Source organism: Glycine max, chromosome 10, assembly GCF_000004515.6.
Source record: "Glycine max cultivar Williams 82 chromosome 10, Glycine_max_v4.0, whole genome shotgun sequence".
NCBI lineage: Eukaryota > Viridiplantae > Streptophyta > Magnoliopsida > Fabales > Fabaceae > Glycine > Glycine max.
The window spans coordinates 36,530,665-36,602,753 of NC_038246.2; the positions used below are offsets into that span (position 1 = coordinate 36,530,665).

The following is a 72,089-nucleotide window of genomic DNA, read 5'->3' on the forward strand; positions in this document are numbered from 1 at the left end:
TTTAAAGGTCCAACGCCTTAAACGAATTTTGTTCGGTTAAAATCGATCTTGCGGAAAAAGATCAAAACAACATAACCAACGTTCAGTTCTTATGAAAGAACTATGTAGATCTGATTTCCTCATCGCAATTAAGGATACGTAGAAGCGAGGAAAACACCCTTGTCGACCACAAAAAGAGAAGAAAACATAAAAAGCCAAAAAGATAAAAAAAAATAAAAAAGGGAAAGTACATAGTCATGTCTTGCACACTCAATTAGAGGTTGTCGTCCCTTGTGATGGACGCGTGGGGTGTTAATACCTTCACCGTGCGTAGAAACAACTGCCAAACCTTTCATACTTGAAGTTCGTAGACCAACGTTTCGATTTTTCTAACGTTTTCCTTAAATAAACGTTGGTGGTGACTCCACGCGTTTTCCTTTCTTGGAAGATGCACCCGCGAGTCTCGCGTCACCCTCCCGCCGAAGGGTAGGTTGCGACAACTACTAAAAAGAAGTAACTAGTGAATTAAAAATTAAGATGATATTTAGAAAGAATCATATATCAAATCTTGAATTAATGCAACGACATTAGCCATCGAAGAAAATTGCTAAGAGAAACAAATCAGGGAGCTAACACCACCAATAACAATCAAAGAAAATTAAAGCAATACTAATAGAAATAAAAGAAAATTAACGCAGTTCCAATAGCCAAATAACACAAAAAATTTATCAACAAACAAATGGCAAAATCAGATGACAATGTGAGGTCACAGGTGCGTATTTTGGTCAAAGAAAGGAAGGAAGAGGTATGCAGAAATGAAATCAAAATAGGGTTTCTTTCCTACCTTATACATATATATAAGGGCAGTTTAGTAATTTTATGAATAGTGGGTACCTGCGGGTACGGATGAAGAGAGGGTGTGGAGGTGAGATGTGGTGGAGCAGTAAGACAAAATCAGTTGGTGGTGTGTGACTATGTGAAGTCACAGGTGCATTGATGCAAAGAGCATTTCTCTCACCTCTGATATTATTTTAAAATTTCCAACGGTTAGAATGCTTAAAAATGAGTTGCGAACTTGGTTTCGAAATATCACGATGATCCAACGGTTAGCGAGTGCGAGATTGTCATTTTACTAAGATGGGTCTGACTGTATGTGGGAAAAACAGAAAGTTTTGAGAAGAGAGAAGAGAAAATGAAATTGAGAGAAAGAGGAGGTTATCGTTAGTCTGAAAACATACCTAACATGTCTCTATTTATAACTAGGGTACTCATAATCTATTATTTACTTTATTTATTTATTTTTCATATTTTATAAAAAGGAACTCTATTTTATTTCCTATCAAATGAATAAATCAAATATTTTTTTATTTTCCTTCAAACCATTATTTTAATATAGTTATTTCTCTTTATTTATTTAATTATAAAAACCTCAGCATTTTCTAAAAATCTATTTCTTTTTTTTTGAACTAAAAAGCTTTTTTTTATTTATTTACGAAAAATGGAATGTTACAGAATGGTTATGCTTTTTCTCGCTTTCTCTCTCTCTTATCAGGCATTGCACTACCCCCCCCCCCCCTCTCTCTCTCTCTCTAGTTGAGGACGGGGTGAGTCTAGATCTTGATGCCCTCAATGGCATTGAGAAGGAGGAGGGCGTTGTCGCTGAGTCGAGCGACGGTGGAGACCTCGTTGTATAAGTCGATGTGGTCAGGCAATGGGGAACCTTCTTGCGCTTTAGAGGTGCCTTCCTGGTCTACGACCGCGACATCGTGGGTGGCACAAAGGCCAAGAACGGCAGCTTGCGGATGGCAATCGGCTTCGCCTTCAAAGTCTTGGAGTAGCTGAATTGGAACTCGAGCGGCAGGCAAGAGAGTAGGTACGACACCCCGGACTCACCGATTAGGACAGCGCAGTCCACGCCGTCGGAGGCGATGACGTCCAATTAAAATTGTGTTATTGAACCACTTTTAAAAAGAAGAAAACTCAATTACAGGTTTTTAAGTGTTGTTTGTATTGTTCTCCAATTAAATTGGAGTTTCATTTAATCTACATATTTTTTTAGTACAAACCTTGAGATAAATTTCAACTCTAATAAGAGAACATGACAAACAGCATGTTAAGAACTATATTTAAATTTTGTCCAATCAAAAAACCCTTTTCTTGCTTAATGATGGAGCTATATAGTGTTCTACATATTTCAAGTTTCTTATTCCATTATAGTACTACATTGTTTATTGAGAGGAGAAATAGCACTGTATATATTGTTAATTATGAGTTAAATTTTAAAAAGTGTAGAATGTATAACTTGTAGTCACCCCTGCGTGGTTCAATCTTCATCACTCTATGCTCTTCAACTTGAATCAAGAAACTAGTGATTGGTGAATGTTCATCACTCTAAGCCCAATCTGGCAAACCTAGCTACGTGATAAACTCACTCCAGCACGTGCTAAGGGAAGGAAGGTACTATCCACATTTGGAAGGTAACCTCTAATGTTGACCCTACAACTGAGTTTTGTACATTTAGGACTCTCAGAGCCGCGGTACTTGGTCAGATAAAATGTGAGAGTAGTTCCCCAACAGCTGCACAAAGTAATTATTGCTTGCTATGCAACTTGAAGATACAATGGCAGCAATATTAGGATAAGAACAAGGCCAAAATGACAAATAATATTCCAATCAGTTAATAATGTGAAGGTTACCTTTTTCAGAGTCCAATTGCTAAGGTACTTAGTCAGGTTTATGCAGATCATTCAACAAACGTAGATAATGTTTTTTCACGCATCGTTGAAACCACAAGGCATCCAGCTGCTGCAGTGTCATTTGCTTCAATAATGTTTGCTTTCTGATTGTTAATAATATAAGGTATATTTCAGTTGTTTATGGTTATTCAATTAGATATTGTTTAACATGCTTACCCTTTTCTTTTTTTCTAATTTGTTGGTCCTAAACAGGAACCTTAAACCAACATATAGATATGAAAATTCTGCAAGAAAGGATTTGATGGTTGAACTCAAGGAAATTATAACTCATCATCCTCTTTTACGTGGAAAACTAAAATTTCCGATCATTGAAAGTCATACGCTATGGTGTATTCTCAATGAAAGGTTTCACTCTATTTTCTTAATTTCATAATTTGAAGTTCATATGCTACACTTCATTCATGTTTGCCTTGCCTTCACATTTTCAAAGGTTTTAACATTGTGCTACCGCACAAATTATTTATATATTATTTTTACTACTATTCTTGATTTGTGGATATGCATTAATATTTCTGCTACACGTAAAACTTATAGACTGTTCTATTTATTAGCTTAAAATTTCAGTGGCTTCAAAATCATAATCAAGAACTAAACCTTTTAATGCACCATTGTAATTCAGAAGCATCTACATCAGCTCCAAAAATTTCAGGTATAGGCTTTAATATTTTTGTTAGGCAATCAATTTGATGCTTGTTTATCATTGGTTATTACATCCTGCAATTTTGTATAGAAAAAAAAACTCAATGCAAATTTTGTTTCCGTGTCCTATGTTTTCTTTCTTTAATCTTTATATTGAGATCACGCTTGTTGCTTTTATTTTGCTACTTACAATGATGTTTTTGTTATTATATTTAACCTAATGTTATTGTTAAAAAAATGATGTTAATTTTATATTTAACTTAATGTATGTCACACATTTGCCTTACACATACTTTGACTACTATAATGTCTCCACCACCTATAGTAACATCTCTTGCCTACTATCCCAAAGATAATCTATTTTGTATTTGTTTTGATGACTCTACTATATATACTTATATATCATGTCCGTCAAGCCGAGGTATATCTTTTCATTCCTTCTAGAAAGGCATGTAACATCACATGTTTAAATTAATGGTACTAAAGCTAGTTTTTATTTCTATATTATACATTTATGCCAGGTTCTATTCAAGCTTCAGCATCACTCTACAAGAGGTACTGCTCTAGCCTTCTCATATCCTTAAAATATTCTTGTATCTGGAGATGCAAACGCCCAAGTTAATAATTTAATATTAATAATCATTCCATGCACAAATCATGGCAACGAACACAACTACTTTGTAGAATTAGCTTACCTTTTATATTGGTCGATATGAAACCATTTCAGCTACATTTAATAATATAAATAACTTAATAATTGAACTGAAAATGTCTTTTATTTAGGTAATGTATTTTGGCTTTCTATCATGAACCTTTTCAGTCTAGCTGTTTATTATTATTCATTTTCAATAGGATTATGTTATTTATATTGTTTAAATAAAGAAATAAGCATAAATATGGGTGCAAATATGGTTGGGTAGCTATAATCAATTTCTAGTCATTTAAAAAAAAAGACTTTCTAAGACAATTCGATCATTGTATTTTCTAAGAGGGTTTTTGAATAAAACATCGTAGAATCCTCAATTTATTTTTAAAAATAATATTCTAAGACTATTTTTGTGCAAAACCGTCTCAGAATTCTCAATTTTTTTAAAAAAATTCTAAGATAGCTCCAGAACAAGACTTTCCACGACAATGACTTCAACAATGGTTGAAAACCAAAGCCCCTCAAAATCATCGTAAAAAACATTGTTTTAAGTAATGAAAGAACATTACACTTTATTTAGAGTTGTACAAATCTTTTAAATTAGTAGAAGAATGATCATTAAGAATTTACTAATTACTACTAGTCTTGGGACCTGTTCCATAAATCCAGATTGCAAATTCATGTATTTTCTCTTTTAACTATATTTTCGCTGTTAATAAATAACTATTTCTCTTCTGCTTTCAATTTGATGAAAATGTTTTTTTTTTCCTTTGTAATTGATGAATACAGTTTCTTGTTTGCAAACTATGCATAAAAAACCTTAGCCTACAATCTTGACAGTGATGGTTCCCAGGATTCCCTATCTAACGGTCACCCAACTTCCTTTTTTGTACTTCCTCTTCTCCATAACCTACCTCGCTTTCTTCGTGTTCGGCCTATACTTATGTTACACCAATAAATGCTCCATTCACCATTTTCCCCTCTTGGTGGGGTGTTGCTTATCACAAAAGCTCTTAACCTAATATGCGTCGCAAAGGATACCCATTACATGAAGGTCATAGGCCTCCCTTATGGTGTTGATGATTGTGATCCCACTCCAAGCTTGGTCCAATTTGGCTTCTATTGTGATTGGCAAGACCAACAAGGACGGGTTCTGTGTCAAACGAGGGAACATAATTTTTTTTACACAATTGTTTAAATATTGAACTCTAATAAATACTTATTGAATAAATAAAAACAATATTTATTGTTAATTTTAAGTGTAAAACTAAGGATAAGTTCCATTAGTAGAAGAAAATTAAGTAAATATTAACTAAAAAAGAGAGTAAACTAGTAGTAAAGATGGAAAATGTGAGAAAATATTACGTATAAAGAACAGTATACATATAGTGTTCCAAATTTGTCCTTATCTCTATTAATAACTGTATTTTTGTTAAGGGAAAATAACTTTTTTCTTTCTGCTTGCAATTTGAGGAATATATTTTGATTTCCTTTGTAATTGTTGAATATCATCTCTGTTTTGGATTTGTTCAAGTACCTAGTCTCACAATGTTATATTCATTGATGCTGTCTTGAATTAGAAATACCACAAGTATGTTCTCAATTCTCCTTATACCCATGTATTATATTCTTTTCATTACAGGCTTCGTCTCATTTCTTTGTTAATTGTTACTTGCTACGTAATATGTTCTCTTCCATTTTTTAATCATCATTTACAACTTTTTTTATTTATTTAGTGTACTTAATCAGTCAATCTTTGTATCTATTTATAATCAAACTCTCATTTTTTTCCTTGCTATTTCTTTTGTGTTTTACCTACCTACATAAATGATATAATTTGATCATGCCATTATGTATTTTCTTCTGCTAATAATGTACTTTAAACCATGTACTGTCAGTTTTTGACAGCACCCAAGACTGTATTTCTTAACATTAATACTAGATGTTCATCATGCGGTTCCTCACAGTGATAGTTTCTTAAATATAAAACTTTCATTTGTCAAAGCCAAATAAAAAACCACATTTATAGCACACAATAGAAACAAGGCAACTACCATAGCAATCTATCATCTGCTGTAATAAAATGTTAGACAGGAAGAAAATCATAAAACAAGGTAAAAACTGAATAATTTCTAAAGCATCTACACCTAAAGAGTTTAAGCATGGACTTTACTAATCACGTCAGCAGAATAAAATAATTGTATATTTCAGACACATTCACCATGTTGATGATTTCTTAAAAATATTCATCCAAGTTAAATAAGAAAACACCTACAATAAACCATAAACAAGGCAATCAAAATCTAGCACCCTATAATTGTTGTAAGAAGAGAGCATCAGCTAGAAAGGGAAACAGAAAATGAAATAAAATTGAATAATATGTAAAAGCATTTACCTAAATATTTAAGTAAACAACCACGATACAACTTTTTCGACAATAAAACTCTGATTAGTGGAGAGTTTTGAAGTAGGTACTCCACTGCCTTGTTTACTTCTTCATCAGATATCACTCTGAATTGATTTGTTACAAATTTCAATGATTCCAATCTAACAAAGCACGGAGGTTGACTTCCCATTGTAGCAAGATTTGATAGATCCTACTCAATTAGAGTTAATTGAAGACATATTGTAATGGATTTAGTGAAATGCTAAATGCAAGAATGAGTATAGTGAAAAAACTTTGACATAATAATGCAGACATCACATAAGCCTTATGAAAATAAAAAGAGCATAAAACAAATAAAAGTGACTTACTTTTAGTATTAGCTTAAGCGTCCCATATGAAAGTGTCAATATCTTTACATTAGTGAAAACTTGCAGCCAGCCTAAGAGAACTGGATGAGATATATCAGTAGCGATGTTAATAGTTCCTTCTTCAAGACATGAAAGATTACATGTAGAGGAGAGTGGTTGAATAGTGAAACTTGAAGCCTCAAAAAAACAAACTGTGAGAGAACTAAGATTTGGAGTAGAAAGCACAACTTTGTGTTGAAAGGTGTCCCGTATCTTCAGGTCCATTAGCTTCAAACTGGAAAGGTTAGAATTAGATATGAAGAGTATTTTTGCATCATTGTGCAAAAAGCAATACTTAAGGACCAAAGTATTCAACAAGTTGCAGGTTGTAAAGGGCTCAGCACACACATTGTCAGTTGCAGTAAAAAGGACATTGATGAGACATAAGCTTTTCAATGCTGGCAACTGCAGGGACTTTGGAAGTTCCAAAGGAGGCCTACTAGATAAATTGTGAAGGCTAAGATATGTCAAAGACTGACAGGAAAAAATGATAGGGTCAAGATAAGTGGATATTTTTCCATAATAGAAAGGAATATACATAGTCAACTGTTGGACATTGTGCAACACAGCATATTTCATGATCCTATTCAGCAGTTGAGACCCTATTGATTCATAGATGACTAAACGAACGTTAATAAGTGAAATGGAACCATCCCGACAAGACAGAACCTGAGATACAAACTTGTTAAAATTGACAACCCTTTCATTAAACAAGCTACTAGATTGATAGAAAGAGAGAGTGGTAAGATGTTTCCAGAGGTCCTTCCATCGTTTGGACAAGATACAAGTTCTAAGTGCATCTTTTGTGTCAATAAAATTCATTATATGGAGCAGAACAAAATCAGGTAACTCACTCAGCCTATCCCTCTCTTCTTCACTTGTCCTCTGTATCTTCGGCTCTGTTGTCAACTTCCCCTTAGTTTCTTTTCCTTCTTCCATTGATACCAGCTGACTGATAAAAGACAGATTTTCTTTTTGAGCAAAAACAATGTTAGCATGCAATGGAAAAACTATAAATAGTTGTTAAAAGAGTTGGTGAGGGAAAAACTATAAATAGTTGTTATACATGGCAAAGCAATATTTGATAATAAATCCCAAATTAAAAAAAAAAAATTGGTGAAAAGAAAAGGAGAAGAAAGTTATACCTATGGTGTGGGGATGCACAGCCACCCAAATGTGCTTCCACCAGCGAAGAGAAAGGAGACTTGGGATTGATGAAAAGATTATTAAAGATTAGTAGTATAATTGATAATAACTGATTATCTACTGTTTTCAGAATTTAAAAATGGAACCACTTTGGCCTTTGAAAACTCCATGTAATAATGGAATAAAATATATGGAACGCTTCCAGATTTTAAACAAGCGACCCTTTGGAACTTTCAAAAGTTTAATGGGTGATAATTTTATGTTTTTGGAACGAGTAACTTTATGATAGCTGGAAAGTTTACCGGGTGATTAAACAAGTTTTTGGCATGTCGCATCTATCATTTTCCCAAAACCCATTCAATAGCTTCAGACGGCATTTTTCCAAAACTAGAACACTGAACCTGTACAAATTTAAAGCACGGGCAGTGAAAAAAAAACACAATTATTTTAATTTCAATTAAAAAATAAACAATTGCAGAATGCAGAAGAAGAGAGATAAAATGCATGGTAAAAAGGTTGATATAAAATGTTGATACTTGTACTATCCTTGGACAAATTTTATATAGTTGTAGGTATAGATAATAATAAAAATAAATATTTATTGCATTATATTAGCACAAAATATGGACTTCAGGCCTGTACTTGAAAATTACCAATATATATAGTTGGGTGTAACTTATTTTGAAATATGTGACTGTTACTTGAAGTTAAAATAAAATGTTGTAGTGATTTATAATATTTGAAGGTAATCTCCATAAAAAAAATGACACTGAATGAAATTATTTCTTTTGTACTAGTTATCGATTATAGATTATTATAGAAGAGAAAAAAACATTATGGTGGGTTGTTTTGAGAGAAAAAGAAAACACCAAGCATCAAGTGAAATGAGATTACCATTATTTTTTCTTAACTTCTTTTTTAAGTCCTGACCTAAAAAGTATTTCTAAAAATGTAACCATGTGTGTCTGGCTTGGAGGATTTTGATAACTATTAAATATGAACTATTTTTTATAATAAAAATATATTGAAAGTATCTTTAAAGATATTTATTTAGCAGTTATTTTTTGCTTAAATGATATGAATTGATAATTTTTTTATCTGTGGCTTAAAAATATTTATTTAGCAATTATTTTTGACTTAAATGATATGAATAGATAATTTTCTTATCTATGACTTGCAGATATGAGAAAAAAAGATTAAAAGATCCAACAGATATCAAAAAGATAAACCAAGAAGATCTTTTACATCAAGCCCAAGTCCACTTCAGGAGCTATAAATAGAGAGTCAGGCCGAGGGGAAAGACACACTAGTCTCATAGCACTCTCATTACTACTTAAAGCCAAAGAACTCTTCCCCTCTTTTTTGTTATTATATTTATCAATGGCCATGAGTGGCTAAACCCCTAGTTAGGGTCTTGTAGACCTAAAAAGCAAGCGATGTATCATGTACTTCTCATATTTATCAATGCAAAAGAAGTCATTTCCAAGTTTTTCTATTCTATGATCTTTTCTATTTTATCTTGCATTCTCATCTTTACATTCTTTTAGGGGTTAGACACTTGGGAGAAGGTAACTTCTAATAAAGATTTAAAGAAAGTATGCATGAATCAGTTTTGGGGGTTAGACACTCAGGAGAGGGTAACCTTTAATAGAACAACAAGAAAGGATTTCATAAGAACATCATTGCTAGACATAGAATGATGGTTTTATGCCCATGCATTCATGCAAACATCTAGAATTCATACTTCATCCATTTTATTTGTCGAGTCTTTTCAAAGGGATTTGGTAGATAGATAAATAAAATAGGCTTCTCATCGTGAGAAATCAGGGTCAATTAAATGAATAGATGTGGGTAAAATAGATCCAATTGCATTGACAAAGAAAAACTATAACCTCATACATCTTAGGCAGATAAGACATGCTAGGTCCTAACATTTGCATTTCATTGAATTCTCTCTTTAATTATCTTGCTTTTAATTCTCGCATTTCTTAATTCACTATTATTGCCTTTTATTCTTTTGTCTACTCTTTTCCTCTATTCTTTTTCTCTTATAAATTGGAAAGTATCTAAGATAAGTACAACACAAAATCCCTGTGGAATCGACACTCGGATTTCTGATATTTTATTACTTGGACATTTGATACACTTGCCAAATGCCTAACATATATATTATGGGGTAAGACTTTTTTTATGGGAGCAAAAAGAAATTATTAAAATGTGTTTAAATAAAGAAAATAAAATCTTGTGGGGGTAATTATCGCCAAAACTCCTGACATTCATCCGCCGTTGACCATGGAAAGGGAGAAAAAGACTCATAAAGAGAGAATGATATGATCGTATAGTAAATGTTGATAAATAATTTAAAATTAAATAAGACAAAATGAATACATCAAGATTCAACCTAATAAAATACATTAAAAATGAGAAATTTAAGAAAAAAGAAAGAACGAAGGAAATAAAGTGAAAAGAGGAAAGAAAGAGGGAAACTCATCGTCACAGTGGCCAAGAGCAGGAAAGATGAACCTCTAATTTTGCTTTCGAAAACAAAAATATAATAAAGAAAAGCATGTTACTACCATGAACACAAGTTGTCCTTTGAAACTCTGGAAAGCAATGCTAACATATGAGAGACATGAGGATAAGTGATTAAGAAAAGAAGAAAAGAGTGATGGAGAAAAAAAGAAAAACATACTTTGTACCGAATCTTTGTTGCAATCTCATTGCAAATACAATGCTTGAATCTTTGAAATCTGAACCCCCTCCCTTTCTGAATGCCTCTATCTCTCCTCCTCTGTCAATTCATTTTCTTCGAGCCACTGCTAGCTGTCGCATCCCCCTATCAACCTCCTCTCACCAACCGAGACCTTAGGCATGGCAACGGGGCGGGTCGGGGGCGGGTTTTGTTTACCCCACCCCCGCCCCCGACTCCCCATTTCCCTACCCGCCCCCGCTCCAGAAACCGATGGGGGTGTATATTTACACCCCATCCCCGTCTCCGACGGGGGTCGGGTTTTCCCTGCCCCACCCCGCCCCCGACATTTTTATAAAATTTTATTAAAAAATATAATTTTTCATAAAATAAAAAATATAATTTTAAATAAAACATAAAATTCAATCTAATCATTTCATATTTCAATATGTTATATATATTAATTATTAGCGGGACGGGTTCGGGGACGGGTTCGGAGCAGGTATTGAGAATTCCATCCCCGATCCCGAATTTGACTATCGGGGAAAACCCGACCCCGATCCCGACCCCGGTCAACTCGGATTTTCCCCGTCAAAATCGGGGCGGGCCCCACGGATTCGGGCCCTGTTGCCATGCCTACAAGACCTAAAATAATTGGTTTGTTGGAAAAAAAAATTAGCCTCAAATACTACATAAAGAAACGTAATGGGTCCACTCCAAACATTACAACTCTTTATTTATCTATTTTGAAATGCATTACGGAGTATCAAATGGTTGAATGCCTTGAATTTGATGTTCCCATGAATTGCTTTAGAAAAACAAATCGTGCATTAATCGTCAAAATGATTCTTTTTATGAAAATATTTTTATCTTATTTGTTTAGTTTTTTTTAGATATATAATATTAATTTCAGTTTTTTATTTAACTCAGTTGATTCCTTTTAATGCACACATTTTAAAAAAATTTCCTTCAGTTTTATTTCCTCTGGATTAGTAGTCAATAATGAGTAAAGGTACTAGTTTAAAAATGGATAAAAATATTAATATATACAAACATAAAAAAATTAATGTTTAGTTCTTAGATAATTAAATTTATTTTATAAATATATGATTGCATTTACCTCATATATGATTTTGTTCCTTAAATTTTTTATGACTGGTCAAAGTTCTCTAATTTTTTTCCATCCAATATTTTAGTATTTTCCGTCTATTTCACCGTTAAACAATAACATGACTAATGATATTTAAGTTTATTATTATTTTATTGTATTTATTTTCTAGACGCTTTAACCCTCCACATAAGTGATGATATAACCAATGACATTGCTTGATTTTGGAATAAACTAAGAATGTGAATGTTGATCAAATGATTTCACCTACACAATTTTGTGAGTAAAAAATTTAACGCAAAAATTTAATTTTCTATTTTATATTTTAAATTACGATTTTATAATAGTCACGGATGGACTTAAGGAGGCAAGCATGGACTTGAGCCGCCTCCTCCTCCCCTCAAATCTAACACACATAATATAATTATATTATATTAATATTAATTATAATTACAATAATATATATGTAGAATAGATATTGCACTTCTTTTTTTAAAAGGGACATACAAAAATGATTTGATATTGTATTTTCTTAAAGAAAATATTATTATCTTGTAAAATATATTTTTATTTTAAAATATTATATAATGTTGTAATTTTTTTAAGATAACCTAAAGTGTTTACAGAGCTACACATTTTATCGACCAATTACTTGTTATTACTTCACGCAGTCTTGCTTTTTCAATTGTCACACCTTTATTTTTCACACACCCTGACTTTGTCAATTTCTTCACGTATGCTAACAGTTGGCGTTTCTAACTTTTTTATGGCATTACTTTGCCCAATTTTTCTATTTTTTCATTCTTAAATTTTGATTGAATTTGTCTAATATTTAACATTGTGAGTGCCTATATGTACGTAATCTTTGTTTGGAGAAAAACAAGGTAATCTTAACTTTTTTCCTAATTCTTGTGCCCACTATTTTTTGTTATTAAGATGATAAAAAAATAGATTTAAGATAATTATTAATGAATCTCTTAATTTTAGTTTAGACATTATTTTACATTTGTTTTACATTCAAGTTCATGATTTGTTGTTGTTATATGGTCCTGTAGATGTTTTTTTAATGTTTAGAAATTAAAACATATATTTTTTTTGACAGATATTCAAAATGTATATGGCTTTTATTTTAGAATTTTTTTAAGCATTTTCAGAAATAGGCTAAAAAAATAAGATGAGAGATACATTTCTAACAAAGTGTTTGATTACATACATTGAAAGAATGATTGCTAAAAAAATATGATACAGATTATATTATTGATGAATTTTATGATATGAAAAATGTGTGTATAACTTAAATTGCTAATCTATTATAATTTTTTCAGCTCTCCTTTGATCTACTTCTAGATTCATCCCCGATAACAATTACAAATTGCCAAAATCAAGTCGTTAAAAAAATTACGAAGTCATTATACCACTTTATATTTTGATTTAATTTGCAAAGTACTCATTTTTTCCCTTCTGTAGAGTGAGTCAAATAAGGAATAAGAGACAATTTGTATCAACTTTTGATGCAAAAATTTGATTTTCTATTTTATATTTTAAAGTACCGCTACAGGGCAAATTACAACACATATATTCCTCTGTCACAGTAAAAATGTATTAACCATAGAACTAAGAATTTATTCTACCATCCATTGCATATCAATTAAGTCATCACATGAAAAAAGCTGCAGGGCAATATGCCTAAGGACTACAATTGCAATATACCTAAAGCTGAGTGAATCCATTTCAAGACGGTAAATTTGAATAACAAAAATAATCATTTCATGAACACAAAATACACCAACAGCTGAAGCAACACAAAAGCTGACTGAATCCATTTCATTAAGTCACACTTAACTAACGGGGTGCACCCTCATTTCTAAAAAAGTTACATATTAATACCTAATTAATTCAAAATAGCCCACTAAATGAATGTAATTTCTCCTACTTGCTCGGTCTTACCAATTACACCTTTGTAACCCAACAATTCAAAATAATTGTCAGGAAAATGTAACCCAACAAACAACTCAAGCAGCAAATTATTATGAGATGTAGTCAAATAGACTGCTTAATTTTGTTGGATGAAACTAAGTACAAGACAAGTCTTAAGGAACAAGAGTTCCAATAAAACCTCAAGATTGCCTCAAGCCATTTCATGATATCTCTCTCTCTCTCTCTTGGTCAAAGTATATAAATAGCCACTCGATTTAAATACTGGTTGATAGCATGTACCACAAATTCTATCAAATAAAATGTTTCTTTTGAGCTTATAGTCATAATAATACCTTTGGAACACCAGCAGCAGCTAAAATGTGTTGCCCATGACAGATACACTCCACTGGCTTATTGTTTTCAAAGAAATGCTTCAACTTCAACTCCACAAATGTGTTGGCCCAATTACCACTCATGAGTTCAGACAATCATCCAATTATCAAACCACTTTCTTTGCTGAATTGGAAATGGGACACTTTTGTTTCACCACCAATCAAGCATGTTTTGGTCTAATGCCCTGGTTTGACCGCAGAAGATAAAACATGTGAAGATTGGGATACATTGTGGACCTCTTATAACCTTGAGGGCAGGGTTAGTTTTCCAAGAGAGGGTGATGTTAGCAACACCAGTCCGACATCTACTAGCAGGCCCAAAAGGTGCATAAGGAAACCAACCCATCTCAGTGACTACATTTAGTCATGTGAGTAAGACAAGCAGCAAGCAGAGTGCATAACCATGAACACTACTAATAACAGAATCTATTACAACATAAATGTATACCACTCAGTGACGTAGCTCCATGTGGAGCTTGTAGGCCTTGGATCTTCTTTATCAGTGGATTTCTTTGCTTCTTGAAGATGAATGGCAACAAAATGGAGAAGGAAGATGATTGGAGATGCCACTTCAAGGAGAATATGAGTCAAGAAGAAGCTCACCACTGTAGAAGCAAGTTTCATGATGATGAATCAAGATTGATTCAAGGAGTTTTGATGATAACAAAGATGATGACAAAAAGTCTAAGAGAATGAGTTCAAGATTGAGTCAAGAACACCTGACAAAAATCTCAAGAGAATGAGTTCAAGATTGAGTTCAAGAGAAATTTGATTTCAAGATTCAAGAATCAAGTTTCAAGATTCAAGTTTCAAGAATCAAGAATCAAGAATAATCAAGTTGAAGATTCAAGAATCAAGAAAAGACTCAATCAAGATAAGTACTAAAAAGTTTTTCAAAACATTGAGTAGCACATGAATTTTTCACAAAACCTTCTACCAAAGAGTTTTTACTCTCTGGTAATCGATTACCAGTTTATTGTAATCGATTACCAGTAGCAAACATTGTTTTCAAAAAGCTTTCAACTGAATTTACAACGTTCCAATTGATTTCAAAATGGTGTAATCAATTACAAGATATTGGTAATCGATTACCAGTGTGTTTGAACATTGAAGTTCAAATTCAATTGTGAAGAGTCACATCCTTTCACAAAAATTCTTTGTGTAATCGATTACAATGATTTGGTAATCGATTACCAGTGAAAAGTTTTGAACAAAAATCAAAAGATGTAACTCTTCCAATGGTTTTCAGGTTTTTCTAAAGGTTATAACTCTTCCAATGGTTTTCAGATTTTTCTAAAGGTTATAACTCTTCCAATGGTTTTCATTGACCAGACATGAAGAGTCTATAAAAGCAAGACCTTGACTTGCATTTTAAGAACTACTTAACAATTCTTTAGAACCATTTTGAGAAACCTTTTCTACTTATTCATCTTCTTCTTCCTTCTTTGTCAAAAAGCTTTCTAAAGTTTTCTGGTTTTCCAAACCTTGAAAACAAAAAGTGTGCTATTCATCTTTTTCATTCCCTTCTCCCTTTGCCAAAAAGAATTCGCCAAGGACTAACCGCCTGAATTCTTTTTGTGTCTCTCTTCTCCCTTTTCCAAAAGAACAAAGGACTAACCGCCTGAATTCTTTTGTGTCTCCCTTCTCCCTTGTCAAAGAATTCAAAACAACACAGTATGATAATTCTTTTGATTCTTTCTTTTCCCATAAACAAAATATTTCAAAGGACTAACTGCATGAGAATTCTTTTGTTTCCCCCTTCACAAAGTTTCAAAGGACTAACCGCCTGAGAACATTATCTTAACACATTGGAGGGTACATCCTTTGTGGTACAAGTAGAGGGTACATCTACTTGGGTTGTTGTAACTGAGAACAAGAGAGGGTACATCTCTTGTGGATCAGTTCTAGTGGAGGGTACATCCACTAGGTTGTTCAAAGAGAACAAGGGAGGGTACATCCCTTGTGGATCTTTGCTTGTAAAGGATTTTACAAGGTTGAAAAGAAATCTCAAGGACCACAGGTCGCTTGGGGACTGGATGTAGGCACGGGTTGTTGCCGAACCAGTATAAAACTCTTGTGTGTTTGTTTTCTTCTTCCCTACACTTTTAATTTCCGCTGTGCACTTTAATTACCACTTTTACATTTGGTTAAGTTTCTTTTCTATTCTTTACTTTCTTAACAACATAGTAAAATCCTAAGAAGGATTAGATTTTTTAATTAGTAAAGGTTTAGTAATAATTAATTCAACCCCCCTATCTTAATTATTCCGAGGCCACTTGATCCAACAACCACCATAGGAAGCCATGGATAAGAGCTTGAAGGTTGGAGAAGATGAGTGGAGGGAGAGGGAGAGAAGGAGCACGAAATTTTGTGCCTCAAATGAGGCATGAACTTTGAAGTGTAATTCTCAAATGATCAAAGTTGAAAAAATGCACACACATGACCTCTATTTATAGCCTAAGTGTCACACAAAATTGGAGAGAAATTTGAATTTCTATTCAAATTTCACTTGAATTTGAAATTGAATTTGTGGAGCCAAATTTTGGAGCCAAAATTTCACTAATTATGATTAGTGAATTCTAGCTATGGTTCAGCCCACTAATCCAAGATCAAGTCCAACATTCTCCACTAAGTGTGCTTAGGTATCAAGAGGCATGTAAAGCATGAAGGACATGCACAAAGTGTGACTATATGATTTGGCAATGGGGTGTAGCAAGCAAATGCTCACCTCCCCCTCTAAAATTTAATTGGATTGGGCTTCTCCCAATTCAATTAAATTTATTTCCCAACACATACATCGAATATTTACTTAATGCATGCGAAATTACAAAACTACCCCTAATACAAAAACTAGTCCTGGTGCCCTAAAATACAAGGGCTGAAAAATCTTATATTTTTAGGGTATCCTACCTACATTATGGAGCCCTAAATACAAGGCCCAAAAATAATGAAATCCTAATCTAATATGTACAAAGATAAGTGGGCTCATACTTAGCCCATGTGCCCGAAATCTGCCATTGGGGGATAGGATTGCATCATTCCATCCCCCTTGAAAAGGATTTGACCTCAAATCTAGAGCTTCTTGAAACTATGGGCTTCTTCCCTCAACAACTGTAAAATAAATAAAAACATATATATTAGTGGTGTTTGGTATGTTGGAGTAAGGTAAGGTCTGAAAACCCATTTCTTAGGCATCTTCCCATGAGGGAACATGGTTTCTCACCAACTCAATGAGTGGTGCTACAAGTATAGAAAAATATGGGACAAACCTTTTGTAAAAGTTTGTTAAGTCATGGAAGCCCCAAATTTTCCTTATACTTGGTGGAGTGGGCCACTCAGGAATGACCTTTCTTCTCTTAGGGTTTGTGGGAACCCCTTGATCACTATTTAAAAAATTAAGGAAAGTCATGCAATAAAACAAACCTTTTTCTATATTTTCATGTTGATTATTCCTACCAAAAAGTATGACAAACCTAAGGTATCTCATATGAGCACCTAAGTTTGTATTGAAACTAAAAATAAAAACAAACCTGCCTAATGATTCCCTATGTATGTGAATCATGAAGATGTTGGATGGATGAGTGATTTTACAAAAGAGGGTTGGACCACTCAACACATTCATCATACCACCTATCATAGGGATTCGGTGCCTTATAATACCTACTTTGGGCACCAAAAAAGCACAAGGAGTTAAGCTCTTAAAAACCAAACCCTCATCCAACAACTCCTTTACTTGAGGAATAACCTCAAGCTCAAGAGGTATGACAGTGCTAAGGGATGTTTCCTTTGATAGGAGAAGGTAGAAATATTGTTTAAGAAGGAGTGTTCTTTTGATATCACCTTTTGTTGCAAAATGATTTTCCTTCTTAACAATCTTCTTGGAGGAATCCTTTTCCTCTTTTTCCTTCCCCTTGGCCTTTGAAGACAAGGCCTTACTATCCTTCTTTTTCTTTTGTTTTTCTAGTTTTTCTTCCTCATCCCTCTTATCTTTCATAGTTAGTTGATCTTTGGCCACCTGTGAAGGTGTTTGAGGATGCAACACAAATTTAGTGCCAAGATGGGTGAGGGTAATCTCATTAGTTAGGCCATTGTAAATGATCTTCCTATCAAATTGCCATGGCCTTTGTAAAAGAATATGTCCTGCCTCTATGGTAACTATATCACAATTAACTTCATCCTTATATGTCCCAATGGAGAAAGGTACCTTCACTTGTTGGTTAACTATCATTTCCCCTTGCTCATTGAGCCATTGAAGTTTATAAGGTTTTGGGTGGGGAATAATAGTGAGGTTCAACTTGGAAACTAATCTTGTGCTACAACAATTGCAACAAGATCCACTATCCACAATGAGAGAACAAGTTTTATCTAAAATTTTGCATCTTGCATGAAAGATGTTCTCTCTTTGGGATTGAGATAGATCACAAGATTGACCTCCAAGGAGCCTTCTAACCATTAAGAGGTCACCTTCTTCATGGGGGTAGACTTCTTCGCTAGACTCTTCACCCCTTACTTCATCTTTACCTCCACTAGGGAAGGGGAAGAAATAGTCTCCTCTTGACTACTGTAAATATCTTGCCCCCTCATAATCATGGTTTTCTTTGTGGGGGCATTGAGAGGCAATGTGACCTCTCCCAAGACATTTGAAGCATTTGATGTTGCTAGTCCTTTCATGGGAACTAGTCTTAGGGGTTTATTTCTCTATGATATTACCCTTATCTTCCTTGGGTTTTGAAGGTGCAGCCCCCAAAATTCCTTGGTCTTGGTTCTTCCTTGGATAAGAGTGAAAGCCATAAGATTTTGAAGAAGACTTTCTTTTAAGTTGTTGCTCCACTCTTATACAAAGTTGGACTAGCTCATCTAGGTCTCTATATGGAAAGAGTTCAACCTTGTCTCTCACTTCCATATTAAGCCCACTAAAGAACCTAGCTATGCTTTTTCTTTCCTCCTCCCTAAGTCCAGCTCTTAAAAGGAGTAGTTCCATTTGTTGTCTATATTCTTCAACACTCATACTCTCTTGTCTAAGCCTTTGGAGCTTGTCCATAAGCTCTCTTTCATAGTAGGAGGGAATGTGCCTCTTCCTAAGGACACTCTTAAAATCATTCCAATACTCTACTGGAGGATCCCCATGAATCCTTTGTTCCCTAGCAAAGGAAGTCCACCAATAGAGGGCATACCCTTGAAAGCTAAGGGTAGCCAATGGAACTTTTCTCTCTTCGCTAATATGATGGCAAGCAAAGAGTTGTTCAACCTTCATTTCCCAATCTAAGTAGGCCTCAAGATTATCTTTTCCATGGAAATATGGGAGGCTAATGTTAACCTCTTGAGGCCTTCTATCCTTTTCTCTTCTTTGGGAATGATGTTTAGTATGTGAACTATGGTGCCCTCTATAATAGTCGCTAAGTTCTCCACTTAAACTCTTGCAAGAGTCATGACTACTATAGGAGGCATATTTTTCTCTTTCCATTTCTTTCATTATTTTTCTTCTTTCTTCCTTTCTTATTTTCTCTCTTTCATCTTGACTTATTTCTTCCACTCATTTTTTCCTTTTTCTTTTCTCAATTGTTTTTCTTTCCACAACTTAAGGGATATCAACTCATCTAATATCTTATACAAGGGGTCCTTAGGAGTAGAACCCTCACCATTAACACTAGATGAAGAATGAAGACTCATGTTGGTTCCTAAGTTGTGGTTCTTTCTTGTTGGGGGTTTGAAAAAAAAAAGGTAAAAGAAACTATGGTTGAAACTAGCCAAATTAAATACTAAAAGATGTGTGAAAGATAAGGTAAAAACTAATTGGTAAAAGGCAAGCTATCTAGGCGGTTTGACAATGGAAGGTAAATGAAATAAGCTATGAAAGTAAGCAAGAAATTAAAGTTCAAGAAATGTAAACTAGGTGAATCCTAAGAGTGTTTGGATGACCACATTTAAGGTTCCCAACAAAACACTCGCTAACCTAAGGGAAAATTGACTAAAATTATTACACACAAATGTCTAGAAAATTCAGTAAAATTTCCAGCTCAAAATTCGTAGTGACCAATTTCTAGTAATTTATACAATGTTGCATGTTCAAGCTGTTAGCACCAACGATTTCAACCTAGAAATCAAGAGTAGTGCTTATGTTGCTTAAGGCTTGGTTAGTTACAATGTGTTTGCTTATGCTCAATTATCTTGAATAACACAATTCAAGGGTGCTTAAGACTTATTTTGATTCACAAATCCAGCCACAACTCAACTTCATCATAGGCATCATGAAGGAAACTTAGAAAGCAAAAAAATAGTTCAACAACAAGACTACTTCTAGGAATTGATTTAGAACATGTTATGAACTAAATAACATGCATGAATTAGACTCAAAATTCAAAAGATAAGCTACGAGTGACAAGAATACATGAAAAAATGCATCTAGAATTCAATCAACAAAATAAAAATTCAACACAAACTTAGAACATAATGTGACAATTATTATGACTAAACATGACTCTAAGAATACATGGAATAAGTGATTTACACTTAGATTTTTGTGTTTTTTTTTTCTAATCAATATTTTGGAATAAAATTTAGATCTAAAGGTTCAGCAAAAGAAGATTATGACCGAAAAATGATAGATCCTAAAATCAACACAAAAACATGATTCAATAGTAGATCTATCAAAATTGAACCATAGAAATGCAAGAACAAGTGTAGATCTAAGATTTAATCGGTTTATTTTTTTGAATCTACTCTAAACAGAACCAAACCACAAGACAATGGAGGATATACATGGAGAATAAGATGAAGAACAAGGAGTTAAAGTGAATTGACTGAACAAAAAGATAGAGGAAGCAAAAGAACATCACCTAGACGAAGATGCTCTTGATACCACATGATGTAGCTCCATCTGGAGCTTGTAGGCCTTGGGTCTTCTTCATCAATGGAGTCCTTTGCTTCTTGAAGATGAATGGCAGTGGAATGGAGAAGGAGTAAAGATGATTGGAGATGCCACTTCAAGTAGAAGATGAGTCACGCACAAGATCACCACCATAGGAAGCCATGGATAAAAGTTTGAAGGAGGAGAAGATGAGGGGAGGGAGAAGGAGAGAAGAAGCACGAAATTTTGTGCCTCAAATGAGGTTTGAACTTTGAAGTGTAATTCTAAAATGATCAAAGTTGAAAAAATGCACACACATGGCTTCTATTTATAGCCTAAGTGTCACACAAAATTGGAGGGAAATTTGAATTTCTATTCAAATTTCACTTGAATTTGAAATTGAATTTGTGGAGCCAAAATTTCACTAATTATGATTAGTGAATTTTAGCTATGGTTCAACCCACTAATCCAAGATCAAGTCCAAGTTTCTCCACTAAGCATGCTTAGGTGTCATGAGGCATGTAAAGCATGAAAGACATGCACAAAGTGTGACTATATGATGTGGTAATGGGGTGTAGCAAGCAAATGCTCACCTCCCCCTATAAAATTTAATTGGATTGGGCTTCTCCCAATTCAATTAAATTTATTTCCCAACACACACATCAAATATTCACTTAATGCATGCAAAATTACAAAACTACCCTTAATACAAAAACTAGTATAGGTGTCCTAAAATACAAGGATTGAAAAATCTTATATTTTTAGGATATCCTACCTACATTATGGAGCCCTATATACAAGGCCCAAAAATAATGAAACTCTAATCTAATATGTACAAAGATAAGTGGGCTCATACTTAGCCCATGGGTCCGAAATCTACCCTAAGGCTCATGAGAACCCTAGGACCTTCTCTTGAGTCTCTGGCCCAATCTTCTTAGAGTCTTCTATCCAATGCCCTTGAGGGTAGGATTGCATCACTCAGTTTGTTATTCAGTTTTGCAATCGTTCATTAGCTCTGTATGTTCAAGCTTTCCGTATAAATATTGTATGAATGATGATATGAGAAAATTCCTTACCTATTTTCCTTGCCCTTCACTATTTTTGCACTTCCTTTAATTCTGCAATTCAGTAGTGTAACAAGTCTTGAAATTCTTTACGAAAATCCTCCCTTAAAAATGAAAAATAACTTCATGTAAATAATAAATTTGAAGATAAGACTTTCCATATAAGAAAGATGCTATTGGTTGTTAAATATAGCCATTATGCAAGGTTTAGTGGCAGTACTACATATAAAGTAAATAGGGAGTATATTGAAGTTGAACATAGAACAATAAAAAAAATTTAAGTCTTTTAAGGCCAAACCTCTGCAATCTTTTAAGAGATTCTTTTAACAAATAATGGACTATTGTGAATCGTTTCTCTTGATCTCTTGATCATGACTTGAATCAACTTTGAATTGCTTCAATCTTTTGGCATCATCAAAATCTTCATACAGCATATTCACTCACAACATATTCTAAGGTTGCCAATCATTCCTAGAAGAAATCCATAGGCTGCTCCAACAACAATAATACTTACACGAAGCTAGATGATGACATACATAGCAAACACCACTACTGGTACACATAGGCCAGTAACAAGCTTAACAATAGGGTCAAATTAATCTGCTTCAACCAGTTACGGAAATGACAATTGTCAGACCCTAATTTCGTCTAAGGACTATCATTCGCTAACATTTTGATTCTCGCTAGCCGAATTGAGCTGTTCAACACTATTTGTCGCGCAAGACGAAAGATTATTTGATGTTTCGGCAAAGAATGTGGAAAATACCCAAAAGGGAGGGCAAAAGGGTCATTTTAAGCCTTTTTCTAAACCCTGGCTTGCCCAGGCTAGCCTCTCGCTCGCCTGGGCCCCCAAATAGCTTAGGGGTGAAGTAACCAGCTCGTCTGTGCATCATTCCTGTATTTACCATGTTATTATGTTCACACGCGATATTTTGGCATTAAGTCATTGTGTTATCATGCTGATCGAGGCCGTACCCAAATCAAATAAACATTAAAATGTAGTAACTAGGAAGTGATCCTAGGTCGTTTCCCAACGAGCAATGATAAACCAAATGTTCATAACAGATAGTAGGAAATAGTAACAAATTGGGGGGGGGGGGGTTGTTTGCTTTTGTAAATTAAACAACGATTAAAATTGAATTAGAAAATATCAGAATTAAAATACATTGCTTCCCCTTGATTCACAAGCAAGTCTCTTATCCTAGGTTGCGAGAATTTATCCTTTATCAGTTTAACCACTTAATCCAACCCTAAATTAAATTACTAAGCGAAATTCAACATAAGGCATTCATTATGTGATTAAGCATCACATACACCAATTACTCATAAACGATCATTAAGCATGAACGTAAATTAAGCGCAGAGACAATTAATCAAGCACTAAGCATGCATGAATTAAAATCAACAAATTCAGAGTAATTAGTGAAGAGGAAAAACTGAACAGAATTTAACAGTAATAATAGAACCTCTAAGAGAACTATGCTTGATCCTCAAGAGAAAACAACGCTGGAGATTTAGCCTTCCATTAATCAATAGGGAATGAACTTATAAATTAAAGAACAAAATTTTATTGCTACTAGAATTGCAAACGAAAACAAATGTCTCAAAGAAAAGCATAAAAAAATGAAATTAGCAGAGAGAGGAGAGGGCTAAACTAGAACCTTGGTGCTATTATATAGTTTTCCAGCCCCAAAGCTTACAAATCTGTTTTAAATCCAAGCCCATAAATAAATTAAATTCAAATCTAGATAAGATAAGATAAGATCTAGATTAAATAATATCTAGATGAGATCAAATCTAAATAATATCTAGATAAGATAAGATCTAATTTTGTAGAATAAAATAGTCTGCCCTCTTCAAGTCCAAGCCCAATTCTGGATTCAAGCCCAATGCTTCATTAATGCCTGAAATTAGATTAAAAACATCAAATTAGCTTAATGGGCCCAAATAATAAAACTGCCTAATTAATTTGACAATTAAGATTAATCAGTACTTAAAATGGTGCAAAAAGGGTTAAGAAATAAGAGAAAATAATGGCACATCAAAACCCCCCATACTTAGCCTTTTGCACTCCTGGGCAAAATGAAATAAAGAACAAAATCCAAAGATATCAAAGAGAGACAGACAAAACATTTACATATTTCTCAATGAACATCAAGGAATGAAAGGAATGGATAACATCTAACATGAAGAGATCCAACGATTCAAGACATTCGTGAAAATCATCCAAGCAACCCAATCATGGCAAAATAGTAAATCTGCTCAACAATGAAAAGTGATAAAGCCTCACAAGATATACACTCTATCTCTCAAGTGTCTAGGCTATTGTTTACTCTCGAAGCACCCATGAAAACAAACACCACATAGACTTGGCAAGATTCTAAAATTGACTATCAATCCATAAACACAAGCACATGAGGATCAGAAGGTCTTTTAAGGTTGTAATGGGGCCAAGGGCAAGGTAGGGAAAAATATGGAATAAGTAGCTAAATCCCAAAGGAATAGAGGAGCAATGGGGAGTAAGTGGAAATTAAGCACAAGTAGTAAACCCAAACCCTCTAATATCAACAAAATCAACCGAGGCTCCCAAATCAAGTCCTCATAACAAGACCTCATTTATTTAACTTCACTTCTTTTCTTCTTTTTTTTTTTTGATTGAACAGTACGAAATTGAAGAATTTGCAGAAACTGATTTTTTTTTATTGAACAGTATGAAATTGAAGATTAAAGCAAGAACTAGGCATCAAGCATGGCCAAAATAGAACATTAAGCATGGCCAAAAATCATATCTTCCAATGAAACATACCCCCCCCCCCCCCCCCACACTTATTCCCAAAACAATTCCAAAGCTCCAAAATTCCTTAAGGGTAAGGTGATATCATGGTTTTCACTTAAGGCTTGTAAGGAGCTTCAAAACAAAGAAAGGGGAACATAGGCTCAAAGGGGATATCAAAGGAATTAATTCAAGGTCCATTTGGCTAGAAGCTTATAAGAACAAAATTGCCTAAATCATTTCCAAATATCCATGTGAATTAGGAAGCATCAACAAGAATCAAGCCAAGGCTATTGTGCAAGCAATCAATGGGGCAAAACACACCAAAAGATTATGATGATGGATGGCTCAAATTCTCACAAAGGTAAACTTATCACTTTCAAATTGAGCTTTCAAAACTATCATGACATGTAGAGGAAAAACAAGGATTTCAAATCACAAAATGTCAAGAGACTTTTATTTTCAGAACAATTACCCATTTCCTGAACATATCCTATAATTCAAAGAAAAATATGCAAAGTTGTACATGCAAAGAGAATTGACCTAAAATATTAAACTAGAAACCCAACAAAACTAACAAAATTAACAAAACTAACAAAACTAGTTGATGTGCCATCATTTTCTTCTATTTCTTAAACCCTTTTTGCACCATTTTAATTACTGATTAGTCTTAATTGTCAATTAATTAGGCAGTTTTATTATTTGGGCTCATTTAGCTAATTTGATGTTTTTAATCTAATTTCTGGAATTAATGAAACATTGGGCTTAATCTGGATTTTGGTCGTGGACTTGAAGAGGGCAAATAAAGCAGCGCTTACCTTAGTTAATTTCTAATTAGGAAATTTTGCAATTTTATTTTATGTGGTTCAGTGTTTATTTCGTTTTGGGCCAGAGTATTGTAATAGGGCCCAGTGACTTTGAGTGACTCTTTTTAAATAGCAGCCTTGGGATTCGTGCAAGGCTATTCTGTTAGACTATTATTCAGAGCATAAGGTTCATGGTTTTTACGTTTTTCTATTCTAATGCTACTGTTCACATAATGCAATTTTTGATTTTCTGCTTCTAATTACAATTTCGTTCTTGTTTCTTCTTCTGCCTTCATTTACGTTTCTACTTCATTTACGTTTCTGCTTTATTTACGTTTCTGCTTTTAGTTTCATTTACGTTTTCTGTTTGAATCCATAGAAGGCTAAATATTCTGGTGTTGTTTCCTTTTGAGGACGAAGGTCAACTCTCTTTGAGGTTTCGTTTATAATGTGGCTTCCTGGCAGTTTTCCCTTCACCAGTTAACCCAAATTCGTTAACATTAATCAGTGCACGCTTCGTGTTCGATTAATTGCCTCTGAGCCTAACTTGCATTCATGCTTAATGGACGAAGGGCTAACTGGTGTATGTGTTGCCTAATCACGTATTGACAACCCTAAGTTGATTTTCGCTTAGTAAATTGAAATAGGGTTGGATTAAGTGGTTAACTGTTAGGGACAAATTCTCCATAACCTAGGACAAGAGAATGGCTTCTGAATAAGAGGAAACATCCTGTTTTTAATATTATTAGTTTCGTATTCCAGTTTACTTGTTCTATCCTTTAAATCACAAAACAAACAACCCCCCCCCGCAATCGTTACTGTTACTGTAAGTATATTATGAACATTTGGTTTGTCATTGTTCATTGGGAAACGACCTAGGATCACTTACTAGTTACTGCATTTTCATGTTTATTTGATTCGGGTACGGCCTCAATCGAATTTGGCGCCGTTGTCGGGGAGCAGTGTCCAAAGGTTCATAATAGCTAGTGTTGTGTGTTTAATTCTTTCGTGTTTTATGTTTAATTGTTAGTATTGTGTTAGTACGTGTGTTAGTGTTGTTTAGTGTCCTGGTATTTTGTTTAGTGTGTGTTTTGTTTTAGTTTTCCTATTAAGCGCTTCCCCTGTTTCAGTTTTGGATGTTTTGCTGTGAATAGTGTTTTGCGACGGACTTAGCGACCACTTTTGCTTGCGGAAAAACAGAGTAGTAGTAGAAATCATGTAGCGACGGAGTTTAGCGACCACCCATGCTGAATTATTTGGGATTTTTTGTTTTAGTAGCTAGGGTTGTTGTTTTTGGCTGAATTTTTTTGTGGTAACTTATTTCAATCTATATTTTGTGGGAAAAATAGTTAGAGCCTTTAGTTTGGTCAGATTTGAAAGTTCCAAAAAAGTAGCAAATTTTGTTTTGGTCAAAACTTCAAACGGCCATAACTTTTGCTTCGGTTATCAGAATCACAATTATTATATATGTATTTGGGGTAGAAAAAATTTCCTACGCCTTGGAAGCCCGCCATAGGCCGGTTGAGGTCTCCATCGTCCAAAAATAGTGATTTTGTCAAAAGTTTTTTATTTTTCAAGTTTTATTCACTTATTTTTCTTAACCTACCATTTTTAGCTTCCATAGTTAGACTTTGAATTTTTGTCTGAAATTTTTTGTGCTATCTTCTCATCATTTTATAAGGTTGCTCACAAAATTTTAAGTCATTTGGATATCATTTGAGGGTAGCTGTAGTTCAAACCTACACCTTTATTTACATGACAAGGCAACTAGTTGTGCATACTGAATGTAGTGTATGACTAGAGGCAATCCATCTGACTTACAACCCTTTGATCCTGAGATAGATAAGACATTTCATAGATTAGTTAGGCATCATTTTATACCTTTTGATCATCCTGAGCATTCCATTACTGGTGAATCTGTGCATTCTGTTATTGGTGATTTTGAACATCCTGATTTTGAGCATTATAATTTTGAGCATTCTGATTTTGAACATTCTGAGAACATGGCACAACCTCCACCCCGTGAGAGGACTCTATGGGAAATGGCTGCACCTAATTTCACCTACGAAAGCTTGTGCATCCAATACCCTGATGAGGATGTCCCATATGTTCTTAAAATTGGACTCATCCATTTGCTTCCAAAGTTTCATGGCCTTGCAGGTGAAGACCCGCACAAACATTTGAAATAATTTCATATTGTTTGCTCCACCATGAAACCCCCAGATGTCCAAGAGGATCACATATTTCTGAAGGCTTTTCCTCATTCTTTAGAGGGAGTGGCAAAGGACTGGTTGTATTACCTTGCTCCAAGGTCCATCACGAGCTGGGATGACCTTAAGAGAGTATTCTTAGAAAAAAAATTTCCCTGCTTCCAGGACCACAACCATCAGGAAGGATATCTCAGGTATTAGACAACTCAGTGGAGAGAGCCTATATGAATACTAGGAGAGATTTAAAAAACTATGTGCCAGTTGCCCTCACCATCAGATTTCGGAGCAGCTTCTTCTCCAATATTTTTATGAAGGACTCAGTAATATGAAGAGAAGTATGATAGATGTTGCCAGTGGTGGAGCCATTGGAGACATGACTCCTACTAAAGCCAGAAAGTTAATTGAGAAGATGGCTTCCAACTCCCAGCAGTTTAGCACCAGAAATGATGCTATAGTCATTAGAGGAGTGCATGAGGTAGCTACAAACTCATCTGCATCATCTGAAACTAAGAAGCTTGAAGGCAAACTAGATGCATTGGTTAACTTGGTAACCCAGCTGGCCTTGAATAAGAAATCTGTACCTGTCGCAAGAGTCTGTGGTTTGTGCTCCTCTGCTGACCACCATACAGACCTTTGCCCTTCCATGCAACAACCTGGAGCAATTGAGCAGCCTGAAGCTTATGCTGCAAACATTTACAATAGACCTCCTCAACCTCAGCAGCAAAATCAACCACAACAGAACAATTATGACCTCTCCAGCAACAGATACAACCCTGGATGGAGGAATCACCCTAATCTCAGATGGTCTAGCCCTCAACAACAACAACAACAGCCTGCTCCTTCTTTCCAAAATGCTGCTGGCCCAAGTAGACCATACATTCCTCCATCAATCCAACAACAACAACAGCCCCAGAAACAGCCAACAGTTGAGGCCCCTCCGCAACCTTCCCTCGAAGAACTTGTGAGGCAAATGACTATGCAAAACATGCAGTTTCAACAAGAGACCAGAGCCTCCATTCAGAGTTTAACTAATCAGATGGGACAATTGGCTACACAATTAAATCAACAACAGTCCCAGAATTCTGACAAGCTGCCTTCTCAATCTGTCCAAAATCCCAAAAATGTCAGTGCCATTTCATTGAGGTCGGGAAAGTAGTGTCAAGGACCTCAACCCGTAGCACCTTTCTCATCTGCAAATGAACCTGCCCAACTTCACTCTACTCCAGAAAAAGGTGATGACAAAAATTTACCTAACAATTTCTATGCAGGTGAATCTTCTTCCACTGGTAATTCTGATTTGCAGAAGCAGCACATCCCTCTTCCATTCCCTCCAAGAGCAGTTCCCGACAAAAAATTGGAAGAGGCAGAGAAAGAGATCTTGGAAACATTTAGAAAAGTAGAGGTAAACATACCTCTGCTGGATGCAATAAAGAAAATTCCAAGATATGCTAAATTCTTGAAGGAGCTGTGCACTAATAAGCGGAAGCTTAAAGGAAGTGAACGAATTAGCATAGGCAGAAATGTCTCCGCATTGATTGGAAAATATGTTCCCCAAATTCCTGAAAAATGTAAAGATCCAGGTACATTCAACATACCTTGTATTATAGGGAATAGTAAGTTTGACAATGCCATGCTAGATTTAGGAGCTTCTGTTAGTGTTATGCCTCTGTCTATTTTTAATTCTCTATCTCTAGGTCCGTTGCAGTCAACTGATGTGGTAATTCATTTAGCTAATAGAAGTGTTGCCTATCCTGTTGGTTTCATAGAAGATGTCTTAGTTAGAGTTGGTGAACTGATTTTCCCTGTTGATTTCTATATTTTGAATATGGAGGATGGATTTTCTCAAGGATCAGTTCCCATCATTCTAGGCAGACCCTTTATGAAAACTGCTATAACTAAGATAGATGTATATGCAGGCACACTATCCATGGAGTTTGGTGATATAACTGTTCATTTTAACATTCTGGATGCTATGAAATACCCATCTGAAGATCTTTCTGTATTTCGTGCTGAAATAATTGACCATGTTGTTGATGAATACATGACTTTTCTTTATTCTAATCTGCATGCCTCTCACTCTCCATGCATTGAGTCTGAAATTGTACTTGATCATATGTCTAAATTTGATGCTAAGAGTGAATCTGAAATTGATATTGATTGCATGTCTGGTGGTGGTGTTTTACCTCTCGAGATTGATTTTATAGAGTCAAATAGGACTAACCATGTTTCAGGAAGTACACATACCTCTGACTTTCTTTATGAGGTACAGGCTGAGAAACCATCTCCTTCTACCACTATCCAGCCGACCACACCAGTATTGAAGCCTCTGCCATCAAATTTAAAATACGCTTACATGGATGATAGCAAAAGTTTTCCAATGATTATATCTGCCTCCCTTGCTGATGAGCAAGAGGAGAAGTTGTTGTCTGTTCTCAAGAAGCATAAGAAGGCTATAGGCTGGACCTTGGCGGGCATTCCTGGTATTAGCCCATCCACGTGTATGCATCGAATAAATTTAGAGGATGGAGCTAAACCAGTAAGACAACCACAGAGAAGACTCAACCCGGTGATTCTTGATGTAGTGAAGAAGGAGATAACCAAGCTTTTGCAAGCTGGAATCATTTATTCTATCTCCGACAGCCAATGGGTGAGTCCCGTCCAGGTAGTCCCGAAGAAGACCGGCCTCACAGTGATAAAAAATTAGAAGGAGGAGCTGATTCCTACTCGGGTGCAGAACAGTTGGAGAGTCTGCATTGACTATAGGAGGCTGAACCAGGTTACCAAAAAGGACCATTTTCCCTTGCCATTCATTGACCAGATGCTTGAATGCCTGGCAGGTAAATCTCACTACTGTTTCCTTGATGGTTTTTCTGGTTATATGCAAATTACTATTGCTCTTGAGGATCAGGAAAAGACCACATTCACCTGCCCCTTCGGCACTTTTGCCTATAGGAGGATGCCTTTCGACCTGTGCAATGCCCCTGGTACCTTCCAGCGGTGCATGATTAGTATTTTCAGTGATTTCTTAGAAAATTGCATAGAGGTGTTTATGGATGATTTCACTGTATATGGATCCTCTTTTGATGGTTGTTTGGATAGTTTGGAAAAAGTTTTGAATAGATGCATCGAAACTAATCTTGTTCTAAATTTTGAAAAATGTCATTTTATGGTTGGGCAAGGTATAGTTCTAGGCCACATTATTTCCAATAAGGGTATTGAAGTAGATCCTGCAAAAAATTTTGTTATTTCACAATTGCCTTACCCCTCTTGTGTGCGAGAGGTGCGATCTTTTCTTGGTCATACAGGATTCTACAGGCGCTTTATAAGAGATTTTAGCAAAGTAGCCCTTCCACTATCCAACTTGTTGCAAAAGGAGGTGGAGTTTGACTTTAATGACAGATGCAAAGAGGCTTTTGATTGCCTCAAAGGAGCGTTGACTACCATGTAGAAGATCTTTGGTGTTTTGATGATGATCAAAGAGCTTAGAAATCAAGTGATAAAAGTGATCATAAATTCCGAAATATAGGGGGAGTAAACGCACATTTTATCTATACACAATTGGTTGTTGCTTGCTTGAATCTTGATCTCAGGTATTGTATTGTCATCATCAAAAAGGGGGAGATTGTAGATGCAAATGCCTTTGGTGTTTTGATGATGATCATGATGAAGAAAAGCAAATGATGCAAATGATTCAAGAATACAAGCCACAACATCAAGATGATCACTAGTACATTAGGAAGGAAATTCCTAATTGATATAGCAAAAGGTTTGGCCAAGTAATGCATGTTAAAAAGTGTTTTTCAAGAGATTTACTCTCTGGTAATCGATTACCAGAGGATGTAATCGATTACCAGTGGCCAAAAATGCTTTACAACAGCTACTAAATATTTGAATTCAAATTTTAGACTGTGTAATCGATTACACCATATTGGTAATCGATTACCAGCAGTTAATAAACGTTTTAATTCAAATATTAAAGCCTGTAATCGATTACACAACTATCGTAATCGATTACCAGAGGAGATTTTCAGAAAATAACTTTCAAAAGTCACATCTATTCAAATGGTTTATGAATGGCCATCAAAGGTCTATTTATATGTGACTTGGAAACACGAATAATTAGAGAGAGTTTTTGATTGCCCAAAATGTCTTATCCTCTCAAAGATTCCTTGGTCAAACACTTGCATATTCAAATAAGGAATTGTGATTGATCTTCATTGTACAATCTGTCTCTTTCAAGAGAGATTTCTTCTTCTTTTCTTTTACTTCTGAAAAGGGGTTAAGAGACCGAGGGTCTCTTGTTGTAAAGGATTCCTGAACACAAGGGAAGGGTTGTCCCTGTGTGATTCAGACTTTGTAAAAGGATTTTACAAAGAGAGTGGAAAATCTCAAGTGGGTTGCTTGAGTACTGGACGTAGGCACAGGAAGTGACCGAACCAGTATAAATCAAGTTTGCATTTCTCTCTTCCCTTAAACTTCTTTTATTTTTTGCTATTTATCTTTTGCCTTTAAAGAAGTTTATTCTGAATTATCTTTTGAGTAATTCATGTTAAGGATGCATTGTTAATCTAAAGAGAGAGAGCAAGATTTAAATTGGGGAATAGTTCTTGTTATCTTAATTCAACCCCCCCTTCTTAAGATATCTGAGGCCACAAGGTCCAACAAGTGGTATCAGAGCGGGATTCTTGTATAAAGTTTAAAAACTTCAAGAATAGATATGGCCTCATCCAACTTTCCATTTCTTGAGGGAAATTCTATTAATAGGCCTTTTATGTTCAATGGCGAGGGTTATCACTATTGGAAAACCCGAATGCATATTCTTATTGAAGCCATAGATTTAAATATATGGGATGCCATTGAAGTTGGTCCTTTTATTCCTACAAAGGTAGTGGGAAATGTAATTATAGAAAAACCAAGAGAAGAATGGAATGATGATGAAAGAAGAAAGGTTCGATACAATTTAAAGGCCAAAAATATAATCACTTCTGCATTAGGCATGGATGAATTTTTTAGAGTCTCAAATTGTAAAAATGCAAAAGAAATGTGGGATACTTTGCAAGTAACCTATGAAGGCACAACCGATGTCAAGAGATCTAGAATAAACACTCTTATACATGAATATGAAATGTTCAGAATGTTTCAATATGAGACCATAGAAGATATGCAGAAGAGATTTACTTGTATAGTTAATCATCTTGCATCTTTGGGAAAAATATTTCCTAATGAAGATCTGATTAACAAAGTGTTGAGATGTTTAAGCAGGCAATGGCAACCAAAAGTAACAGCAATTGCAGAATCAAGAAATCTCACTAATATGTCTCTTGCCACTCTCTTTGGAAAACTTCAACAACATGAAATGGAACTTATGAGACTTCATCACCATGAAGAGAATGATATAAAGAGAAAAGGAATAACACTCAGAACCTCATCATCTTTTATTCAAGAAGAAAGTGACAAAGAGGACTTGACTGAAACAGAAGAAGATGATGATGATTTCAGACTCTTTGTGAAAAGGTTCAATAAATTTCTGAGAAACAAAAGAAATAAAAGAAAATCAAACATCAATACAAAGAAGAAAGAAGAAGACTCTTCCTTAGCCCCATCATGCTATGAAAGTAATCAACCTTGGCACATGAGATCCGATTATCTTGTCTTTGAAAGAAGAATTGAAAAATCCGACAAGAGGAATCTCAAAGAAAAGAAAGAAAAGAAAGCATAGATCACTTGGGAAGAAAAAAAAAAAAAAAATTTCTTCAAGTGATTCACAAAAATAAAATCATAAATCTGGGTATCATGTTGAAAGACTATGAAAACGGAGAAGAGCAAAAACGATACATTGATAACAATTTCTCCAAACACATGGCATACATCAAAGTTTATTCAACAAACAGAGGCCACTTGTTTAACAAGTAAGCCCAACAAGTAATATCAAATGATACCAACAGGTCACTTGTCATTGATTGATTACTTTGATGATTTTTGTCTATGATTGTTAACTTTTGATTAAGTTTTTGATGCTTGTTTACTCCTTAAGTATTTGATTGTCATTAATGTTTTTGATTGATAGTTATGATTATGTTTTGATGATTGCTTTTGTTTGATTGTGTTTAATTGTAAGTATTTGATTATATTTGATTGGTGTGTGTTAATTGTTTGATTAATACTTAGTTGAATGAATTAAATACAGATTAGTGATGATGATTGATAGTGTTAGATGTATTTAGCATAAACATAGGTTATTTTAGAGGAACTAGTCTAGTTTATGGTCTGGTAATCGATTACCATATAGTGTAATCGATTACACAAGAACAGGCAGCCTGTAATCGATTACAACATCCTGTAATCGATTACCAGAAGGCTTATCACTCTTGTAAACGATTACCAAGCCTTGTAATCGATTACAACGCGTCCTCGTCTATAAATATCACATTTTCCAGAAATCCCTGCGCAGCCCCTTTTCTCTCACGACGTTCTTCCATTCCCAAACCTCCAAATCTTCATATCTCACTCATTTCTCCATGAAATCAACTCCCGTAAATTGCGATCTTCTTCTTTTTCGTTTCTCTTTTGCTTTCACCGATTAAAATCTGCAAACACTCCTTCAAATGGCAGAATCGTCAAAGAAACGAAAGGGTTCTTCCGCCTCCGCTTCGGCTTCAAGAGCTCATCCTTCCGGAGCCACTAGCGCATCCACAGCACCAATTCCACCATCATTGTCCTCTTCCCCAGTGTTTTCTTCCGATGAACAGCAGAAACGGTACTCCAATCTTTTCTCATCTCATTCCATTATCGACCCTAAGTTTATTGATATGGAATTCTTTTCTGCTGAAACCTTTGATTGCATTCAAGCCTTTCAGAACTTATGTCTTCTACCTTTTATGTCATTACAATTGCCTATTTATCCTGAATTGGTTAAAGCTTTTTATTGTAATCTTGAAATTCAGGACAGCACTCTAATTTCTGAAATTTTTGGGATAAAAATGGTCATTGACCAGTCCCTTTTCCATGACTTAACCAAATTACCCAGTGACGGTGTACCATTTGAAGGTACACTGAATGACGACTGGAAATTTGATTTCTCTGCCCATGATGCCCGCCAGTTGGTTTGCACCAACAATGCGGATATGACCGGACGTCTTCTTGCCGGGTCATTGGCTTTTGAAAGCCGCATCCTTCACTATTTAATTGTGCGTATTTTGCTTCCACGGTCTTCCAACCTTGCCCAGGTTTCTGAGGAAGATCTAATTATCATGTGGGCCTTTCATACAGGGCGTCAACTTGACTGGGCACACTTAGTCAGATATCGCATGCATAAGGCATTGCGATTAAATGCTCCACTACCATATCCACAGCTTGTCACTCTCTTTTTCCACCATTTTCAAATTCCTCTTGATTCTGAACCTTACGTTCCAATCAAGAGATCCTTTTTAATTGGTGCTGCTGTGATTGCTTCTTTTGGTTACCGCAAAGAGCTTGATGGCTCTTGGGTCAAAAAGGGTGCTCCACCCGCTGATGATGAAAGCAACCAACCAGTTGAAGATAATTCCTCTCTTCTTCGAAAGCTTTTGGAAAAGTTCGATGGTCTTCAAACTTTTGTTGGTGACAAGTTTGATAATATGGAATTGCAAGTCGACATGCGGTTTGATGCCATGGAATCAAGGATCACCAAAGTTGAAGAAGATGTCTCCTTCATCCGTACTTGTTTTGATCCACCACCACCGCTTCCATCATCCTCTTAGCTTATAAGTTATTATTAAGACTAAGTCTTATTAGTAATTAAGTATTATTAGTACTCTGTTTTAACGCCGTGTATTTGGCTTTTTATTGATCTAGTTATCGTAGTCTTCCACTATAATTATATTTCTAGACATTGCTTTAGTTGATTATGCAAATGTATGGTTTTATTTTGGCTTCATGAATGGCGTTGTTTGGATATTTATTGTGTTTGGTTTTTGATTGTGTTGTCTAGTTCTTTTTGATGTTGCCAAAGGGGGAGAGAACTTGAGAGACCTTGGGTTAGAAATCAATTAAACTACTCATTAAAGTTAGGCATAGGCATACATGCTAAAAGATAGGGGGAGTAAGGGCTGTGTGAACATGCTATCATCTTGTATATGGTTTGTCTTGATTTCAGGGATTGTCATCATCAAAAAGGGGGAGATTGTAGAAGATCTTTGGTGTTTTGATGATGATCAAAGAGCTTAGAAATCAAGTGATAAAAGTGATCATAAATTCCGAAATATAGGGGGAGTAAACGCACATTTTATCTATACACAATTGGTTGTTGCTTGCTTGAATCTTGATCTCAGGTATTGTATTGTCATCATCAAAAAGGGGGAGATTGTAGATGCAAATGCCTTTGGTGTTTTGATGATGATCATGATGAAGAAAAGCAAATGATGCAAATGATTCAAGAATACAAGCCACAACATCAAGATGATCACCAGTACATTAGGAAGGAAATTCCTAATTGATATAGCAAAAGGTTTGGCCAAGTAATGCATGTTAAAAAGTGTTTTTCAAGAGATTTACTCTCTGGTAATCGATTACCAGAGGATGTAATCGATTACCAGTGGCCAAAAATGCTTTACAACAGCTACTAAATATTTGAATTCAAATTTTAGACTGTGTAATCGATTACACCATATTGGTAATCGATTACCAGCAGTTAATAAACGTTTTAATTCAAATATTAAAGCCTGTAATCGATTACACAACTATTGTAATCGATTACCAGAGGAGATTTTCAGAAAATAACTTTCAAGAGTCACATCTATTCAAATGGTTTATGAATGGCCATCAAAGGTCTATTTATATGTGACTTGGAAACACGAATAATTAGAGAGAGTTTTTGATTGCCCAAAATGTCTTATCCTCTCAAAGATTCCTTGGTCAAACACTTGCATATTCAAATAAGGAATTGTGATTGATCTTCATTGTACAATCTGTCTCTTTCAAGAGAGATTTCTTCTTCTTTTCTTTTACTTCTGAAAAGGGGTTAAGAGACCGAGGGTCTCTTGTTGTAAAGGATTCCTAAACACAAGGGAAGGGTTGTCCCTGTGTGATTCAGACTTTGTAAAAGGATTTTACAAAGAGAGTGGAAAATCTCAAGTGGGTTGCTTGAGTACTGGACGTAGGCACAGGAAGTGACTGAACCAGTATAAATCAAGTTTACATTTCTCTCTTCCCTTAAACTTCTTTTATTTATTGCTATTTATCTTTTGCCTTTAAAGAAGTTTATTCTGAATTATTTTTTGAGTAATTCATGTTAAGGATGCATTGTTAATCTAAAGAGAGAGAGCAAGATTTAAATTGGGGAATAGTTCTTGTTATCTTAATTCAACCCCCCCTTCTTAAGATATCTGAGGCCACAAGGTCCAACATACCACCCCCATCATCCAAGCACCCGACTGGACAGCCCCTTTTGAGCTTATGTGTGATGCATCAAATTATGCATTGGGGGCTGTCCTTGCTCAGAAAATTGATAAATTACCTAGGGTGATATATTATGCTTCTAGGACTTTAGATGCTGCCCAAGCGAATTATACTACTACTGAGAAAGAGCTTCTAGCCATAGTTTAGTCTCTTGAAAAATTTCTATCTTATTTGCTTGGTACCCGCATTATTGTTTATACTGACCATGCAGCTCTAAAGTACTTGTTGAAGAAGGCTGATTCTAAGCCTAGGTTGATCCGATGGATGCTCTGGCTCCAAGAGTTTGACTTAGAGATTCGTGATAGGAGCGGAGCACAAAATCTAGTTGCTGATCATTTGAGTCGGATAGAACGTGTATCTGATGCGGATTCACTCATTCGGGATGATTTCCCAGATGATCATTTGTATATACTGTATAGTATTTCTGACTCTCTTTCTACTCCCTGGTTTGCTAACATTGTCAATTATTTAGTTGCTTCTGTTTTTCCTCCCTTAGCATCTAAGGCCCAAAAAGATAAAATTAAAAGTGATGCTAAGCATTTTATTTAGGATGACCCCTACTTGTGGAAATTGTGCAGTGATCATGTCATTAGACGATGCATTCCAGATCATGAGACTAACTCAGTCTTGCAGTTCTGTCATTCTTCCGCACCGGGAGGTCATCTGGGTGTTCAAAGGACAACTCGCAAAGTGCTTGACACTGCATGTTTTGCATAGTCATTTGCCTCACAAGTTCTTCAAGGGAAGGTTGCAGAGCAACCTCAACTGTTTGTTGTTTCTGGGGCTATTGCTGTTGTTGCTGCTGGATTGGTGGAGGAATGTATGGTCTTCTTGGGCCAGCAACATTTTGAAAATAAGGCTGTTGTTGTTGCTGTTGTGAAGGATTCGACCATCTAAGGTTGGGATGATTCCTCCATCCGAGATTGTACCTGTTGCTAGAGATGTCATAATTATTATTTTGTGGCTGATTTTGCTATTGAGGTGGAGGAGGTCTGCTGTAGATGTTTGCAGCATAAGCTTCATGTTGTTCAATTGGTTCAGATTGTTGCACAGAAGGGCAAAGGTCTGTGTGGTGGTCGGCAGAGGAGCATAAACCACAGAGTCTGGCGACAGGTGCAGATTTTTTATTTCAGGTTAACCAAGGCATCTAGTTTACCTTCAAGCTTCTTAGTCTCGCTTGATGAATTCGTGGCTACTTCATGCACTTCTCTAATGACAATAGCATCACTTCTGGCACTAAATTTCTAGGAGTTTGAAGCCATCTTCTCAATTAAATTTCTGGCTTCAGCATGGGTCATGCCTCCAAGGGCTCCACCACTGGCAGCATCTATCATACTTCTCTCCATGTTGCTGAGTCCTTCATAAAAATATTGGAGAATAAGCTACTCTGAAATCTGGTGGTGAGGGCAACTGGCACATAATTTCTTAAATCTCTCACAGTATTCATATAGGCTCTCTCCACTGAGTTGTCTAATACCTGAAATACCCTTTCTGATGGCCGTGGTCCTGGAAGCAGGGAAATTTTTTTTCTAAGAATACTCTCTTGAGGTCATCCCAGCTCGTGATGGACCTTGGAGCGAGGTAATATAGCCAGTCCTTTGCCACTCCCTCTAAAGAATGAGGAAAGGCCTTCAGAAATATGTGATCCTCCTGGACATCTGGTGGTTTCATGGTGGAGCAGACAATATGGAATTATTTCAGATGCTTGTGTGGGTCTTCACCTGCAAGGCCATGAAACTTTGGAAGCAAATGGATCAGTCCAGTTTTAAGAACATATGGGACATCCTCATCAGGGTATTGGATGCACAAGCTTTCGTAGGTGAAATCAGGTGCAGCCAAATTCCCTTAGAGTCCTCTCACGGGGTGGAGGGTGTGCCATGTTCTCAGAGTGCTTAAAATTGGAATGTTCAAAATTGTAATGCTCAAAATCACCAATAACAGAATGCTCAGGATGCTCAAAAGGTACTAAATGATGTCTAAATAATCTATGAAATGTCCTATCTATCTCAGGATCAAAGGGTTGTAAGTCAGATGGATTGCCTCTAGTCATACACTATATTCAGCATGCACAACTAGTTGTCTTCTTATGCAAGTAACAGTGTAGGTTTGAACTACAGCTACCATTAAATGATATCCAAATGACTTGAAATTTTGTGAGCAACCTTATAAAATGATGAGAAGATAGCACAAAAAATTTCTAATGAAAATTCAAAGTCTAACTATATAAGCTAAAAATGATAAGTTAAGAAAAATAAGGGAATAATACTTGGAAAATAAAAAACTTTTGACAGAATCACTTTTTTTGGACGATAGAGACCTCAGCCGGCCTACGGCGCCAAATTTGATCGAGGCCGTACCCGAATCAAATAAACATTAAAATGTAGTAACTAGGAAGTGATCCTAGGTCATTTCCGAACGAGCAATGATAAACCAAATGTTCATAACAGATAGTAGGAAATAGTAACAAATTGGGGGGGGGGGGGGGTTGTTTGCTTTTGTAAATTAAACAACGATTAAAATTGAATTAGAAAATATCAGAATTAAAATACGTTGCTTCCCCTTGATTCACAAGCAAGTCTCTTATCCTAGGTTGCGAGAATTTATCCTTTATCAATTTAACCACTTAATCTAACCCTAAATTAAATTACTAAGCGAAATTCAACATAAGGCATTCATTATGTGATTAAGCATCACATACACCGATTACTCATAAATGATCATTAAGCATGAACGTAAATTAAGCGCAGAGACAATTAATCAAGCACTAAGCATGCATGAATTAAAAGCAACAAATTCAGAGTAATTAGTGAAGAGGAAAAACTGAACAGAATTTAACAGTAATAATAGAACCTCAAAGAGAACTGTGCTTGATCCTCAAGAGAAAACAACGCTGGAGATTTAGCCTTCCATTAATCAATAGGGAACGAACTTATAAATTAAAGAACGAAATTTTATTGCTACTGGAATTGCAAACGAAAACAAATGTCTCAAAGAAAAGCCTAAAAAAATGAAATTAGCAGACAGAGAAGAAGAGAGAGGAGAGGGCTAAACTAGAACCTTGGTGCTATTATATAGTTTTCTAGCCCCAAAGCTTACAAATCTGTTTTAAATCCAAGCCCATAAATAAATTAAATTCAAATCTAGATAAGATACGATAAGATCTAGATTAAATAATATCTAGATGAGATCAAATCTAAATAATATCTAGATAAGATAAAGATAAGATAAGATCTAATTTTGTAGAATAAAATAGTCTGCCGTCTTCAAGTCCAAGCTCAATTCTGGATTCAAGCACAATGCTTCATTAATTCCTGAAATTAGATTAAAAACATCAAATTAGCTTAATGGGCCCAAATAATAAAACTGCCTAATTAATTTGACAATTAAGATTAATCAGTACTTAAAATGGTGCAAAAAGGGTTAAGAAATAGGAGAAAATAATGGCACATCACATGCTTATTCATTTAGTGTGTTCTCTTTATGCTACCAACCACATGCTCTCATGCATGCATACTCATGTCGTGTCATCACTCATGCATTGCATTTGTCTCGTCATCTATGTCACGGGAAGCCGGAAGGTTCGCAATTCCTTCTTAATTGCATGCATTGGGCACCGTGGTAATGATTGTGAATGAACCATGATACCCACTGCATTGTGGGTAAGAAGGGATGATCTTTCGGAATCTTTTGTCCGTAGATAAACGCATTTTGTCATGCATAGCATAAACATGCCCTGATGCATTCATCATACCTCCTCTATGATAGGGTGTTGAAGTATTGGTCATCGAAACTTTCATTCTAGCAAACATGGGGTCAAACCAAGCACCCTCTTTTAAAAAAAGGTTCTATCATGTCAAAGTCAAGAGCCTAGAACTAGTCAACTTGTGAAGGCTAGGGCAACGGATGGATCAAGTTCGACGTCAAGCCTTCTGCAAGGCATATGAGAAAATTTGGGATTTGACCATGATAGAAGTGTCCATTGAAGCCATTGCATCCCTTGTTGAATACTACAACTAGTCGCTCAGATACTCCACGTTTGGGGACTTCTAGTTAGTACTAACCATAGAAGAGTTTGAAGGGATCTTGGGATGCCCGCTAAGTGGAAGGAAGCCATATCTTTTTTCTGGATTCTACCCTTCCATGGCAAGAGTAGCAAAAGTGATCAAGATCTTGGCACAAGAGTTAGACTGAGTGAAGCAAAATTGGAATGGGGTGGTAGGGATACCAATGAGGCGCTTGGAGGAGAGGGCAGAAGCTTTGGCATATCAAGAAGAGTGGACCTCATTCATTGACATATTAGCATTATTGGTGTTTGGGACTATACTCTTTCCAAATGTAGACGGGCTAGTGGACTTAGCAGCCATCGACACCTTTCTTGCTTATCATCACAGCAAGGAAAGCCCGGTCATCGTTGTTTTGGCCGATGCATATGACACATTCGACCTGAGATGCAAAAAGAGTGGCGCGAGGATTGTCTGTTGCACACCCGCTCTATATGTGTGGATGGTCTCCCATGTGCTTCGTCATGAAGGTAGACCTGTCTGTCCTCTACAAGGTCATCACATGTGCGCCAAAAAGGGAAAAGAAAATTGGGAGGAACTCTTGGCAGGTATGGTAGGAGCGTACATTAGTTGGTTCCCCTGATGGAAAGAAGGAGGGAGCAGAGTGTTGTGTTCATGTGAAGGATTCCCAAACGTCTCCTTGATGGAAGCAAGGGGTTGCATTAATTATAATCCCATGCTGGCCATAAGACAACTAGGATACCCTATGAGAGCTGCACCGTCGGAGGAGACTATCACACCTTTCGTCGCACGGGGTTTCAGTGAAGGCAATGCAAAAATACTTCAGAGAATCCGTAAGGCGTGGAATATAGTGGAAAGAAAAGATAAGGAGCTTAGGGGACTCAATGTCTTCGATGACTTCGATGTCTTTTGTCAAGACTTCAACGTCTTCTTTACATTTCAAGACTTCAATGTCTTTTGTCAAGACTTCAATGTCTTCTTTACATTTCAAGACTTCAAAGTCTTTTGTTTGGTACTCTTGATACTTCGTACATTTATTCTTTTGACAGGTTTCACTGCTTTGGTTTTCACCAGTTGCCAGTCAGATAGCAAGATCACTTGGATGAAATTAGTGTCCTTATCTTTACTTACCTTTTCATTTTCAATAAAAGATAAGTAAAGAGGGGAAACTGTCATACCCTATTTGACATTTTGATAAAAAAAAAAACTGCAAAAAATACCCAAAAGGGAGGGCAAAAGGGTCATTTTAAGCCTTTTTCTGAACTCTGGCTCGCCTGGCCCCCCAAATAGCTTAGGGGTGAAGTAACCAGCTCGCCTGGGCGAGCCGCAGATCCACTAAACCCCCTCATTTCCTATAAATAGGCGTGAGACGGGTTGAAGGAAGGGGCCAACATCTGAATATTGAGAGGATTCAGTGAAATATGAAGAGAAGAAGAAGAAAGAGGGGAAAAACGAGGCCGATGCACTACCAAATTGCGATCATAATCGACTTCTACATCGTTCTTCGTTCGTTATTCTTCGTTCGTCATCCGGTTAGTATTTATTTTAAGGATTTGGATATAATCTATGCACCCTTAGGGGTCCTCTTTATTGCTTTGCATATCTGCATCTCATTCTTCTACCATCAGTAATCTCTTTTCTTCTTGTAAAGTGAATTTTGACTGATCATTTACGTCCCACGTGGTATAACAACATTTCATATTAATCCCCTACCAAAAAATAGGCTTGTTAAAAGGAAAGGGAGGTTAAACCTAGGGATGACAACTGGGTGGGGTGTGTAAGGGTAATGGCGACCCTCTACCCGTCGCGTTGGAGAAAATTTGTCCTGTGTCATATACCAAGTATCCTTTTGAAAAAAATCCATAAATTTTTTTAATACCCACGAGAATCCATGGATACTTCTTAAAAAAACTTTTATTTACAAGAAAAAATTATTCTTTCAAAATATACTTACAAATAGAGCCTTAATTGGCTATAAAAATTGGAAATAAAATCATAATGTTGTAGAAGCAAGCTTCGTGATGATGAATCAAGAAGTTTTGATGATAACAAAGATGATGACAAAAAGCTCAAAAGTCAAGAACACTTCATGATAACAAAGATGATGACTTCAAGAATCAAAGAATAAGTTCAAGATTGAATAAAGAACACTTCAAGGATCAAGAGGAAATTTTATTTCAAGAATCAAGTTTCAAGAATCAAGAATCAAGAATAGACAAGTTGAAGATTCAAGAATCAAGAAAAGACTCAATCAAGATAAGTAGTAAAGAGTTTTTCAAAACATTGAATAGCACATGAATTTTTCACAAAACCTATTGCCAAAGAGTTTTTACTCTTTGGTAATCGATTACCAGTTTATTGTAATCGATTACCAGTAGCAAAATGGTTTTCAAAAAGCTTTCAACTGAATTTACAACGTTCCAATTGATTTCAAAATGTTGTAATCGATTACAATGATTTGGTAATCGATTACCAATGTGTTTGAACGTTGAAATTCAAATTCAATTGTGAAGAGTCACATCCTTTCACAAAAATGCTTTGTGTAATCGATTGCAATGATTTGGAAATCGATTACCAGTGATAAGTTCTGAACAAAAATCAAAAGATGTAACTCTTCCAATAGTTTTCACATTTTCTAAAAGTTATAACTTTTCCAATAGTTTTCAAGTTTTTCTAAAGGTTATAACTCTTCTAATGGTTCTCTTGACCAGACATGAAGAGTCTATAAAAGCAAGATCTTGACTTACATTTTAAAGAGAACTTACAATCTTTAAAAACAGACTTACAATCCTTTACAACCATTGAATCTCTTTGAACTTCTTCTTCTTCTTCCTTTGCCAAAAGCTTTCCAAAGTTTTCTGGTTTTCCAAACCTTGAAAACAAAATTGTGCTATTCATCTTTTTCATTCCCTTCTCCCTTTGCCAAAAAGAATTCGCCAAGGACCAACCGCCTGAATTCTTTTTGTGTCTCTCTTCTCCCTTTTCCAAAAGAACAAAGGACTAACCGCCTGAATTCTTTTGTGTCTCCCTTCTCCCTTATCAAAGAATTCAATAAGACACAGTCTGAGAATGCTTTTGATTCTTCCCTTTCCCATAAACAAAAGATTTCAAAGGACTAACCGCCTGAGAATTCTTTTGTTTCCCCATTCACAAAGTTTCAATGGACTAACCGCCTGAGAACTTTGTCTTAACACATTGGAGGGTACATCCTTTGTGGAACAAGTAGAGGGTACTTCTACTTGGGTTGACTGAGAACAAGAGAGGGTACATCTCTTGTGGATCAATTCTAGTGGAGGGTACATCCACTAGGTTGTTCAAAGAGAACAAGGGAGGGTACATCACTTGTAGATCTTTACTTGTAAAGGAATTTTACAAGGTTGAAAAGAAATCTCAAGGACCACAGGTCGCTTGGGGACTGGATGTAGGCACGGGTTATTGCCGAACCAGTATAAAACTCTTGTGTGTTTGTCTCCTTCTTCCCTACTCTTTTAATTTCCGTTGTGTACATTAATTTCCACTTTTACTTTTGGTTAAGTTTCTTGTTTATTCTTTATTTCCTTAACAACATAGTAAAAGCCTAAGAAGAGTAAATTTTTAATTAGTAAAGATTTAGGAATAATTAATTCAACCCCCCCTCATCTTAATTATTCTGAGGCCACTTGATCCAACAAATGTTTACTACTATCATACCCTAATTTCATCCGGGGACAATTTTTGTCGGCGTGCGGACCTTGGTTGATCACTTTGAGACGCTTAACACCCATCGCAGCGTAATTCGTAAAGTTCCATAACGTTTTGGAAAGAAATCAGCCAAAAACACAACAATGAGGCTGCACTTATCAAACTGAGGGGTGTAACTAGCATTGGGTCCATCTGTACCATCTGGAACACTCTGGAGGCGGGGTGAACTTATCAGTTGGGGGGTGCACTCATAAATCTTCATCAGGAAGCAACTGGGCGGCAACCACCTCCCCTTTTCTCCTATAAATAGGGGAAGAGGGCTAAGTTTTAGGGGGTCAGCAATTTTTGCACTGAGCTTTCACTTGAAATTAGTGAGGAAAAGAGAAAGAAAGGAAAAAATCCAAGCTGAGGTGCTTCCGTAACGCTTCCGAGACATTTCCGTGAGCGATTCCATGGAAGTTCTTCACCATTCTTCGTTCGTTCTTCATCGTTCTTCGATCTTCAACCGGTAAGTTCTCAAATTCAAAGCTTTCAATTCATTCTATGCACCTTCAGTGGTCCATTCTTGTTTTGTATGCTTTCATTCTTACTTCATTTACTTTCAATATTATTTTCTTCCATTTTTAACGAGCTTCGACTGATCATTTAAGTCGTTATCTCGCCTAATAAATGATAAAATGAATTACAACCGATCATTTGTGTGTAATCTCGTTTAATCACTGTTAAAACAAGATCCAATCGATCGTTCATGCCATAACCTTGGTTAAATAAAAAAAAGCAAAATAATAATAAAATAATCAAAATATCTAAAATAATAATAAAATAATCAAAAGGCCCACAATCGGAAATTTTACTTTGAAAGTTCCTTTAAATGAGTTGATAATAACCAAGTGAAACTAAGGCTAAAATCAACTCACAAATCAAGCTTTGTCCGCAAAAAGGGTCACTTGAAACCGTTTTAAGGTCCAACCCCTTAAACAGTCCTCTTTGCTTTTATCGGTTAAAATGGACCGTTCAAAAGTATAAAATCAACACATGGTGTAAACTTTACCGCTTTTTGAAGAACTACGTAGGTCTGATTTCCTCATCGCAATTAAGGATACGTAGGAGCGAAAGCCCCACTTTTATCAACCCCATGAGATCGTTAAAGGTCCAACGCCTTAATGTTTCTCTCCTTTCAAAAACAAGAGATCGTTAAAGGTCCAACGCCTTAACGGTTCTCCCCGCCTTTCAAAAATCAAAAAGATCGTTTAAAGGTCCAATGCCTTAAACGAATTTTGTTCGATTAAAATTGATCTTTCGGAAAAAGATCAAAACAACTTAACCAACATTCAGTTCTTATGAAAGAACTACTTAGGTATGATTTCCTCATCACAATTGAGGATACATAGGAGTGAGGGAAACAACCTTGTCAACCATAAAAAAGAAAAAAAAACATAAAAAGCCAAAAAGATAAAAGAAATAAAAAAGGGAAAGTACATAAACATAAAGTCATGTCTTGCACTCTCAATTAGAGGTTGTCGTCCCTTGTGACGGACGCGTGGGGTGCTAATACCTTCCCCGTGCGTAAAAACAACTCCCGAACCTTTCATACTTAAAATTCGTAGACCCACGTTTTGGTTTTCCTAACGTTTTCCTTAAATAAACGTTGGTGGCGACTTCGCGCGTTTTCCTTTCCTGGAAGACGCACCTGAGAGCCTTCGTGTCGCCCTCCCGCCGAAGGGTAGGTTGCGACAGTTGGCGACTCCACTGAGGACTATTTTAAGAGAGTTAGGCCTCGTAATCTTGTGCAATATCATGACTTTCCCTTTTGTCGGTTTCCCTTTATTTCTCTTATGTTCTTGTGCATAACTCTTTGATGCTTTAGTGTATTTTTTTAAATGTATGAATGAGATAGATATTTATTCATTTGATGCACACTGATCGAGGCTGTACCCGAATCAAATAAACATTAAAAATGCAGTATCTAGGAAGTGATCCTAGGTCGTCTCCCAATGAGCAATGGTCAACCAAACGTTCATAACAGATAGTAATAAAACAGTAATGAATTGGGGGGGGGTTGTTTGTTTTTGTAAATTAAATAGCGAGCAATTTTAATTAGAAAATATCATAATTAAAATACGTTGTTTCCCCTTGATTCACAAGCAAGTCTCTTATCCTAAGTTACAAGGAATTATCCTTTATCAGTTCAACCATTTAATCCAACCCTAAATTAAATTACTAAGCAAAATTTAACATAAGACAGTCATTATGTGATTAAGCAACACACACAACAATTAATCATGAACGAAACTGATCATTAAGCATGAACATAAATTAAGTGCAGAGACAATTAATCAAGCACTAAGCATGCATGGATTAATAGCAACAAATACAAAGTAATTGGTGAAAAGGAAAAACTTATCAGAATTCAATAGTAATAACAAAACCTCAAAGAGGATGTCGACAACTCTGCACCCATACCCATTGAGAGCCCACAATCCCAAGTTGATCATGCACATGTCCCTCAACCCATGGGGGAGACACATGAAATACCCCACCATAATCTAACCGACTTCGAGCCTCGCCTCGGATATGCCACTAAAGGGTAAGCAGTTGGTGGTGTGCCCCTGCCAAACACTTTGGAGGGCCCTCAATTTCTCCCACAACCGCAACCCTTGCAATTTGCGGCAAGAAGAATCCCTCTTGCTATGGCGGAGAAGAGAAAGTTGGATCATATAGAGAAAAGGCTTGGAGCTGTTGAAGAAGGTGGAAGTTATGCTTTTGCTGACATGGTGGAATTGTGCTTAGTGCCTGGCGTCGCCATCGATCCGAAGTTCAAGGTGCCCAACTTCAATAAGTACAAGGGGACTACTTGCCCCAAGAACCACCTGAAGATGCACTGCAAGAAAATGGGGGCATACACAAAAGATGGAAAGCTGTTGATGCATTTTTCCAGAAAAGTCTTACTGGGGCAGCTGTCACCTGGTACACTAATCTGGAACCTTCCTAAATCCATTCTTGGAAAGACCTAAGGGTTGCTTTCATTAGGCAGTATTAGTACAATTCGGATATGGCTTCGGATAGGACGCAGCTACAGAGCATGTGCAAAAGGGAACACGAATCTTTTAGAGATGGAAGGATATGGCAGCTCAGGTAGCGCCCCCAATGATGGAGAGGGAGTTGATAGCAATGATAGTAGACATGTTGTCAGTGTCCTACTATGAGAAGATGGTGGGTTACATGCCTTCAAGCTTTGCCGATTTAGTGTTCGCCGGCGAAAGGATCGAAGTGGGTTTGAGAAGAGGAAAATTTGATTGTCTCGCATTGACAAGTAAAAAGCCTGGGGCAAATAGAGAGAATGAGAAGGGGGAAGGAACCCGTGTTTTGACTGCCAGTCCTACATGGCCAAATTTTCTACCTACTCAACAATGTCATTACTCAGCCAACATTATCCCTTTTCATTATCCACCACCCAATCATCCACGAAGGTCATCACTAAATTAGCCACAAGGCTCGCCTGCCACATAACCAATGCCAAACACCACTTTTAGCACAAACCAAACACCAACCAAGGAAGGAGTTTTGCAGCAAAAACTCTTATAGAATTCACCCCAATTTCGGTGTCCTATGCTAACTTGCTCTTATGTCTACTCCATAATTCAATGGTAGCCATAACCCCCCAAGGTTCCTTGACCTCTATTTTTTCAAGGATACGACTTGAATACAACATGTGCTTATCATGGAGGAGCCCCGGGGAATTCCATTAAGCATTGTAGGACCCTGAAGCATAAGGTGCAAGGTCTAATTGATGCAGGCTGGCTGAAATTTAAGGAGAATCGCTTGTGAATCCTGACATTGACAAGTGACGCCATACCTAGGGCAATTTTGAAAGTTGTTGTTAGATGTCTCTAATGACTCATTAGGATTTTCAAGTTTATGCCATTATTGTAAACCACAATTACAATGCTAATAACATGGATAAATTTGACATCCTTGTCTCTCATCCTCTCACAATTACATCTTTGCTTATTTGACTTCCACTGGAATGTGAATGTAAGTTCTTGGTTTGTTTGCTCAAGCCACCTGCGCTCCTGAGTTTTGACTTCCAAGACTATTCAATCAGAAATTACTCGTTCTGCACATTTGGTTGGGGTGTCGTAAAACAATGAGTAAAGTTTGAAACAAAAAAAGAAAAAATGTTTGATTGATTGTGTTTCAAATAATATACAAACATTCATGTGACCTCATTTTATCATTCCTGAAATTTTGAGAGAGAAAGTGAGTTATCAAGAATATGAGTCATTTGACTTAATTTGTCAATTGAAAAAGAATCCTTTAAATGTTTTTCCTCTTTGAAAATTCATTTTCGAGAACCTGCACAATTTCTTTCTTTTCTTCCTTGCTAGAAGGTCATGACGAAAGACAGTAATAGATACCTCAAAGCCCTACACTGGGGCAATGAGAGGCATCGTGGATGAGCCTCAAGCGAACCTAGGGGGCAGATCAAAATTTCTCACCCAGTTGGTTGAAAACCCAAAAGGGCAGCCTAAGCAAATTGGGGTTGAAAATAATACAAAACAAAAAAAGAGAAACCCCTGAGGTTCGCACATGCACGTTTGGGAAGCAAACTCATTTGGCTAAGAGCTTGTGGGAAACACCCAAACATCTGATGTTAGTTTCTTATGCAAGCTCTTTGACATTTCTTTCGAATCTAAGGGTATCTTTGTTATGTAAATTCTGTCAAGATCAGCCTGCCATCAAGTTTCAGTGGGGTCAACAGACCCATGGCATCACTCTATAACCTTAAATCAAGAAAGTTTCACTTGGTCATACACCAAAGTGTGACGATCCATTGCCATCCTTCAAATGGTGCATGCGATCGATCCGAGCCATCTAGCTCGATCCCTAGGGGTGCCACAAGCACTTAAAGTAAAATTGAACATAACAAACATTTGTTTTAAATTTTTGGCGCTTAAAACTGTTTAATCATGAGCATGCATATGCATCTTTCTTGTCCTGCGAGTCAAAGGACCAAAGAATATTTGCTTTGAGATTTGGTCGGTACCACACCAAGTCCAAAGCGAAAGGTAAGAAAAGGTAAGTGGTAGCATAGTCATATTTTACTATGTTGTACTATTTTCCTGTATTTGGAGACTTAGGGGCAGGTACGAGCAGGTACTAGGCTCGTGATCGACAAGTCATCATCATGCGTCCGGCTCAAGACGTTAAAGAAGCGCTACTAGGAGGCAACCTAGTACCTTTTAAATTTTTGCTTGTTATTTGTTCACCTGTGTTTCTTAAGTCATAGTTAGACACGCCTAGCTGCTCATAATCCTAGGAATTTAAATAAACAAGCACGAACCGGGAAGGTTGTCAAATTTCACAAAATATATGTGTGTGTTTAGGTAGCAAATTACCTTGGATATGCATGTATTAAATTTAGGTAGCAAAAATACCTCACAATATATATATGTGTGTGTGTGTGTTAGTGTGTGTGTGTGTGTTTAGGTAGGAAAAATACCTCACACACACACACACACACACACACACACACACACACACACACAGATATATATATGTGTGTGTGTGTGTGTGTGTGTGTGTGTGTGTGTGTGTGTGTGTGTGTGTGTTTAGGTAGCAAAATACCTCATGGAAAAAAATGAAAAACATTTTTGACTAAAAGGCCAAAACGCTTTTGAAAAGAAATAACTTCCAGTTTTTCTTTGGAAAAATTCACCGATCAAAACACAAGGATTTTTGAAAAAAATGTGTGTACACATAAAGGGTGAATGCTGTGAAGATTTCCCGAATGCCTAAATGGACTCGGATGTGTGCCTAAATTGATAAAGGAGCATCTTTTGGAAACACTGGATTGATTTTAAATAGGAAAAATGAATCCTAAGCCTTAGTGTTACATGACCACAAAACTTGATATTTGAGTGTCCGCATGGGTGCATGCATGATCAGTTTTGCATAAATTTCCAAATCGTCATTGTTATATGCGTGTCATGGAAATAAATGTGGGGCATTCTCTTTGTCCTTGAACTGCTTGCCAAACAAATACTCTGACATATGTCACACCCGAGCTTCCGCAAGCCCATTTGAGCCAAAACCTCAATCCTTCGACCATAAACCTTGACCCAGGATAGGAACTTTTACCCTTGCCCTTGACCATAAATCCAACAACCACCATAGGAAGCCATGGATGAGAGCTTGAAGGTTGGAGAAGATGAGTGGAGGGAGAGGGAGAGAAGGAGCACAAAATTTTGTGCCTCAAATGAGGTCTGAACTTTGAAGTGTAATTCTCAAATGATCAAAGTTGAAAAAATGCACACACATGGCCTTTATTTATAGCCTAAGTGTCACACAAAATTAGAGAGAAATTTGAATTTCTATTCAAATTTCACTTGAATTTGAAATTGAATTCGGGGAGCCAAATTTTGGAGCCAAAATTTCACTAATTATGATTAGTGAATTTTAGCTATGGTTCAGCCCATTAATCCAAGATCAAGTCCAAGATTCTCCACTAAGTTTGCTTAGGTGTCATGAGGCATGTAAAGCATGAAGGACATGCACAAAGTGTGACTATATGATTTGGCAATGGGGTGTAGCAAGCAAATGCTCACCCCCCCTCTAAAATTTAATTGGATTAGGCTTCTCCCAATTCAATTAAATTTATTTCCCAACACACAGATCAAATATTCACTTAATGCATGCGAAATTACAAAACTACCCTTAATACAAATAGTAGTCTAGGTGCCCTAAAATACAAGGGCTGAAAAATCTTATATTTTTAGGGTATCCTACCTACATTATGGAGCCCTAAATACAAGGCCCAAAAATAATGAAATCCTAATCTAATATGTACAAAGATAAGTGGGCTCATACTTAGCCCATGTGCCCGAAATTTGCCATTGGGGGATAGGATTGCATCATTCCATCCCCCTTGAAAAGGATTTGACCTCAAATCTAGAGCTTCTTGAAACTATGGGCTTCTTCCCTCAACACCTGTAAAATGAATAAAAACATATATATTAGTGGTGTTTGGTATGTTGGAGTAAGGTAAGGTCTGAAAACCCATTTCTTAGGCATCTTCCCATAAGGGAACATGGTTCCTCACCAACTCAATGAGTGGTGCTACAAGTATAGAAAAATATGGGACAAACCTTTTGTAAAAGTTTGTTAAGTCATGGAAGCCCCAAATTTTCCTTATACTTGGTGGAGTGGGCCACTCAGGAATGACCTTTATTCTCTTAGGGTTTGTGGGAACCCCTTGATCGCTATTTAAAAAATTAAGGAAAGTAATGCAATAAAACATACCTTTTTCTATATTTTCATGTTAATTATTCCTACCAAAAAGTATGACAAACCTAAGGTATTTCATATGACCACCTAAGTTTGTATTGAAACTAAAAATAAAAACAAACCTACCTAATGATTCCCTATGTATGTGAATCATGAAGATGTTGGATGGATGGGTGATTTTACAAAAGAGGGTTGCACCACTCAACACATTCATCATACCACCTATCATAGGGATTCGGTGCCTCATAATACCTACTTTGGGCACCAAAAAAGCACAAGGAGTTAAGCTCTTACAAACCAAACCCTCATCCAACAACTCCTTTACTTGAGAAATAACCTCAAGCTCAAGAGGTATTACAGTGCTAAGGGATGTTTCCCTTGATAGGAGAAGGTAGAAAGATTGTTTAAGAAGGAATGCTCTTTTGATATCACATTTTGTTGCAAAATGATTTTCCTTCTTAATAATCTTCTTGAAGGAATCCTTTTCCTTTTTTTCCTTCCCCTTGGCCTTTGAAGACAAGGCCTTACTATCCTTCTTTTTCTTTTGTTTTTCTAGTTTTTCTTCTTCATCCCTCTTATCTTTCATAGTTAGTTGATCTTTGGCCACCTTTGAAGGTGTTTGAGGATGCAACACAAATTTAGTGCCAAGATGGGTGAGGGTAATCTCATTAGTTAGGCCATTGTAAATGATCTTCCAATCAAATTGCCATGGCCTTCCTAAAAGAATATGTCCTGCCTCTATGGTAACTATATCACAATTAACTTCATCCTTATATGTCCCAATGGAGAAAGGTACCTTCACTTGTTGGTTAACTATCATTTCCCTTTGCTCATTGAACCATTGAAGTTTATAAGGTTTTGGGTGGGGAATGATAGTGAGGTTCAACATGGAAACTAATCCTGTGCTACAACAATTGCAACAAGATCCACTATCCACAATGAGAGAACAAGTTTTATCTAAAATTTTGCATCTTGCATGAAAGATGTTCTCTCTTTGGGATTGAGATAGATCGCAAGAATGACCTCCAAGGAGCCTTCTAACCATTAAGAGGTCACCTTCTTCATGGGGGTAGACTTCTTCGCTAGACTCTTCACCCCTTACTTCATCTTTACCTCCACTAGGGAAGGGGAAGAAATAGTCTCCTCTTGACTACTGTAAATATCTTGGCCCCTTATAATCATGGTTTTCTTTGTGGGCCATTGAGAGGCAATGTGACCTCTCCCAATACATTTGAAGCATTTGATGTTGCTAGTCCTTTCTTGGGAACTAGTCTTAGGGGTTTATTTCTCTATGGTCTTACCCTTATCTTCCTTGGGTTTTGAAGGTGCAGCCCCCAAAATTCCTTGGTCTTGGTTCTTCCTTGGATAAGAGTGAAAGCCATAAGATTTTGAAGAAGACTTTCTTTTAAGTTGTTGCTCCACTCTTATACAAAGTTGGACTAGCTCATCTAGGTCTCTATATGGAAAGAGTTCAACCTTGTCTCTCACTTCCATATTAAGCCCACTAAGGAACCTAGCTATGCTTTTTCTTTCCTCCTCCCTAAGTCCAGCTCATAAAAGGAGTAGTTCCATTTGTTGTCTATATTCTTCAACACTCATACTCTCTTGTCTAAGCCTTTGGAGCTTGTCCATAAGCTCCATTTCATAGTAGGAGGGAATGTGCCTCTTCCTAAGGGCACTCTTTAAATCATTCCAATACTCTTCTGGAGGATCCCCATGAATCCTTTGTTCCCTAACAAAGGAAGCCCACCAATAGAGGGCATACCCTTGAAAGCTAAGGGTAGCCAATGGAAGTTTTCTCTCTTCGCTAATACGATGGCAAGCAAAGAGTTGTTCAACCTTCATTTCCCAATCTAAGTAGGCCTCAACATTATCTTTTCCATGGAAATATGGGAGGCTAATGTCAACCTCTTGAGGCCTTCTATCCTTTTCTCTTCTTTGGGAATGATGTTTAGTATGTCAACTACGGTATCCTCTATAACAGTCGCTAAGTTCTCCACTTAAACTCTTGCAAGAGTCATGACTACTATAGGAGGCATGCTTTTCTCTTTTCATTTCTTTCATTATTTTTCTTCTTTCTTCCTTTCTTATATTCCCTCTTTCATCTTGACTTATTTCTTCCACTCATTTTTTTCCTTTTTCTTTTCTCTATTGTTTTTCTTTCCACAACTTAAGGGATCTCAACTCATCTAATATCTTATACAAGGGCTCCTTAGGAGTAGAACCCTCACCATTAACACTAAATGATGAATGAAGACTCATGTGGGTTCCAAAGTTGTGGTTCTTTCTTGTTGGGGGTTTGAAAAAAAAAGGTAAAAGAAACTATAGTTGAAACTAGCCAAAATAAACACTGAAAGATGTGTGAAAGATAAGGTAAAAACTAATTGGTAAAAGGCAAGCTATCTAGGCGGTTTGACAATGGAAGGTAAATGAAATAAGATATGAAAGTGAGCAAGAAATTAAAGTGCAAGAAATGTAAACTAGGTGAATCCTATGAGTGTTTGGATGACCACATTTAAGGTTCCCAACAAAACATTCCCTATCCTAAGGGAAAATTGACTAAAATTATTACACACAAATGGAAGTTTGGTAACCTATTGGAGGCTCCCAACACACTTCCAAAGAAAGGTCTTTTTGTTACAAAAACTTGAAAGCAAGGAAGGTAAGTAAATTGCCAATTACAAAATTACAAAAGGGTCCTCAATTTTGGTGGTTGTTCTCCCTTTGGTGATTCACTCAATTTGGAGTTCTTCTTAGTCCAATAGCTCTTAAGGTGGTTGGCCCCTTGCTTCTTGACTCAAATTCTTCAAGGGATGACACCAATCCTCCTTTCCAATTCCCTATATGGCAACTCACACTCAAGGAAACAAAGAGATAAGCAATAACCAAAGACCAAAAAAATGAAATGAAAACTAAACCAATAGAGTTTTAGCAAGACAAATTTTCAAGGATTATTCAACAATTAAAGCAATGAAAGGCACATAAAAGCAAGCTAGGACTCAAAGAGAAACTTAGAATGGCTCTAAAGTAGAGTAAAAAAACTATATAAAAAAAAATTCAAGAAACCTCTAGTTTTGGAACTTTTTTTAACACTAATTTTTAATTGAAATTTCAGGACTAATATTGATATAAAATAGGCACCAATTATAGAACAAATTTCGAGCCAAAACAATAAGCACACTTCCCTTTCACTTTTTTTTCTAAACACTAATTTTTCTGCCAACTTGTGTGATTATTAGTATTTTTTCCTTTCATCCAAATCGCTTGTTTATTTTTTTTATTATTTTGGTCCAGATGTCTAGAAAATTAAGTAAAATTTTCAGCTCAAAATTCGTAGTGACCAATTCCTAGTAATTTATACAATGTTGTATGTTGAAGCTGCTAGCACCAGCGATTTCAACCTAGAAATCAAGAGTAGTGCTTATGTTGCTTAAGGCTTGGTTAGTTATAATGTGTTTGCTTATGCTCAATTATCTTGAATAACACAATTCAAGAGAGCTTAAGACTTATTTTGATTCACAAATCCAGCCACAACTTAGCACCACAACTCAACTTCATCATAGGCATGATGTAGGCATCATGTAGGAAACTTAGAAAGCAAAAAAATAGTTCAACAACAAGACTATTCTAGGAATTGATTTAGAACATGTTATGAACTTAATAACATGCATGAATTAGACTCAAAATTCAAAATATAAGCTACGAATGACAAGAATACATGAACAAATGCATCTAGAATTCAATCAACAAAATAAAAATTCAACACAAACTTAGAACATAATGTGACAATTATTATGACTAAATATGACTCTAAGACAACATGGAATAAGTGATTTACACTTAGATTTTTGTGTTTTTTTTTCTAATCAATATTTTGGAATAAAATTTAGATCTAAAGGTTCAGCAAAAGAAGATTATGACCGAAAAATGATTAGATCCTAAAATCAACACAAAAACATGATTCAATAGTAGATCTATCAAAATTGAACCATAGAAATGCAAGAACAAGTGTAGATCTAAGATTTAATCGGTTTATTTTTTTGAATCTACTCTAAACAGCACCAAACCACAAGACAATGGAGGATATACATGGAGAATAAGATGAAGAACAAGGAGTTAAAGTGAATTGACTGAACAAAAAGATAGAGGAAGCAAAAGAACATCACCTAGACGAAGATGCTCTTGATACCACATGATGTAGCTCCATGTGGAGCTTGTAGGCCCTGGGTCTTCTTCATCAATGGAGTCTTTTGCTTCTTGAAGACGAATGACAGTGGAATAGAGAAGAAGGAAAGATGATTGGAGATGCCACTTCAAGTAGAAGATGAGTCACGCACAAGCTCACCACCATAGGAAGCCATGGAGAAAAGCCTGAAGGAGGAGAAGATGAGGGGAAGGAGAAGGAGAGAAGAAACACTGAATTTTGTGCCTCGAATGAGGTCTGAACTTTGAACTATAATTCTAAAATGATAAAAGTTGAAAAAATGCACACACATGGCCTCTATTTATAGCCTAAGTGTCACACAAAATTGGAGGGAAAATTGAATTTCTATTCAAATTTCACTTGAATTTGAAATTGAATTTGTGGAGCCAAAATTTCACTAATTATGATTAGTGAATTTTAGCTATGGTTCAGCCCACTAATCCAAGATCAAGTCCAAGATTCTCCACTAAGTGTGCTTAGGTGTCATGAGGCATGTAAAGGGAAGAATCAAAAGAATTCTCAGACTGTGTCGTTTTGAATTCTTTGGCAAGGGAGAAGGAAGACACAAAAGAATTCAGGTGGTTAGTCCTTCGTTCTTTTGGAAAAGGAAGAAGAGAGACACAAAAAGAATTCAGGCGGTTAGTCCTTGGTGAATTCCTTTTGGCAAAGGGAGAAAGGAATGAAAAAGATGAATAGCATAGTTTTGTTTTCAAGGTTTGGAAAACCAGAAAACTTTGGAAAGCTTTTGGTAAAGGAAGAAGAAGAAGAAGTTCAAAGAGATTCAAGGGTTGTAAAGGATTGTAATGATTGTTCTTAAAAATGAAAGTTAAGGTCTTGCTTTTATAGACTCTTCATGTCTGGTCAAGAGAATCATTAGAAGAGTTATAACCTTTAAAAAAAACTTGAAAACCATTGGAAAAGTTATAACTTTTAGAAAAACTTGAAAACCACTGGAAGAGTTACATCTTTTGATTTTTGTTCAGAACTTATCACTGGTAATCGATTACTAAATCATTGTAATCGAATACACAAAGAATTTTTGTGAAAGGATGTGACTCTTCACAATTGAATTTGAATTTCAATGTTCAAACACACTGGTAATCGATTACCAAATCATTGTAATCGATTACACCATTTTGAAATCAGTTGGAACAATGTAAGTTCAGTTGAAAGCTTTTTGAAAGCAATCTTTGCTACTGGTAATCGATTACAATAAGCTGGTAATCGATTACCAGAGAGTAAAAACTCTTTGGTAAAAGGTTTTGTGAAAAATTCATGTGCTACTCAATGTTTTGAAAGACTTTTTAGTACTTATCTTGATTGAGTCTTTTCTTGATTCTTGAATCTTCAACTTGATTATTCTTGATTCTTGAATCTTGAAACTTGATTCTTGAATCTTCAACTTGATTATTCTTGATTCTTGAAACATGAATCTTGAAACTTGATTCTTGAATCTTGAATTCAAATTTCTCTTGATTCTTGAAGTGTTCTTGACTCAATCTTGAACTCATTCTCTTGAGCTTTTTGTCATCATCTTTGTTATCATCAAAACTCCTTGAATCAATCTTGATTCATCATCGTGAAGCTTGCTTCTACATCTTTGGCAAGGCATGTCATCTTCCTGTATAGAGCACAAAGCCTACTGGGCTGTAAAGACTTGCAACTTCTCTATGGACCAAGCTAGAGAAGAAAGGAAGTTGCAACTAAGTGAGCTAGATGAGATCCGTTTAGAAGCCTATGAGAATTCCAAATTCTACAAGGAGAAGACAAGGAAGTTCCATGACAGATTCATAGCTAAGAAGGACTTTGTGGTTGGACAAAAAGTTTTATTGTATAACTCTAGGCTCGGACTCATGAGTGGTAAGTTAAGGTCAAAGTGGATTGGTCCTTTTGTGGTGACTAATGTTTTTCCTTATGGTACAGCTGAGATCAAAAGTGAATCCACAGATACAAGCTTCAAGGTCAATGGACACCAACTGAAACCATTCCTCACAAATCCCTCCTTAGTGGATGTAGTGGTGGAGGAGACCTCCTTACTTCACCCTACTTCTTTCTCACCATGACTCAGGGAGTTTTCTTTCTTCTGTCTCCTTCTTTACTTTTATTGCACTTGTCCAAATTTAATTGATTGCTTTGATTGTTCTTGATCTTATGATTGTGCTACATTGAGGACAATGTGTTGTTTAAGTGTGAGGGGGTGGGGGGGACAAGATTGTTCTTTAATTTTGTTGGGTATTCTAGTTTAATTTTATTAGGTTTTCTAGTTTAAGTTTGTTAGGTTCAAGGTTAATTTTGTTATTTTGGTTTTATGTTTGTGTACAACATTGCATGTTCCTCTTTGAATTTTGGGTTATGTACAGGTAATGGGTAATTGTTTTTGAAATAGGAGTTTCTTGGCATTTTGTGAATTGAAACCCTTGTTTTTCTCTACATGTCAAGTTAGTTTTGAAGGTTCGAATTGAAAGTGATAGATTTTCCATTGGTGAGAATTTGAGCCATCATCATCTATTTTATTCGGTGTGTTTTGCCCCATTGATTGCTTGCACAATAGCCTTGGCTTGACTCTTGTTGATACTTCTTGCTTCACATGCATGTTGGGAGATGATTTAGGCATTTTATTCTTATAAGCCTCTAGCCAAATGAGCCTACCCTGAATTAATTCCTTTGATAGCCCCTTTGAGCCTATGTTCCCCTTTCTTTGTTTTGAGCTCATTACAAGCCTTAAGTGAAAAACCATGATTTCACCCTACCCTTAAGGAATTTCGGAGCCTTGAAATTGTTTTGGGAATAAGTGTGAGGAGGGGGTATGTTTCATTGGATGATATGTTTTTGTTGGCCATGCTTGATGATGTATTTTGGCCATGCTTGATGTATATACATATATTGCCTAATCGTTGCTTTATTTTTCAAATGCTTTCAATTGCTACTGCTCATGTTAAAAAAAATAAAAAAAAAAGAATAAAAAAGAAAAAAAAATAGAAAAAGAATGAAGTTGAATAAATGAGGTCTTGGATTGGTTTAAGGACTTGGTTGATTTTGTTTTGGGTTTACTTTTTAATTTTGGTTTTGGGGTTTACTACTTTTTCTTACTTCCCACTTATTCCCCATTGCTCCTCTATTCCTTTGGGTTTTAGCTACTATCCCATACTTTCATCTACCTTGTCCTTGGCCCCATTACAACCTTAAAAAACCTTTTGATCCTCATGTGCATGTGTTTGTGATGTGGTTGTCAATTTTAGAGTCTTGCCAAGTCTATGTGGTGTTTGTTTTCATGGGTGCTTTGAGAGTAAACAGTAGCCTAGACACTTGAGAGATAGAGTGCATATCTTGTGAGGCTTTATCACTTTTCATTCTTGAGCTGACTGACTATCTTGCCATGTTTGAGATGCTTGGATGATTTTCATGACGGCCTTGATTCTTTAACTCTTTATGTGTTGGATGTTACCCATTCTTTTCATTCCTTGAGATTCATTGAGAAATATGTAATTGTTGTTGTGTATGTTTCTCTTTAATGTCTCTGGATTTGTCCCTTGCTTTGTTTTTTTTTTTAATTTTTCCGAGGAGTGCAAAAAGCTAAGTGTGAGGGGATTTGATGTGTCATCACTTTCTCCTATTTCATAACCCTTTTTGTAACCATTTTAATTACTGATTAGCCTTAATTGTCAAATTAATTATGCAGTTTTATCATTTGGGCCTATTGGACTAATTTTGTGTTTTTAATTTAATTTCAAGAGAATTATAAGTAATTGGGCTTGAATCCAGAATTGGGCTTGGACTTGAAGAGAGCAGACTATTTGATTCTACCAAATCTTATCTTATCTAGATTTTATCTCATCTAGATATTATTTCATCTAGATTTTATCATATCATATCTAGATTTTATCTCATCTAGATATTATTTCATCTAGATCCTATCTTATCTTATCCTACCTAGATTTTATTTCATCTAGATTTTGTCTTATCTTATCTTATCTAGATTTTATTTTATTTATGGGCTTGGACTTAAAACAGATTTGTAAGCTTTAGGGTTGAGAACTATATAACAGCACCAAGATTCTTGTTTTAGGGCTCTCTCTCTCTCTTTTTCATTTTAGTTTTAGAGTGCTACTCTCAATTCATTTTAGTCTCTTTTCGTTTTGGAAGAATAATCCTAGTTTTCTTCGTTTTCTACTAATTAATGGAAGGCTAAGTCTCCAGCGTTGTTTTCTCTTGAGGATCAAGCACAACTCTCTTTGAGGTTGTATTATTACTATTAAATTCTGATCAGTTTTTCCTCTTCACCAATTACTCTGTATTTGTTGCTATTAATCCATGCATGCTTAGTGCTTGATTAATTGTCTATGTGCTTAATTTGTGTTCATGCTTAATGACCATTCATGATTAATAGGTGTATGTGTTGCTTAATCACATAACGAATGCCTTATGTTAAATTTTACTTAGTAATTTAATTTAGGGTTGGATTAAGTGGTTGAACTGATAAAGGATAAATTCTCGCAACCTAGGATAAGAGACTTGCTTGTGAATCAAGGGGAAGCAACGTGTTTTAATTCTGATATTTTATAATTAAATTTTACTCGCTGTTTAATTTACAAAAAACAAACAAACCCCCCCTCCAATTCATTACTGTTTTATTACTATCTATTATGAACGTTTGGTTGACCATTGCTTGTTGGGAGACGACCTAGGATCACTTCCTAGATACTGCATTTTTAATGTTTATTTGATTCGGGTAAGACCTCGATCACTCTCACAATTACATCTTTGCTTATTTGACTTCCACTGGAATGTGAATGTAAGTCGTTGGTTTGTTTGCTCAAGCCACCTGCGCTCCTAAGTTTTGACTTCCAAGACTATTCAATCAGAAATTACTCATTCTGCACATTTGGTCGGGGTGCCGTAAAACAACGAGTAAAGTTTGAAACAAAAAAATAAAAAATGTTCGATTGACTGTGTTTCAAATAATATACAAACATTCATGAGACCTCATTTTATCATTCCTGAAAGTTTGAGAGAGAAAGTGAGTTATCAAGAATAGGAGTCATTTGGCTTAATCTGTCAATTGAAAAAGAATCCTTTAAATGTTTCTCGTCTTTGAAAATTCATTTTCGAGAACCTGCACAATTTCTTTCTTTTCTTGCTAGAAGGTCATGACGAAAGACAGTAATAGATACCTCAAAGCCGTACACTGGGGCAATGAGAGGCACCGTGCATGAGCCTCAAGCGAACCTAGGGGCAGATTAAAATTTCTCACCCGGTAGGTTGAAAATTAGGGTTGAAAATAATGCAAAACAAAAAAAGAGAAACCCTGAGGTTCGCACTTGCACGTTTAGGAAGCAAACTCATTTTCCTAAGAGCTCGTGGGAAACACCCAAACATCTGATGTTAGTTTCTTATGCAAGCTCTTTGAGATTTCTTTCGAATATGAGGGTATCCTTGTTACGTAAATTCTGTCTAGATCAGCCTGCCATCAAGTTTCAGTGGGGTCAACAGACCCATGGCATCACTCTATAACCTTAGATCAAGAAAGTTTCACTTGGTCATACACCAAAGTGTGACGATCCATTGCCATCCTTTCAAACGGTGCATGCGATCGATCCAAGCCATCTAGCTCGATCCCTAGGGGTGCCACAAGCACTTAAAGTAAAATAGAACATAACAAACATTTGTTTTAAATTTTATGCACTTAAAACTGTTCAATCATGAGCATGCATATGCATTTTTCTTGTCCTGCGAGTCAAAGGACCAAAGAATATTTGCTTCGAGATTTGGTCGGAACCACACCAAGTCCAAAGCGAAAGGTAAGCAAAGGTAAGTGGTAGCATAGTCATATTTTACTATGCAGTACTATTTTCCTATATTTGGAGACATAGGGGCAGGTACGTGTAGGTACTAGACCCGTGATCGACAAGTCATCATCATGCGTCCGGCTCAAGACATTAAAGAAGCGCTACTAGGAGGCAGCCTAGTACCTTTTAAATTTCTGCTTGTTATTTGTTCACCTATGTTTCTTAAGTCATAGTTAGACATGCCTAGCTGCTCATAATCCTAGGAATTTAAATAAACAAGCACGAATCGGGAAGGTAGTCAAATTTCACAAAATATATGTGTGTGTTTAGGTAGCAAAATACCTTGGATATGCATGTATGAAATTTAGGTAGCAAAAATACCTCACAAAATATATATACATATATATGTGTGTGTGTGTGTGTGTGTGTGTGTGTGTGTGTGTGTGTGTGTGTGTGTGTGTGTGTGTGTTTAGGTAGCAAAATACCTCATGGAAAAAACCAAACAACATTTTTGACTAAAAGGCCAAAACGCTTTTGAAAAGAAATAACTTCCAGTTTTTCTTTGGAAAAATTCACCGATCAAAACACAAGGATTTTTGAAAAAAATGTGTGTACACATAAAGGGTGAATGCTGTGAAGGTTTTTCGAATGCCTAAATGGACTCGGATGTGTGCCTAAATTGATAAAGGAGCATCTTCTGGAAACACTGGGTTGATTTTAAATAGGAAAAATGAATCTTAAGCCTTTGTGTTACATGGCCACAAAACTTGATATTTAAGTGTCCGAATGGGTGCATGCATGATCAGTTTTGCATAAATTTCCAAATCGTCATTGTTATATGCGTGTCATGGAAATAAATGTGGGGCATTCTCTTTGTCCTTGAACCGTTTTCCAAACAAATACCCAGACATATGTCACGTCCGGCCTTCTGCAAGCCCATTTGAGCCAAAACCTCAATCCTTCGACCATAAACCTTGACTCGGGATAAGAGCTTTTACCCTAGCCCTCGACAGAAAGAATAGAAGGCGCTCCTAAAAGGAAGTTTCATTTACTGTTAAGTTGTGAAGGTGCTTGGAAGAGCAAAAGAAAAAAAGAAAATTCCCAATCAAAGATTGGAGGGAAGCAAAAAGAAAGAGAAAAATTTCCGATCACAGATCGGAAGAAAGTAAAAGGAAAACATACAGAAATGTCATTGGACCAAACAATGTCTGAATAATGTACGGAATTGTCACCAGCAAGAATGAAAAGAAAAGCAACCATGACTTGAGACGCCTGAAGCAGTCCCCTTCTTGGTTACCAATCGAATCTTTGTGCCCGTGTCTCTTTCGCGCCGCACTATACGAAGAAAACAGAAAAGGAAGAGGCCAAAACTTTCAAAGCCAAATTTCTCACCAAAAACACCATTCCCAAAAAGGTCCTGTTAAATCCATGATTGCGCATGTTATCTTTGATTTGATAGGAAATGATTTGCAAAGTCAAGTCATGACATACCTATGGTTCGGAATTAGGATGAAACACTTGCCTGTGTGAGATTTATACACTTTGAGTGATTTTCTTCTATTTTTGTTGGACCCGTTGTTTCCTCTAAATGATCGTTTAGAAACGAAATGCTAATATCCTAAATCTCATGTGATTGTGAGAAAATTCTATCAACCCGCTTCCCTTCCGCAAAAGGCACATTGTTTTTCTTTAAAAAATATAGGTTGCTCTAATGGCTAGAAGTTTGTTTCTTTAATAAAGCATGTTCGCATTTTAGTGAAGGATCACCGAGACTACTTTAGTCTCACCCTCGTCATCCGGAGACGGCAAGTCCGATGACATGCGGAGACACCTGATGATTATTCGCACTCTCGTCATCCGGAGATGGCAAGTCCGATGGCATGCAGAGACCAATATGGTCATCTGCTCCCTTTGTCGGAGACCTCAGTGTCTTTCAACCGAGATTACTTTAGTCTCACCCTCGTCATCCGGAGACGGCAAGTCCGACGACATGTAGAGGCCAATATGGTCATCTGCTCCCTTTGTTGGAGACCTCAGTGTCTTTCAACCGAGACTACTTTAGTCTCACACTTGTCATCCGGAGACGGCAAGTCCGATGACACGCGGAGACACCTCACGGTTATCCGCACCCTTTGTCATCCAAAGACAGTCGAGTTTGATAGCATGTAGAGACCGTCATAATTATATGTTTTTTTATCACTTAAAGAACCAAGGCTTTTTGTTGTGCACCTGATGTCTTTTATGCTTTTTCTGATTGACAGGTTTCGAACGAAATTAGTGTCTTCTCTTTACTTCCCTTTTATCTCCAATAAAAGATAAGTAAAGAAAGGCAAATGTCATACCCTAATTTCATCCAGGGACAATTGTTTTCGTCGTGCAGACCTTGGTTGATCACTTTGAGACGCTTAACAGCCATCGTAGCGTAATCCATAAAGTTCCGCGACGTTTCGGAAAGAAATCAGCCAAAAACACAAAAATGGGGCTGAACTTATCAAACTGAGGGGTGTAACTAGCATTGGGTCCATCTGGACAATCTAGAACACTTTAGAGGAGGGGTGAACTTATTATTTGGGGGTTCGCTCAGAAATCTTCATCAGGAAGCAACTGTGCGGCAACCACCTCCCCTTTTTCTCCTATAAATAGGGGAAGGGGGCCAACAATTTTTGCACTGAGCTTTGACTTGAAATTAGTGAGGAAAAGAGAAATAAGGGAAAAAATCCAAGCCAGGGTGCTTCCGTAAGGCTTCCGAGACGCTTCCGTCAGTGATTCTATGGAAGTTCTTCACCGTTCTTCGATCTTCAACCGGTAAGTTCTCGAATTCGAAGTTTTCAATTCATTCTATGCACCCTCAGTGGTCCATTCTTGTTTTGTATGCTTTCATTCTTACTTCATTTACTTTCGGTATTATTTTCTTCCATTTTTAACGAGCTTCAACCGATCGTTTAAGCCGTTATCTCGCCTAATAAATGATAAAATAAATTTCAACCGATCATTTGTGTTGTAATCTCGTTTAATCACCGTTAAAACAAGATCCAACCGATTGTTCATGTCATAACCTTGGTTAAATCAAAAAAAGTAAAATAATAATAAAATAATCAAAATATCTAAAATAATAATAGAATAATCAAAAGGCCCCCAATCAGACATTTTACTTTGAAAGTTTCTTTAAATGAGTTGATAATAACCAAGTGAAACTAAGGCTAAAATCAACTCACAAATCAAGCTTTGTCCGCAAAAAGGGTCACTTGAAACCGTTTTAAAGTCCAACGCCTTAAACAGTCCTCTTTGCTTTTATCGGTTAAAATGGACCGTTCAAAAGTATAAAATCAACAAACGGTATAAACTTTACTGCTTTTTGAAAAACTACGTAGGTCTGATTTCCTCATCGCAATTGAGGATACGTAGAAGCAAAAGCCCCACTTTTGTTGACCCCATGAGATCGTTAAAGGTCCATCGCCTTAATGTTTCTCTCCTTTCAAAAACAAAAGATCGTTAAAGGTCCAATGCCTTAACGTTTCTCTCTTTTCAAAAACAAGAGATCGTTAAAGGTCCAACGCCTTAACGGTTCTTCCCTCCTTTCAAATATTAAAAAGATAATTTAAAGGTCCAACGCCTTAAACGACTTTTGTTCGGTTAAAATCGATCTTGCGGAAAAAGATCAAAACAACTTAACCAACGTTCAGTTCTTATGAAAGAACTATGTAGATATGATTTCCTCATCGCAATTGAGGATACGTAGGAGCGAGGAAAACACCTTTGTCAACCACAAAAAGAGAAAAAAACATAAAAAAAAAATAAAAAAAAGGGAAAGTACATAGTCATGTCTTGCACACTCAATTAGAGGTTGTCGTCCCTTGTGATGGACGCGTGGGGTGTTAATACCTTCACCGTGCGTAGAAACAACTCCCTAACCTTTCATACTTAAAGTTCGTAGACCAACGTTTCAGTTTTTCTAACGTTTTCCTTAAATAAACGTTGGTGGCGACTCCGCGCGTTTTCCTTTCTTGGAAGATGCACCCGTGAGTCTTGCGTTGCCCTCCCGCCGAAGGGTAGATTGCGACAAGTACTAAAAAGAAGTAACTAGTGAATTAAAAATCAAGATGATATTTAAAAAGAATCATATATCAAATCTTGAATTAATGCAACAACATTAGCCATCGAAGAAAATTGCTAAGAGAAACAAATCAGAGAGCTAACACCACCAATAACAATCAAAGAAAATTAAAGCAATACTAATAAATAAAAGAAAATTAACGCAGTTCCAATAGCCAAATAACACAACAAATTTATCAACAAACAAATGGCAAAATCAGATGACAGTGTGAGGTGTGCGTATTTTGGTCGAAGAAAGGAAGGAAGAGGTATGCAGAAATGAAATCAAAATAGGGTTTCTTTCCTACCTTATACATATATATGAAGGTAGTTTAGTAATTTTACGAATAGTGGGTACCTGCGAGTACAGATGAAGAGAGGGTGTGGAGGTGAGATGTGGTGGAGCAGTAAGACAGAATCAGTCGGTGGTGTGTGACTATGTGAAGTCATAGGTGCATCAATGCAAAGAGCATTTCTCTCACCTCTGATATTATTTTAAAATTTCCAACGGTTAGAATTCTCAAAAATGAGTTGCGAACCTGGTTTCGAAATATCACGATGATCCAACGGTTAACGAGTGCGAGATCGTCATTTTACTAAGATGGGTCTGACTGTATGTGGGAAAAACAGAAAGTTTTGAGAGGAGAGAAGAGAAAACGAAATTGAGAGGAAGAGGAGGTTATCGTTAGTCTAAAAACATACCTAACATGTCTCTATTTATAACTAGGGTACTCATAATCTATTATTTACTTTATTTATTTATTTTTCATATTTTATAAAAAGGAGCTCTATTTTATTTCTTATCAAATGAATAAATCAAATATTTTTTTTATTTTCCCTCAAACCATTATTTTAATATATTTATTTCTCTTTATTTATTTAATTATAAAAACCTCAACATTTTCTAAAACTCTATTTCTTTTTTTTTAACTAAAAAGCTTTTTTAATTTATTTACGAAAAATGGAATGTTATAGAATGATTATGCTTTTTCTCGCTTTCTCTCTCTCTCTTATCAGGCATTGCACTGCCCCCCCCCCCCCCCCTCTCTCTTATTCTAGCTTTCTCTCTCTCTCTCTCTCTCTCTCTATCTCTCTCTCTAGTTGAGGACGGGGTGAGTCTAGATCTTGATGCCCTCAATGGCATCGAGAAGGAGGAGGGCATTGTCGCTGAGTCGAGCAATGGTGGAGACCTCGCTGTATAAGTCGATGTGGTCGGGCAATGGGGAACCTTCTTGCGCTTTAGAGGTGCCTTCCTGGTCTACGAACACAACATGGTGGGTGGCACAAAGGCCAGGAACGGCAGCTTGCGAATGGCAATCGGCTTCGCCTTCAAAGTCTTGGACTCACCGATTAGGACAGCGCAGTCCACGCCGTCGGAGGCGATGACATCCAATTAAAATTGTGTTATTGAACCACTTTTAAAAAGAAGAAAACTCAATTACAGGTTTTTAAGTGTTGTTTGTATTGTTCTCCAATTAAATTGGAGTTTCATTTAATCTACATATTTTTTTAGTACAAACCTTGAGATAAATTTCAACTCTAATAAGAGAACATGACAAACAGCATGTTAAAAACTATATTTAAATTTTGTCCAATCAAAAAACCGTTTTCTTGCTTAATGATGGAGCTATATAGTGTTCTACATATTTCAAGTTTCTTATTCCATTATAGTACTACATTGTTTATTGAGAGGAGAAATAGCACTGTATATATTGTTAATTATGAGTTAAATTTTAAAAAGTGTAGAATGTATAACTTGTAGTCACCCCTGCATGGTTCAATCTTCATCACTCTATGCTCTTCAACTTGAATCAAGAAACAGGTGATTGGTGAATGTTCATCACTCTAAGCCCAATCTGGCAAACCTAGCTACGTGATAAACTCACTCTAGCACGTGCTAAGGGAAGGAAGGTACTATTTGGAAGGTAACCTCTAATGTTGACCCTACAACTGAGTTTTGTACATTTAGGACTCTCAGAGCCGCGGTACTTGGTCAGATAAAATGTGAGAGTAGTTCTCCAACAGCCGCACAAAGTAAATTATTGCTTGCTATGCAACTTGAAGATACAATGGCAGCAATATTAGGATAAGAACAAGGGCAAAATGACAAACAATATTCCAATCAGCTAATAATGTGAAGGTTACCTTTTTCAGAGTCCAATTGCTGAGGTACTTAGTCAGGTTTATGCAGATCATTCAACAAACGTAGATAATGTTTTTTCACGCATCGTTGAAACCACAAGGCATCCAGCTGCTGCAGTGTCATTTGCTTCAATAATGTTTGCTTTCTGATTGTTAATAATATAAGGTATATTTCAGTTGTTTATGTTTATTCAATTAGATATTGTTTAACATGTTTACCCTTTTTTTTTTCTAATTTGTTGGTCCTAAACAGGAACCTTAAACCAACATATAGATATGAAAATTCTGCAAGAAAAGATTTGATGGTTGAACTCAAGGAAATTATAACTCATCATCCTCTTTTACGTGGAAAACTAAAATTTCCGATCATTGAAAGTCATACGCTATGGTATATTCTCAATGAAAGGTTTCACTCTATTTTCCTAATTTCATAATTTGAAGTTCATATGCTACACTTCATTCATGTTTGCCTTGCCTTCACATTTTCAAAGGTTTAAACATTGTGCTACCGCACAAATTATTTATATATTATTTTTACTACTATTCTTGATTTGTGGATATGCATTAATATTTTTGCTACACGTAAAACTTATAGACTGTTCTATTTATTAGCTTAAAATTTGAGTGGCTTCAAAATCATAATCAAGAACTAAACCTTTCAATGCACCATTGTAATTCAGAAGCATCTACATCAGCTCCAAAAAATTTAGGTATAGGCTTTAATATTTTTGTTAGGCAATCAATTTGATGCTTGTTTATCATTGGTTATTACATCCTGCAATTTTGTATGGGAAAAGAAAACTCAATGCAAATTTTGTTTCCGTGTCCTATGTTTTTCTTTCTTTAATCTTTATATTGAGATCATGCTTGTTGCTTTTATTTTGCTACTTACAATGATGTTTTTGTTATTATATTTAACCTAATGTTATTGTTAAAAATAATGATGTTAATTTTATATTTTACTTAATATATGTCAGTGTCACACATTTGCCTTACGCAGACTTTGACAACTATAATGTCTCCACCACCTATAGTAACATCTCTTGCCTACTATCCCAAAGATAACATATTTGGTATTTGTTTGGATGACTCTACTATATATACTTATATATCATGTCCGTCAAACTGAGGTATATCTTTTCATTCCTTCTAGAAAGGCATGTAACATCACATGTTTAAATTAATGGTACTAAAGCTAGTTTTTATTTCTATATTATACATTTATGCCAGGTTCTATTCAAGCTTCAGCATCACTCTACAAGAGGTGCTCTAGTCTTCTCATATCCTTAAAATATTCTTGTATCTGGAGATGCAAACGCCCAAGTTAATAATTTAATATTAATAATCATTCCATGCATGAATCATGGCAACGAACACAACTACTTTGTAGAATTAGCTTACCTTTTATATTGGTCGATATGAAACCATTTCAGCTACATTTAATAATATAAATAACTTAATAATTGAACTGAAAATGTATTTTATTTAGGTAATGTATTTTGGCTTTCTGTCATGAACCTTTTCAGTCTAGCTGTTTATTATTATTCATTTTCAATAGGATTATGTTATTTATATTGTTTAAATAAAGAAATAAGCATAAATGTGGGTGCAAATATGGTTGGGTAGCTATAATCAATTTCTAGTCATTTAAAAAAAACAATTTTTAAGACAATTCGATCATTGTATTTTCTAAGACGGTTTTCGGATAAAACATCGTAGAATCCTCAATTTTTTTTTAAAATAATATTCTAAGACTATTTTTGTGCTAAACCATCTTAGAATTATCAATTTTTTTATTTATTTTTTTTAAAATTCTAAGACAGCTCCAGAACAAGACTTTTCACGACAGTGACTTCAACGACGGTTGAAAACCAAAGCCCCTCAAAATTGTGTAAAAAACATTCTTTTAAGTAGTGAAAAAATATTACACTTTATTTAGAGTTGTACAAATCTTTTAAATTAGTAGGAAAATGATCATTAAGAGTTTACTAATTACTACTAGTCTTGGGACCTGTTCCATAAATCCAGATTGCAAATTCATGTATTTTCTCTTTTAACTATATTTTCCTGTTAATAAATAACTATTTCTCTTCTGCTTTGTAATTGATGAATACAGTTTCTTGTTTGCAAACTATGCATAAAAAAACCTTAGCCTACAATCTTGACAGTGATGGTTCCCAGGATTCCTTATCTAACGGTCACCCAACTTCCTTTTTTTTACTTCCTCTTCTCCATAACCTACCTTGCTTTCTTCGTGTTCCGCCTATACTTATGTTACACCAACAAATGCTCCATTCACCATTTTCCCCTCTTGGTGGAGTGTTGCTTATCACAAAAGCTCTTAACCTAATATGCGTCGCAAAGGATACCCATTACATGAAGGTCATAGGCCTCCCTTATGGTGTTGATGATTGTGATCCCACTCCAAGCTTGGTCCAATTTGGCTTCTATTGTGATTGGCAAGACCAGCAAGGACGGGTCCTGTGTCAAACGAGGGAACAGAATTTTTTTTACACAATTGTTTAAATATTGAACTCTAATAAATACTTATTGAATAAATAAAACAATATTTATTGTTAATTTTAAGTGTAAAACTAAGGATAAGTTCCATTAGTAGAAGAAAATTAAGTAAATATTAACTAAAAAATCTGAGATGAGTCATTAATTGTAAAACAAAAAAAGAGAGTAAACTGGTAGTAAAGATGGAAAATGTGAGAAAATATTACGTATAAAGAAAAGTATACATATAGTGTTCCAAATTTGTCCTTATCTCTATTAATAACTGTATTTTCGTTAGGGGAAAATAACTTTTTTCTTTCTGCTTGCAATTTGAGGAATATATTTTGATTTCCTTTGTAATTGTTGAATATCATCTCTGTTTTGGATTTGTTCAAGTACCTAGTCTCACAATGTTATATTCATTGATGTTGTCTTGAATTAGAAATACCACAAGTATGTTCTCAATTCTCCTTATACCCATGTATTATATTCTTTTCATTACAGGCTTCGTCTCATTTCTTTGTTAATTGTTACTTGCTACGTAATATGTTCTCTTCCATTTTTTAATCATCATTTACAACTTTTTTATTTATTTAGTGTACTTAATCAGTCAATCTTTGTATCTATTTATAATCAAACTCTCATTTTTTTTTCCTTGCTATTTCTTTTGTGTTTTACCTACCTACATAAATGATATAATTTGATCATGCCATTATGTATTTTCTTCTGCTAATAATGTACTTTAAACCATGTACTGTCAGTTTTTTACAGCACCCAAGACTGTATTTCTTAACATTAATACTAGATGTTCATCATGCGGTTCCTCACAGTGATAGTTTCTTAAATATAAAACTTTCATTTGTCAAAGCCAAATAAAAAACCACATTTATAACACGCAATAGAAACAAGGCAACTACCGTAGCAATCTATCATCTGCTGTAATAAAATGTTAGACAGGAAGAAAATCATAAAACAAGGTAAAAACTGAATAATTTGTAAAGCATCTACACCTAAAGAGTTTAAGCATGGACTTTACTAATCACGTCAGCAGAATAAAATAATTGTATATTTCAGACACATTCACCATGTTGATGATTTCTTAAAAATATTCATCCAAGTTAAATAAGAAACCACCTACAATAAACCATAAACAAGGCAATCAAAATCTAACACCCT

The 72,089-nt window shown here is 35.8% G+C and overlaps 2 protein-coding genes, 1 long non-coding RNA gene and 2 other non-coding genes across 21 annotated transcripts in view; 2 read left to right on the forward strand and 3 right to left on the reverse strand.

Annotated features, from left to right (window-relative positions):
- Positions 1 to 4,673: 4,673 nt before the first annotated feature.
- LOC100811594 (F-box/LRR-repeat protein At1g55660) lies at positions 4,674 to 10,871 on the reverse strand. 10 transcript variants are annotated; one of them, XM_041005699.1, is made up of 7 exons: positions 10,652 to 10,832; positions 8,262 to 8,360; positions 7,959 to 8,017; positions 7,668 to 7,784; positions 6,775 to 6,854; positions 6,416 to 6,617; positions 4,674 to 5,173 (listed from the first exon to the last, which is right to left on the reverse strand). In XM_041005699.1, exons 1-7 carry the CDS (start codon positions 10,678 to 10,680, stop codon positions 5,076 to 5,078), a joined length of 684 nt encoding a protein of 227 aa, XP_040861633.1. In that variant the 5' UTR covers positions 10,681 to 10,832; the 3' UTR covers positions 4,674 to 5,075. The 10 variants fall into 10 exon arrangements, 8 of the variants coding, with proteins under 8 accessions (XP_040861633.1, XP_040861635.1, XP_040861636.1 ...); XM_041005701.1 differs by having other exon boundaries at positions 7,668 to 7,765; positions 10,652 to 10,817; XM_041005702.1 differs by lacking the exon at positions 6,416 to 6,617 and having other exon boundaries at positions 10,652 to 10,871.
- LOC121172874 (uncharacterized) lies at positions 8,500 to 9,445 on the forward strand. Its single transcript, XR_005886626.1, has 2 exons — positions 8,500 to 8,704; positions 9,140 to 9,445. It is a non-coding gene; the product is annotated as an uncharacterized lncRNA (long non-coding RNA).
- A 17,066-nt stretch (positions 10,872 to 27,937) lies between the features above and the next one.
- On the reverse strand, positions 27,938 to 28,044 carry LOC112998289 (small nucleolar RNA R71). The gene has a single exon (XR_003263325.1). It is a non-coding gene; the product is annotated as a small nucleolar RNA R71 (small nucleolar RNA).
- A 10,548-nt stretch (positions 28,045 to 38,592) lies between these two features.
- On the forward strand, positions 38,593 to 38,699 carry LOC112998212 (small nucleolar RNA R71). Its single transcript, XR_003263252.1, has one exon. It is a non-coding gene; the product is annotated as a small nucleolar RNA R71 (small nucleolar RNA).
- Positions 38,700 to 70,456: 31,757 nt separating this feature from the next.
- The window catches only part of LOC102662472 (putative F-box/FBD/LRR-repeat protein At1g78760), a 6,614-nt gene continuing 4,981 nt past the window's right edge, over positions 70,457 to 72,089 (reverse strand). For all 8 annotated transcript variants that reach the window (XR_005886628.1, XR_005886627.1, XM_014763147.3 and 5 more), the window contains one exon: positions 70,457 to 70,895. Coding sequence is in view for 6 of the 8 variants with exons in the window: in XM_014763147.3 (XP_014618633.1) it covers positions 70,761 to 70,895 (135 nt within the window). In the remaining 2 variants the exon portion in view is untranslated. The remainder of the gene's footprint in view (positions 70,896 to 72,089) is intronic.

What these genes read in the sequence shown, in the direction of transcription:
- LOC100811594 (XM_041005696.1), bottom strand. Translation starts at nt 10,680, where the DNA reads ATGAGATTGCAACAAAGATTCGGTACAAA. An exon ending in TGTGCATCCCCACACCATAG is followed by an intron (nt 7,785 to 7,958) that starts GTATAACTTTCT and finishes TTGCTCAAAAAG; the next exon opens with AAAATCTGTCTTTTATCAGT. An exon ending in TTGTTTACTTAAATATTTAG is followed by an intron (nt 5,174 to 6,415) that starts GTAAATGCTTTT and finishes CGTTTGACACAG; the next exon opens with AACCCGTCCTTGTTGGTCTT.